This window comes from Centroberyx affinis, unplaced genomic scaffold (genome assembly GCF_046629955.1).
Source record: "Centroberyx affinis isolate AG114_WGS23_722 - 3 ecotype Tasmania unplaced genomic scaffold, CSIRO-AGI_Caff_v1 ptg000239l_1, whole genome shotgun sequence".
Classification (NCBI taxonomy): domain Eukaryota; kingdom Metazoa; phylum Chordata; class Actinopteri; order Beryciformes; family Berycidae; genus Centroberyx; species Centroberyx affinis.
Window position 1 is genome coordinate 1 of NW_027278924.1, and position 55,000 is coordinate 55,000.

The 55,000-nt window shown below is 44.0% G+C and overlaps 2 protein-coding genes across 4 annotated transcripts in view; both read left to right on the forward strand.

Moving 5' to 3' along the window:
• Positions 1-2,338: 2,338 nt before the first annotated feature.
• tbc1d1 (TBC1 (tre-2/USP6, BUB2, cdc16) domain family, member 1) lies at positions 2,339-30,684 on the forward strand. 2 transcript variants are annotated; one of them, XM_071543567.1, is made up of 21 exons: positions 2,339-2,944; positions 5,092-5,181; positions 5,266-5,370; positions 5,891-6,023; positions 7,180-7,271; positions 8,250-8,366; positions 8,810-8,932; positions 9,268-9,416; positions 9,626-9,886; positions 10,459-10,575; positions 10,762-10,875; positions 11,111-11,244; positions 18,584-18,790; positions 21,058-21,219; positions 22,555-22,713; positions 24,707-24,807; positions 25,096-25,239; positions 25,647-25,806; positions 26,938-27,107; positions 28,446-28,622; positions 28,775-30,684. In XM_071543567.1, exons 1-21 carry the CDS (start codon positions 2,384-2,386, stop codon positions 29,063-29,065), a joined length of 3,567 nt encoding a protein of 1,188 aa, XP_071399668.1. In that variant the 5' UTR covers positions 2,339-2,383; the 3' UTR covers positions 29,066-30,684. The 2 variants fall into 2 exon arrangements, with proteins under 2 accessions (XP_071399668.1, XP_071399676.1); XM_071543575.1 differs by lacking the exons at positions 10,459-10,575; positions 10,762-10,875 and having other exon boundaries at positions 28,775-30,683.
• Positions 30,685-46,928: 16,244 nt separating this feature from the next.
• Positions 46,929-55,000, forward strand: part of LOC139664675 (Krueppel-like factor 3) — an 11,909-nt gene continuing 3,837 nt past the window's right edge. The window contains exons 1-2 of one of the 2 annotated variants that reach the window (XM_071543600.1): positions 46,929-47,212; positions 54,454-54,514. In XM_071543600.1, the coding sequence (XP_071399701.1) occupies positions 54,473-54,514 (42 nt within the window). In that variant the 5' untranslated portion in view covers positions 46,929-47,212; positions 54,454-54,472. Of the gene's footprint in view, positions 47,213-54,439; positions 54,515-55,000 lie in introns of those variants that run through there. The other variant, XM_071543609.1, reaches the window with a different exon arrangement.

The window sequence follows — 55,000 nt, forward strand, 5'->3', positions numbered from 1 at the left end:
TAGACCTTGGGGTGGTTTATTATTTTCTTTCTGGTGTCTTGGGACTTGGTCGCTATGCATTCTTACAGTTCTCAGTTGGTGTCATTCATTTCTATCAGTTGCTTTCCAGCTGTCCTCACTATGACTGTTAGACACTGTCTCTAGCTTCTGATTGGTTAACAGCTAGTAAGGAAGCCTCTAATCAGTCAACATCAGCTCTGTAGAGTGGGATTCTCAACAGATTCAGTTCAGTCAAACAAGTTTGTTCAATTGGTAGTGTGTGAAAAAGAATTAAAACCAAACAAATGCAGTCTAATGCGATTTAGCTATCACACATGTTCGAGTCACAATGTCAATTTTCATGTGACTTATCAAGCAGCCCTTGTTTGTTTATGATCATTCAGTGAGAACAGGTTGCAGGTTAGGGAGGGTGGATGTGTTTGGTTTACAGTTGAAGGAGGAGTGAATTATATTCCTGTTCTCCTTTTCTTTGTCAGTTGCAGACTGTTACTCTACTATACTATATGTTCGTGTGTGTGTGTATGTGTATTTGCATGTCTGGGAGTGGGTATATGTGTGTTTTTTGTATTAATGCCAAAGTGATTACTCTGTGTGGATGAGGGAGAAGGTCAGGGTTCATGGATCTTCAAAGCAGACCAGGAATAGATAGACCCATTTTGGCAACATCATACGCATACGCACACATACACACACACACATGTACACACACAAAAACCTCTGGCATGCCTACGTTTTGAGTTAGGGCCTGAGAATATGTAGCCTGAATTCACAGCCACACACACAACACACACACTGTGAAAATCAAGTTGGGATTTATAGTAAATATTCAGCCTTAAATAGTTTTATACCTAAACAAAAATATACTAAACATCTTTACAGTGGAAAAGGAATGACCAAAATAATATATAGAGAGAGAGAGAAGAGGAAAAAAGGAAAGGAGGGGCGAGGAGAAAAGGACAGAAGGGAAAGAAATGAAGAGAGAGAGAGAGAGCACAAAGCATGCTTTGAGACGAAAGGTCCTAATTTGGCTTCTGTTCAATACAGGAAAACATCACAAGGGCTGCTCTATTCCAAGGCAATATAACACACATTACACCGTAAGGCAGGTAAGCTCATAGAGAGGTGTGGTGTCTACATTGATGAATGGTCAAATCTGGTTCCATGCAGTGTGTCTTTAGATTCAACTTCTATTCCAGTGGCCTCCTCCTCCTGGAACTCTGCCCTCACTGCTGGGACAACACGAACAATAACAAAAAACAGCACCCAGTCATGAGAAATGAGTTGCGGGCGATTGTTTACAATTAATGCTTATTAAAGCAAGAGGACGGTCTGTAATGTGGCTCTGGGTATGATAGTGATGCAAGAGATATGAAGTTCAGCCAATTATCATCTGCAGCATGGAAGTGCTCATGATCTCAGTAAAGAATGTCCTTAAGGGTATTATAGCTTTTATACAACGGTAATAAAAACATGTTTACTGTCTGAAATGTTTTCTTCACAGTAGCAGACATACAGAATAAAAAGCAGGAGGTGCATACAAAAGAATAAAAAAACAGGAGAAAATAAGATGCATTGCTAATTGGCTCCCTGGCACAACAAAGCGTATTTCTTTATTGGAATTATCGGGGACATGTTTTTGACCAATCACATTGCTTGGATAAAATACTTTTTTGCATTAATCGTAGCATAAATATCCAAATAGAAGCTGGACTGGGACAGTGTCTATAGGTGGAGAATAGAAATTCTCCCACCAATACCACCTAATATTGCAAAAAATATCTAGGGGGAAACACTGTATTCTGGATTGACTGGGAGAATCAGTCTGAATTTTAAGAAAATGCAATTTTCTCATCATCTAAAATTGTTGTAGCATAACATAATTGTAGTCTACTAAGGGCCAAATCTTTGATGGTTCAGCTTAGCTGCTGTATCATGCGGCTATCTAGCCTGAAGTCAGTAGTGTACAGCTGATCACAATGTGTTCAAGGTTTTTTTTTTTTTTTTTCTCCTGCTGAAACAGACATGCTCAGATTCACACAGACACACATACTCATGCACACACCCTCGCATTTCCAGCCGAGCACTTTTTTCCCCTCAGTAACTTTTGTAGCAAAGCACTCTCTGTACTAAGCAAATTCTTTACCTGTGGAACATTTTGAATGGGGGTTTGTGTCTGCCATAGCTCAATGCTAATCTGTGCAGTTAGTGTAGCGTGTAGATTGGACTACAACTGGAGTCAAATGTTGTGTTTACAAAATGTTTTATATCAGTAGTTATGTTGTTACTGATATTTGTGCTAAGCTCTTATCTCCTCTCCGCCATCTCTCCAGGTCCCTGAGATCATCAGTACGTTGAGGCAGGCTGGCAAGAGCTCGGGCGCGCAATGATGACGTCACCAACACAAAACCAACAAAACTTCCACAGGCCTCCGGAGGCAGCGCTCCCTCTGAACACGCCTCGCCTTTTCTACAGCTCCCACGACGACGACCTCTGCGGCGCCCACCGTTGTCGTGTCTCCCACGGCCTTTGCCAAAAATTTGAGGTGCTGTTCTGCGGCCGCGTCAGCGTCGCTCACAAGAAAGCCCCGCCCGCCTTGATCGACGAGTGCATCGAGAAGTTTGGCCAGTCACGTGGCCCAGCGGCGGGTACTAAAGGAGGAAATGGTGGGGGATTGGTGGGCGGGCTGAGGAGGGCGTTGGCCTTCCAGTCCAACGGTCTGGGAAGTGGTGGAAGTGGGGGTGTCGGTGACGGGGCTGCAGAGAGCCCCACCAGCGGCAGGCGTCCCGTCTTGTTCAAACGAGACCCCAGCTTCCCCTGTCTGCAGGCCCTGGACGAGAACGGACTCTCCCCAGAGATCTCACACGCCAGTGCTGCTGACACACACACGCACTCTGCCGGAGTGCAGCCCACCAGCCTGCAGGAGAACAGGACTATGCTGTTTACGGTAATTTACATAAACAGACGCACACATACACAGTAGCAGGGGATGTTCTGATTATTTGGCTGCCTTTGGTAAATATGATTGTGTAGGGCCACCGTTATAACCACAATACAGCGTGTTGCATACACTTCATTTATTATGAGAGAAAAACATCACATATGTTATCCTTTATCTATGCAGCATCTCAGTTATTTTTTACTTTATCATGTCAGAAAAGATATGTTAACATGTTTTTTTGGTGGAACCAATGTTGAAACATACCGCACATTTTTATAATTCAGAATTAGATTGCGATCAACCAGTTTCCTTAATTAGAATATCAGTGATCAGGCTTCAACTCGACAAAAGGGTCCCAGTCCCGGCATACCCACACATAACTCTCCATAGTGGTTTGACTTCTGAGCTCTGGCCTGTTACCTTAACACATGACTCTTTGGCTTTGTGGTGAAATGAAACGTCTGAGCCACTGAAGAGAGCAGGATCAATGCAAATGATCAATGTGTAGGGTTCAAGAGCACCAGGCTGTGATTAACGAGCCCTGCTCCTGTGTTTACAAGAGATGGGCTGTGTACCAATAGCACTGGCAGAGGTGTATCGATTTCATCCAACCTTCAATTTAGGACTGACGCGTAACAGAGATGGAGTGGGGAAGGAGGAGGGGGGGGTGGGGGGGGGATCAAGGGAGAGACGGAAGGAAGGAAAGTGACACTTGAATTTTGTGCTGGCTTTGCACTTTGTTTTAACAAGGACAGGAAAGTCTCTTGGCTGCTGCATGTGTTCTGGGTGACAATTAGGCTGCTTCAGAGAGGAGAGATGTGAAGTTAGGACAAGAGGTGGAGGAAGGAGACAAATTAGAACAGCTGCTAGACTAGAGTGTTACGGATGTATCCGAGAGCCAGTTTCATAGAAATGGAGTAATCCTAGCAATAGATTAGGAAACTTCTTTCAGTGAAGTTATCCTTTTAAAAAGAACATCTTGGCCTGAAAGCAGTCCCTTATGTGATGAACTAAACTTGAAACTAAACTTGAGTGTCCCACGGATCTGAATCACAACTAAGACACACAGATGTTAGCAGCAAGCTTACACACAAAGGTTCTCCAAACTACTTTGTTCAGAATAAGAAGAGTGCTTTGTAGTGCAGTAATGTGCCATTTTGGATCCCCTGAATAACAAGTCCTCATGCACACTCACAGGGAGGGAGAGGAAAAAAGGGAGACAAAAATATAAACCCCCTAATGACTCAGCAAGTGCTAATGCTGACTGCTGAGCAAAATTAGGTCACTCACGATCCCCTTAGTGACCTCTGTTTCACCTTGGTGACCTTCTGCCAGTGCTAGTCTTCCTGTTATGCCTCCAGACAGGAAGTGGTCAGCGTTGGCACAGGAAGCATAGTGCTTGCTGGTGTCACTCTCAGCAGATACCGACACATTATTAACTAACACCCATGGCATGTCCTGGTAGACCACAGGCAGCCATGAACTCATCCTCATGACATCATCACCCTTCATTCCTTTCCTCAATTTTAAAAAGAAACAGAAAAGAAACTTCCCCTAATGCAAGTCTGATTATGGGATTTGTATTTGACACAGTAAGCCAGCAGAGAGGAACTTCTCTCAAGATGTGCTCAGAGAGCTTGAAGGCTTGAGATTTGGAGGACATGAAATCACCACCTTATTATGAACCAGTGAATCCCCCCTGAGGTTTAGGAGTAATGGTGACTCATGTCCTAATGATGGTGTGAATGGGGATTGCCCCTAAAGCGGAACTGACCAAAAGTACGTCAAGACTCAGTGAGAAGAGAAGAAATGAAACGGCATTATTGCCTAAATTGGATTTTTAGATCCCCATAATATGATAGAAAGTATTAAAGTTGTAAAAATGGATGGTATTAATTCCTCATTTTTACCAGAAATGTAAAATAGTGGCTAAAATGGGTGTAGATAATTGTGGTCTGTAACTAGAATGGTGTGTGAGGTTGATCCTAGTTGTGACAGTCACACCTCAAACCTCACCACAGACATGTTATGTGCGTACCACACTCACAGAAGCACATAACACATACACACACATACACACACACACACACACACACAAACCACAGACTGCAAGCCTGTCAGTACATAACTGTGTGGCCCCCTTTGTGTTCTAGGTGGGGAGGTCTCAGATATTCCTGGTTAGTCCGGACACTAAGAAAGTTGCCATAGAGAAGAGCTTCAGAGAAATCTCCTTCTGCTCACAGGTATGAAGCAATTGAGTTTCTACGCAAAAGCACCTGTGTATGTTTGGATGTTTGTCACTAAAACGTCCGACCATCTCCCCACAGGGTATTCGTCATGTGGATCACTTTGGCTTCATTTGCAGGGAGACGGTGGAAGGAGGGAGCTGCCACTTTGTTTGCTACGTCTTCCAGTGTACAGACGAATCACTGGTGAGAGACAGATGATGGAGAGAGAGAGAGAGAGATGTGGAGCATAGCAAGGGAAGAGTGTGACACACTATGGATGTAAAAGACATGCACATATGAGCTTTGCACATTGTAATTTTTCTTTACATACACACATTGCACATTCATTACACACATTTCTTTACATCGTTACATGTTTGTGAACTACACTGACCATGATTCATTGCACCTATCATGCAATGCATCCGTTCTCTCGAGCCATGGTGTATCTGTGCTGACACAAACTGAGAGACGGTTTGAAACGAAGCCTCAGATGGAAGTATGATAGCAGCTAATGTTGCAATGCCATTAGCTTATACTAGACTGCAGTGCCTGAAAAATAAGTTACTGGGCTCGCTAAATGAAACGTCAATAACCTAACTCTCGACTGATGTGAATAAACATTGATAGAAGAATGAAGGGATAGATCCACTGGTAAATTAATGGAGTGGAGCTTGGGGGAAGGATAAAAAAAATCTGATGACTGTGTGCTGTGCTCTCGTAGGTGGATGAGATCATGCTGACTCTGAAGCAGGCGTTCTCTGTGGCCGCCCTGCAGCAGAGCGCAAAGACCCAGAGCCAGCAGTGTGACAGCTGCCCCATGCAGCAGCTCCACAGGCTGTGTGAGAAGATCGAAGGTAGGAAACTGTCCCTGGGCTCCTCGTCTCGAAAATTAATATAATTTCCAGGTTTTAATAAGTGTGGGAATTCCACCACAGTCTGGGAAAGATGATGGTGATTGGTCATGATACTCATAATCACAGATTTTATGTAGCTGTAGGCCCACTGTCATTTCAGGTGATGCAATATTTGTTGATGTGGAGAGTAACCTTCATCTAGAGGAGGAAATGGCCCAATTGATAGCCATTTTGTTCAGCCACTATCAGTATACCTCATATTGAACACTTCAAATCTAGTGAATAGTACATTTGTGAAAACACTGTTAAAAGATTTGTGAAAGATTTATTTCAATATATCAATTTTATGATGACAATTTTATAAATGTTTGATACTTTCAACAAATGTGTTCTGCAAGCTGAAATTCAGTGTCACCGTCAGACGGCCTATACATGTGGCTGGCAAGTGAATTGGAATAGTAAGTATAGATAGAAATAGAAAGTAGTATTATAGACGGAGCTGCAGCCTGGCTCATGATGATGGACTGCAGAAGTCAGTGCAAAATTCCACAGTCAAACAGTCCACCACGTCTTGAAGTGAGTCCAATCAGCCTAAACTGGTTGGTGGTGCCAGGAGTGAAATATGGAATTTTCTTGTTTATAGAGCCATCAAAGATGGACTCCCAACTGACATATAAAGATCCTTGTGCAAAGTGGCTTTGTACCAACTTTGCAAAGCATCTCAGTAACATGGCAGTAACTTGGCAAAGCATCTCAGTAACTGCTGTTCTGTGACATTTATTGGTGTTGTTTCTTTTTGCTGTGGTATTCTAGAAGTGTCAAATTTTTAAACTTAAATGAGCAGCCAAGCAACGTTGGGTAATCAAATCAACACACTTGCACATTTGTGTATGGCTGTGTGTGCATCTGTGCAGCTCAGTATGAAAAGGGAGTTGCTCACAAAAGCTGGTTATCCTCACTCACTACAAAGTCATTCACAACAAACAAACCAACAAATCAGAGGTGCCATGTCCACAAAGTATTATAAAACAAATAGATCTAGTCCTTGATTCTGATGGGCTGAGTCACGTTCAAAGACATTGTGAAATACCCTATAAACACTAAGTACACCTGCGACCACTATTTTCCCATTTTAAATCGTGTGTATCATTTTCAGGTCTGCACCCATGTAAAACCAAGTTGGAGCTTCAGAGACACTTGGCCACTCTGGACAACCAGGAGCAAGCTTCAGTCTTTGAGAACACTATGGTAATGTGTGTTTGTGTGTGCACCTATAGTGTGTGAGGGCGCAGTACAGTGTGATGGATTCAGGGCAGGGTTTGAATTCCTTTGGTGCCCTGTTAGGTGAAGGCAGTTAGACACAAACCAGTCAGTCAGCAATTCCAACAGACTTCATCATGGCTGAATCACCGTGGAATCACAAGTTCTTCATGTCGGATTTACAGTGACGCAGTGATCCTTCTTTATACATGACATGAACATTTTCTCTCTCTCTCTCTCTTCTCTCTCTCTCTCTCTCTCTCTCTCTCTCTCTCTCTCTCTCTCTCTCTCTCTCTCTCTCTCTCTCTCTCTCTCTCTCTCTCTCTCTCTCTCTCTCTCTCTCTCTCTCTCTCTCTCTCTCGGACCCACTGCTAATGATGTATATTCTCTCTTTGGTGTTGCCTTGGCATCAAATTCAAAAAGCTAAGTCCGTGAATCTCCTTACATTTTGTCTTTTGGCTTATTTCAGTGAATGATGCTAGTTCCTCCTTTGTATCCTTCATGTTACAGGTCATAGTTGCACAGTATTGGAGACATAGAAGTGGTGTTGAGTGGGCACTTTGTTAAAGGCAAGGCCCATAAAGGATCTGTTTAGTGTGTGATTAGACTGACATCTGCTGGTGATGGCGCTGAACTGCAATGCTACCGGAGTGCTAAACTTGTCTCCATTGAATACAGGAATTATTTTGTGCCTTTTGTCTAGCTTAATCTAACACACCAAACCCTGTTTTTGGCTACTATCCTCGGAGCTAAGCTTTTTTCACCTACCTTCAATTTTAGTGACCTTTGAATGTTATGACAGCCCAATGTAGATAGTAGATTCATGCAGAATTATAACTGTCCAGTCCAAAACCCTTCAGATGTTCTGTATATGCGAATATTCTGCACGACCTATCATTGCCGGGATTATCAAATGCTTTTATAAATGACTGTCTGTGTGTGTGTGTGTGTGTGTGTGTGTTCCAGAGGGCTCGTCCTAAGAGTGATCAGGAGGAGAATGAGTTGGTGATGGCCAGTCTGAGGAATCTGTATGAAGAGAGACAGAAGAGCCATCAGCACACACATCCTGGAGACAGCAAACAGGTAACTTTGCACAAATGCACATGTGCACACACGCACATGCGCACACACACACACACACACACACACATATCAACTGTTCTCTCTCCTCTGTTATTGCTCTTTTTCTGTCTTCATGTTTTCTATTCAGCTTGTGTCAACTTCTATCCATGTCTCTGGTTTTGCCTTTTTCACAATAATTGACATCTTACATTTTCTCTAATGTGTCAACAATGTTTCATGTTGTTACCAAGTTACCAGGGATAGATATGAATTATTTTGTAATTTCTTTATTTGGGCTATCTAGTTACACATCTATACCAACGCATACATGCCTGTATACCAACAAAGCTTCTGCATGACGGTGATAAAATTATGTTTTATCCCTTCCACCTACATATGTACATACACACACATCTGTCTTGCTATACTTGTGAGGACCTTCACCTCGCTCTTCCTGCATGTAGGTGTGTGAGGAGGCAGCTCCAGGCCCAGTGGAGGTGCAGCAGAGCAGCAGTCGGCAGCGCCTGGAGCAGTTCAAGACCCGTGCCAAGCGCTCTCTCACCGAGTCCCTGGAGGGCATCTGGAAGGTAGGAACTGCTCTGCCTGTCTGGGGTTGTATTGCATGCACAAGTGTGTGCTTGTGTATGCTGTGTGTGCTGTTTACTCATTATTGTGTGTGCTGTTTACTCATTATTTTATATACAGTATGTGAACAAACATGGAAAAACAGGCCCATTGTGGGAGATAAGATTTTTTTTGTTGATCTACACATTCAGAGCTTTTCAATGGTGTTACATAATGTGGGTCAATGAATTTTTGTCTGAATTAGAGTCTCAGTCCATGGTGTTTGGTTATATTTAGAAATCATGTGTGTAACCTTAGTGTGTGTGTGTGTGTGTGTGTGTGTGTGTGTCCTCTGCAGGGCAGCAGCAAGGCCAGAGCTCAGAGGGAGAACAGTGAAGGAGGTGACAGCTGCTCCTCCGTCTCTACTGTCAACAGCAGCCAGGACCAGCCCTCCCTAGACGACCCCCTGCCTGCCTCCTCCCCACTACGACCCACCAGCCCACTCAGGTACATAAACTCACACAAACACACACAGACACACACACCCACACACACTTATTTGTGCTCACACATATTTCAGAAGGTCAAAGCTACTACTACTACTTCTACTCTTTTTATTTGGATTTTGTGATTTTTAGTAACATCGGATGTTACAACCCACTCCTTTAGAGGTCTACATATATTTTTCTTGACCCTCTTCCTCATCATCTCTGCAGGTGCCACAACTCTACAGGAGACCTGAAGCGCCTCGACACCTCTCTCTCCCTCTCTCCCTCCTCCCTCTCTCCGTCCTGTGACGCTCAGCCGCCAGGCTTTCGCCGGCGGGCCAGCACCTTCAGCCATCCCCCCACCCCCTCCTCAGCCGAGGCCTCACCGGCACACACACTCACTCAAACAGCGCAGGACCCCACCGCCGCCACCAAGCCCAAGCTAGTCCGACACTACTCCGTCAGCACCGACACTCCACACCAGAGCAAGTAAGGAGTGTGTGTGTGTTTCTGATGTGTGCAAGTTAAATGGTACAAGTAAATTAATTCTAAAAGAACTTGATCAGATTGCTAGACATTAAAAAGAGCGTATGCGCTTTTCTTTCGCTTTGTGTTTCTGTTGATAGTTTTTACCTCTTTTGGTTTCTAAACGGGGCTCTCTGTACTTTCTGGGCTATACCTCTCAAAGGTCACACACACATACACACACACACACATTAACACACACACAGTGGTTGACTTCCCGTCAGCAGTGCTGCTTCCTGTCCCAAGTCCATGGGGGATCAACTTTATTTCCTCCATTCTTTGACCTGCTGTACACTTTCTTTTGTCTGCTTAATACATTTTTCACCTCAAGACTATTTTTCTTTCACTTTCTCCGCTCTGTTTCTCTTCACCGTCTCTTCTTTTTGTTTTTCCCAGTTTTCTCAGCGTCATTTTTTTCTTGTTCTTCCCCCCCCCCCTCTCGCTCTCTCTCTCTCTCTCTCTCTCTCTCTCTCTCTCTCTCTCTCTCTCTCTCTCTCTCTCTCTCTCTGTCCCTGTGTATTTACACTGATTCTCAGACGTCTTCCGACTGACCCCACTCTCCCTCCTGCTCCTCCCTGCCCTTCATCCCCCTCTCTTCTCCTCTCTCATCGCCCCTCATCCCCTTCTGCTGGGGCCCGGCTCAATAAGAGAAGGTGAGCAACCCAGACTCTTTTCTGTTCAGCACAGTTTTCCCCTTGTCCATTTTCTCTTTCCTCTGCTGTATGTGCAATTTGAATTTTTCTAAATTTCTCTTGGTCTCATTTTCCATGTTATCATGTGAGTTTCTCTTTCCATCTGTTTTCCGCCTCCTTTATTTCACCTCCATCCCTCCATCCCAGTCCTCTGGGGGGTCTGCGTGCTCGTCTCCACTCCTCCTCCTCTGTCCCTAATTTCCTCAAATTCCAATTCCTGGCCCCTGTCCATGAGAACGATAGCCCTGAACCCAAGAGCAGGTACACACACATGCACACACCAAATAATCATAAACATGTTGGTATGTCCAGTGTCGTAACAATGTGTGCTCCTGGTTTGGTTTTTCTAATCTGCCTGGATTTATGTCTGTATTTTTGGACGTGTGTGTGTGTGCGCACATGTGTGTACATGTAGTGTGTTTGAACTACTACCCATTGCATGTTTATCAGGGTATATCACTCTGCAACTTTTGCTTTGTGTGTGTGTGTGTTTCAGTGATGTGGCAGCCCTATCCAGCCCAAGTGCAGTGTGTGCGGTGGGGGAAAGCCCTCTGCGCAGCCACCGCCACTCGTGGAGGCAGCAGATCTTCCTGCGGGTCGCTACACCTCAGAAGAACACAGAAACTAGCGGTAAGAATGAACGCACACTCAAACTAATTTGACCCTATACAGGGTTCAACAATAAGGGACTGCACAATGGCCCTAGGCTAGTAAGACACTGGCTTGGGCCAGTAGTTCAGTCAGACACTGGTTAACCCTAAAAAAGTCTCTGGTCTTAGTATTTGGGCACCTAGTGATAACATTTGTGTCTCTATACATTGGCCTACTCTCCTCTCCGTTGTACCTTTTCTAACTAGTCAGATTGGACACCCCCTCAGAGTTAGTCAATGTTCTGGCAACTCAGTGACAGACAAAAGCTGTTTATCTTTCTGTGTAACAGTAGAACTGTGTGAAACTGTTTGCGTGGGTTGAAAATGATGATTCAATCCCTGAAATGTTTTGTGCCGTTTGTTGAGCTCTTTTTTTTTTAAAAAAAACAACAACACTCACCATAAACACACACTTTGTTTTGTTTTTCCCAGTTTACTGCTAGTTACATTTACCGAAAAGCTTCTATTAGTTGTTACAAATTTACATTTAGGAGTTTTATAGACTTGAATTCATACATTTCAAATTCATTCATAATCAATCAGTTTTTTTTCATCATTATTTTGGTGTTTATTTTTCTGTCATTTTTCTGCTGTATAGTATTTAATGTCAATATCATGCATCTTATAGTAATGAAAAAGTGGTTATTTTTACAAGTAGACCACTGACCTACTGGCCTGACCGGGCAAGTGGAAAAAAGTCTTACCACTGAGAGAGAGGAAGGGATTTGGTTAAGGTTAAGTTATATATATTATAAGTGACATATACTCAGTGAATTTCTTTAAACACAGGATAGAGTTTGCCAGTCTAACATTTGCAGGGAGGCTATTGCAGAGTTTGGGGGCTAAAACTGCAAAGGCATAATAGCATTTAGTTTTTAGGTTGGCCCTTGGAACAGCCAACAGGCCCTGCTAAGAAGACCTGAGGGGCCTAGCAGTGCTATGAGGACTCAACAACTCTAATATAAATCATAGGAATGGATCATAGATAAGGTCAGACTTGTGGACACTTTAGACAGTACACATGAGTTTGTAGGGCAGCGTGAAGGTTTTTGTATTTTATTTATGTAATACCCGAGAATTGAAACAATCAAAAATCATTGAATGATATATACTTTGAATTTCATTAATCTATAGAAGCAAACTGTCATTAATTTTTCTTGGTCCTGAGAAGATGCTGTCAAATACTGGCAATATTGTAATTCCTCTAATCAATTATTGAAATAATTTCAGACTTGCAATCAAAGCTTTTTGTTTGGCTTACTGTGCTGGGAAATCTCCTTCTCACTCCTCCATTTGTTGAGAAGGTTAAGTATATAGTCAGTGCAGCTAAAACAGGAAAACAATATGCTGTACTTTTGCTCAATCCAATGCATCAAAACATAAACAAAGCCAAAAATGTGGCGACAGGTTTTCAACAGTGGTGCCATACTGAAATTGACAATCGCAGCTTTAATCAAACTAGGACGGTCCAGTTTCTCAGCCTTTCATAGTAAAACTAGATGTATCTTTTGGAGTCCATCCTTCACCCTGCAAGCCCACTGAGATGATAAATCCATTTAAATATTTCACTTTTCATGTGTTCCTCTTCAGTGGGATTGTCGTGTAACCAGCTTCTGCTCCATGTTCTTCAACCCACCACCTTTCACAAAACCATCTCATTTTTTCTTTTGTTCCTATCTCCCTTTCTTTTGTATTTGTTTGTTTTTTTTATTTTAATTGCCGTCTGCTGCACTCCTTTAGTGTGTGTGAGTTTTGGCAGGTGAGATGTTTGGATAGGGGAGGACTTCATGCTCCACTTGTAAACTCAAACACGTCTTCTTCCAGGGAAAAAGGAAGATCCATGTCAAGTTGTGCGTGTAAACACACGTTTGCTTGCATGCACACACAAACACACACACACACACACACGCTTCATATCCTACTGGAATGCAAAAGCATAAGCAAGGCACCTCACAATTCATTTGTCACTTGTCCTGGGGCATAGTAAGTCCCTGAGTGTGGCAATAGTTAACAGGCATCGGCACAGTGGTGTAGTGACAAAGCCGGTCCACTGTGTGTCACTCTTCCATTTCATGTGATGGTACATTATACACAGTAGGCCTATTGTAGTTTACTGTACTCTTGATTTCTACATGTCTTGTGTATGTAGAGTAGAGGACGCAAGGGAGAGAGATGAGATCAATATATCATTGCTCTTTCTCTCCTTCTTGAACTTGAAGTAGCTATTATCAGCCGCCTCCTGTCTGTTTTTCTTGCTAGCTGCTATCTCTTTCTCCCCAGACTCACTGACACTGATATTTATGTCTAGTAGAGCATTTTAGGTTTAAAGTGCACAGACTGCTATGGGACTGCCAAGTGCCACCCACCAATATTGGCTGCTCTGGAGACTTGTCCCCACCATTCATTTACTTTCCATTTTGAAATCACAGTCTAGACATCCTGCTGAAAACACACACTAACATGATAAAGTAGACCCTGGTAATATTTTTCTACTGTGTTCCAGAGCAGTCAAAAATACATTTTGTTTGTTGGCAATTTATAGTGCTGTGCTGGGGAACAAGTAATTTAAAATCTTAAAAGGCATGTGGTGAGGAAGGCCAGTGCCATTCTGGATTGTGCTGGTCTCCCCTTAGAGGGCAGTTTGAGCTGATGCTGCTTCTAAACTCCACTATCTAAACTCAAGACTAAAAGAACCAGGGGCTCATTACTCCATCGAGTTATTGTAACTGTCTTGTCTTGTCAATTGATTTTTGTCCGAATGACATGGTGGTTTGTTGTGGGTTGTTGTTGTGTTTTTGTTATGTTTGCATGTTTTATTATGTTTCTGTTGTGTGTTTTATTGTTAAGCCTGTATGCAAACCAAATATTCTATTTGGGACAATAAGGATTGACATGAATTGGGTTGTGTTTTAGGAAAACAGCCTGAATGCCGGTGCTTACTAGAGATAATCAAAGTAGCTCAGTCTGGACGGAGATTGACTGCTGCTGAACTGTTGAAGAGGTGTGTGGAATAAAAGTGAAAAATTATCTTCTAGAGTGAAATACTACTTCTCACCTCAATTTTTTTTTTTAAATCAGTCAACAGTCTTATCTCAATACGTATCTCCTATGACCTGCTATTTTGTGTGTGTTTGTGCACCGTGGTAGGAAGGAATCATGCTTGTGCTTGCATGTCTTCAGATCCTCCGTTTTTGATAATTACATGTGCTGTGTGTGTGTGTGTGTGTGTGTGTTTGTGTGTGTTTGTACTGCAGAACAAGTGTTGACAGGAGAGATGGATGGATTGAGAGGGGTTGGACATGCTCCATCTGTAACTAAAACAAACCTCTTCGAGGGAAATTTATACTACACACACGGAAACATGTACACATGTAGCACCTTGAGCCTAGGCAAGGTTATGCCAGGACAGCATGTCTTCTTGTGTTAGTCACAGTCGTATTCTATATTAGTCCTTATCTTATCGGTGTTTGTATCTTCCATGCAGTAGTTGTCGTCTTGTCAGAGTCATGCAGGCTGTGACACAGCATACAGCATACAGCTCATTTCACCATCATAGATTAAACCCCATCTTGAAAAAAATATGTCAAAAAGCTTCCTTCAAATGGAAATTTCCTTTGAGAAGGACGAGACTTAATCCACACCTGTGAAACTGGCCGATCAGACATTGTGTCACCTTGGCTGAAAGAACTGGGGAAGCTATTTTGATGAAGTCGATATCACAGCCTAAGCAGTGGCAAGGTTTGTTCTAATCAGACTAACTGAAGCACCCCTCTTCTGTAAATGAGCATTTGTGGGCCGCCTTGTCATCAGGCATCTCATGTACAAGTCTTTGCCAAAGCTAGAGATCTGAGAGGCAACACCCTAACGTGTGATGTGTGACATTGAAAGGCCAACGCTGTAGCTGCTCCATTGACAATGTATGGGAGATACTTAATGGACACTGTAACAGAAGCCAGTGATTCTATTGTATAAATACATGGGCACACTTTCTGTCGTCAAGCCTTTAGCGCTACCATGCAGTCAAGTTCATATGGATGTAGAAACTCCACACATTTAATGACTCACATCACACATTTTGGTTGGTTTCAAGCTTTGCAAGACCGTGCTCACAAATGTCAAGTGAACTGTCCAAGGTCATTGGAATTACATGTGTGGATTCTGCTTGAGGGTGGATTTAGTCTTCATGCATTTAAAAAAAAAAAAAAGCACAGTGGAATGTGACACTGACGTGAACTCTCTACCCACCTTACACCTGTAAGTGCCATTTAGTAGGGATTAGCTAGGTTTAGGCCTGCCGTATTGCATTGAGTTTCCTTTTCGAAAGAAAAGGGTAAGCACTTGTCACTAATAAAATCTGCACCTGAAGTTTATTTTGACAGTCAACTGTCACGAAGGTCGGGAATCTACAGTGCTTTTTGCAAGTCTATGTGATGGGCTTTGTATTGGGTGATGGCAGGGCTATGTTGGGTCGGGTTACTGGGTGTGTATTTGTGTGTGTGCGCTCGCATACATGAGGTCATGGGTGTGTTGAGTGTGTGTATGTGTGTGCGAGTTGTTTTCTCTCAAGGTCATGTTGACAGTCCCCACACAGACAGCGCCACAGGAAAGCGCCAGCCTTGTTGACCCAGTTTGTATGCAGAGTGTTTGGTGTGTGTGTGTGTGTGTGTGTGTGTGTGTGTGTGTGCCTGAGTGTGCGCACTGGGCGTTGGTGCTGGCCAAGTTGGAGTGTTTGCTCAGGGAGTGGATGGTGCCACTTTGTGCAAGGGTGTGCGGGTGTGTGTGTGTGTGCGTGCATGTTTCACACCTAAGAGATCACTCTTCGTGTTCGATCAAAGTGTTCTGTTTAAGCAGTGTAGCAGTCTGTGTTTGTCTAACAAATACATCTCTTTCCTCAGAAAGATGAGCATCTGTGTGTGTATGTCCATATGTGTCTGTGTTTGTCTGCAGTTCTCTTATACCTTAAGAGCCATATGTTTGTATAGTGACTCTGCTGGTTTCAACATGCCTTGAAAAGTCTCTCTGACACAGACACAAAGGCATACACACATTTTAACTTCAGCTGGCACAAAGAACACTATTGTCATCTTGTGTGTGTGTGTGTGTGTGTGCATGTATGTATCTGTTACAGGATCCAAAGGGTAAGTTATCTTGCATACTTCTGTCTAATTTTCCTGAGAAGAGTCCTTGGCAAGATAAGTATCAAATTGACATACCTACAAGCTAAGGTATGTGCGTGAATGCGCCCGTGTGTCTGTGTGTGTGTGTGTGTGTGTGTGTGTGATCAACCTGAATCTTGACGTTCCTGAGAGAAGAGAGTGCTATCTGGACAGTTGTTATGTCCCTCCTCTAAACAAAACGGTATTTTGAGGTTTGGGATCCACCCTGTAGTTTGGGGTGGAGTCACACAAACACATTTATACTGTGTGTGTGTGTGTTGCACCCGACTTTGTCAAATGTATCTATGTTTAGCATTTTTATTTTTATTTTGCGTGTGTGCCCAGGAGATTGACAGAGAAACGAGGTCAGGCGGTCCTGTTTGAGTTTTAACCCAGTAAACATTTTCCTGTCCGGTCCAGTGATCTGAACCCACTCAGCTCATGTTGGATTCCACATGTTGCCGCTTCTCACAGTTTCAGCCTCATTTCTTTCACAGCCTCTTCATTCAGCTCATAGAGGTGAACGAAGTAAAGAGAGCACAACATGCTGAGGGGAGACTAGAAGACTATCTGTCACATTGGATTGATTGATTCCCCCCCACTCCCCCTTCTGCCGTTATCCCCTCTCTTTCTCACGTCTTACTAATGACGCTAACAACAGTTTATATAATTCATGTTTATATGCTGTAATTTTTAATATATATTAATAGTCTCATATTTTCTCTTTTGTTATACAGTGGCTTCAGAAAGTATTCAGACCCCTTCATTTTTTTCAACACTTTGTTGTGTTATAGACTTAATTTAAAACAGAATAGATTTTTTTTTTTTACATCAATCTACACGTAATACTCCGTAATGACAAAGAAAAAGACAGTTTTTCGAAATTTTTTGGGGAACAAATATCCAGTGTTGGAACATCAGCACCCAGCAACAATGGAGGCACAGAGATTTTGGTAGTTTGGCAAGTAGCTGGCTGGCTATCATCTGACAGACTATGGGACACCTGATTAACTATTTTTATGCCTCCGCGCCGGCGACAGCCATGGCCAGAGGCATTATGTTTTCGGGTTGTCCGTCGTACATATCTCAGGAACGCCTGGAGGGAATTTCATTACATCTGGCACAAATGTCCACTTGGACTCAAGGAGTAACTGATTAGAATTTGGTGGTCAAAGGTCAAAGATCAAGGTCACTGTGACCTCACAAAAGACGTTTTTGGCCTTAATTCAAGAATTCATATGCTAATTATGACAACATTTCACACAAATGTCTAATAGGATAAAATGATGAAGTGATGACATTGTATATCCAAAAGTTCAAAGGTCAACTTCACTGTGACATCATAATGTTTTGCTTACCACTGGCTGAGAAAACGATCTTGGGTCATTCTACAAGTGCTGGAAGTGCTGTCACTTACTTTTGCAGACACCAAAATCCTTTAAGTTCACCTAATAATCACATTAATTATATCTGTTCAATAAATAAAGACTGTCCTTGCAATGATAAAACAAAGTTTATTGGTGGAGGAATTTTTTTATTTATTTTTTTATTTATATAGTTTATTTGATAGGGACAATGCAAATTAACATAGTGCCACTTCAACTGGTTACAAACAAGTTGATGCAACTGCATACAGAGATTATAGCTATTGCTAGTTTCCAACTCCTGTCCCTAGTTAGGCTTTTATTAAGAGAAAAAAGAAGATGGTGCATAGTGTCGACCAATCAGAGCATTCATTAAGACCTGGGCGTAGGTGTATGATTTACACCAGGAAGTACCTGTATATTGTAATTCTAAATCTGTTTGATTCTGTTGGAAGCCAGAGGAGAGTTTTTCAAAGGCGTTAGTCAAATTTCCACAGTGCTGACGGTTATAATAATTTGGGTAACTTTACATTAACCGGGTCCTTGGTTAAATTATACCATGACATTGAGAAATGCAATTCTCATTGCACTGGACCTTTAATATGTTATAGTGTTGTATTTGTCAATTGCATTGTGTTTAATGCCCCTCCCAATTGCTCTATTCTTATTTACATGTGTATTCTATTTTTTCTTTGCTGTATCCTGTTATTTGCTGCTGCAGTGAACCAGTTTCCCCATGGGGTTCATTAAAGTTTCATCTAATCTCATGTAATGCAATCTACTCTGATCTGTCTTTCAGAGCGGGGGGATTCCTGTTTGGAGGCGGGTCGTGTGTGCGGCGGCCCGGTCGGAGGTGCAGGGGGGGGAGGCGGGGACTCGTCCCTGGGGGTGCTGCCTGAGGAGAGGAAGAGGAAGTGCAAGGAGGAGCTGAGGGAGCTGTGGAGGAAGGCCATCCTGCAGCAGATCCTGCTGCTGAGGATGGAGAGGGAGAACCAGAAACTGCAGGGTAAGGTGGCTGGATGCCGAGTACAGGGGTGGGAGGGGGCACTGTATATTGTATACATAATGCATACGGGTCAGAAGAGGGGTGTCAGAATTTTTTGTGCAAATTTACCTCATATTTACTAGTGTCCTCTGCAATTTGTATGGGAAAGCACAGTATAGTAATCACCAGCTTGTTGTTGTATTTGTGAGTTGTCTGCATCTCAACTAGAATAGCAGCCAACATAGTTTCATTAATGACAGCACTGACATCATCCTAAATGTTAGCGTTCCACATCTGTCCCCACAGGGCTGAGGGAAAGTGTTATCAAGAGGCACACAACGCTGTCAGATGGCAAGATGAGTTGGTTTCTCTGGAAGCTAAATGTCATGACAGACAAGCCTATCTTTGATCCATCTTTGGCGACCTGCCCCGCTTTGAAAAAGACGCGCACACACACACGTATGCTAGGTCATGGAGTGCACACCTTCACACCTGCTTTTTTTTTTTTTTGTTTTGATTGAATATTTAGGGCAACCACAAATTAACGGGTTATATAACAAAAATGAGGTAATTATTGCGCGTGTGTGTGTGTGTGTGTATGTTTGTTTATGGGCCTCCATCTGTAGCGGGCACACACACAAAAAAAATCCCTCCCTAGGGTGTGCCAAGTGTTCCACCTCTCTCCTGACCCAGTTGGCATCTATATCTACTGTATATACACACCTAACTACGCACCACACCCCTACCTGCACTGCATACATACCAATAATTCACACATAGACACACACACACACAGCACTTCATCCATCTCTGTGTGCTTCTAAAAACACACACATACACCCGCATAGAAACGACTGCCTATACAGCAGGGTGTGGATGGAGAGAATGTGGGTCAATATTGACGTAAGAAAATCAAGTCTGGGCAGCAACCTCACTCTATTCACCTTGCGCATGCACAGGGACGCGTGCTCGCCGTACACAAACTATATACACACTCACACACACATACATCCCCAGTGTGTTTTGGCTTCCATTGGGCGTCTATAGTTTTATTGTGTTTTATTCCTCCCACAGGGTGCGGTCCACCTTTCTTTCCGTTATTTGTCTGGGTGGAGCTCAACTCCCTGTCCTCTATCCTATCTGTTTATCTCTGTCTCTGCTGCCTGGTTTATGGGTCAACTGTGAGGGTGTGTGTGTGTGTGTCCATCAATGTGTGTGTGTATATCTTTGTCAACTCCAGGGTGGAGTATCCTATTCCTGCTGTGTTATCAGGGGCGGAGTGCTGCGGAGACAGAAAGGGAGAGAAATGGAGGGAGAGAGAGAGGCAGTGGAGTGATTGAGTGCTCGCTGGGGTGTAGCCAGTGAGTGGGTCCCTCCCCGGGACTCTCCCTGTGCCAGACAGCTGATAAGACAGAGAGCATAGCCACGGCCTCTCCAACAGGATCTATTCTTAACCTGGGTGTCAACAGTCTGCTCCCTCCTAGCTCCCTTCCTTCATTATGCAGGCTGCCCTCCCCACATCACTCCCACTACTTTATCTTTCTTTGGAAAAGAAAACCACCGATGATATATCACAACCTCAACAATCAAACAGCGACCAGTATTTTTAATTACACTTTTGTTCGTCAAAGCTGTGGTGCTGTTGACATTACCTCAGCTCATAATCCCTATCCCTCCCAAAGGCAATATTGCCTCAAAATTTTCCTGTGGCCTGATTTTGCTGTGTACCTAATTTCCGCTCCATTTCATGTAAGGCATCAGCATGGTTTGGAAATTGAAGTGGCCCACTGCCGCTCCTGTCCCTTAGTGATGATGTAATTCTCCCCGGCCCTGCCAAGTTCCAGCTGGTCACTGGGTGGACACCACACATGAGCGGAAAGGGTGGAGAAGTCCACGAGGGAGAGAGGGAAGGAGGGAGAGGAAAAGAAACTTTTGAAAAGAGGGGAGGAAGGAGAATGGAATGGAGCGTGGTTGATGGAAGAGACAAATGGGGTGGAATTGAATGAGAGGAGAGGTTGGTTGTGTGTAGGTAGAAGAAGGAAGAGAGAGGCTGTGGGTTTAGAGACTGGGGAGGGGAGCAGGAAGGGAGTTGTCAAAAGAGAAGAAGAGATGAGGGGCACTGGGTGTTCCCTCACCTTCTCCTTTGATCACTGGTGTCAACATGTTGCAACAGACTTCTCAGTTTGTGTGTATGTTTTTAGTTTGTAGGCTGTGTTCATTTGTAAGTCATGTTTTTTCCTCTGTTTCTGTTGATGTGTGTGTGTGTGTGTGTTTGTGTGTGTGTGTAGCCTCAGAGAGCGATCTGCAGAACAAGCGCCTGAAGCTGGACTATGAGGAAATCACTCCGTGTCTGAAGGAGGTCACTCTGGTCTGGGAGAAGATGCTTGGAACTCCTGGGAGGGCAAAGGTCAAGTTTGACACAGAGACCATACACGCTGCTGTTGCACAAGGTACCCGCTAATAAATCAGTCCCTTTTGGAGTTTGTCATTTTGCAATCAAAAGTTTTTTATTTTTTTTCAAAATCAGCAGTTATTAACCACAATCCAGCTCACTGAAACACCATAAATTCCCTTGAAACTCTTTTTTTTTTAAAATCCAGTGTGTCTGTCACCATAATCTCAGTGAAATTGCCACTTCGCCCCCAGTGTCTGTCTGTCATTCTCACTCTGAGCTCAGGCCCTTCTGCTCTGTCCATTCTGCAAAAGCTGCCTGTTCTGCAGAGCAGACAGGAAGGTTATCTTCTCTGCTCTCTGCCTCTGTGCAGAACGTAACAGAGGCGTTCTAAAGTCCACAACACACACACACACACACACACACACACAGATGCAGCAAGGCTACCGGCCAGTGAACAGCAGTGTTGAAATTTATCACACATATTAATGACAGCAAGAGACAAGTCTGGCCACCCCATCTGAGGATGGGATAGGAGGCCAGGACTAAGGCGGGACCAGAGAAAGCCCTTTCGGTCCAATCAGCTCTGGAGAGGCTGTTTCTGTTAGTGACACAAGGTCAGATGTGTCTAAATATCCCACTACTCTAATCTTTGAATGCTGAGGGAGTTTAATTCCTCTTCATGATAGAAAAGCGCTCTCCAGGTGGCATTATTAATTGCAAAACAGGCAAAACTCTCTTCAAGTGGCTCCATACATATCATTTTAATGCCAAATGCTCCTGAACTCAGATGTTGATTCGGGTGGGGTTAAAATTACTGCAGGACTCGAAAAAAACAATGTAGGTAATTTCAGACAGAATTTTTACCGCAGTAACCAAATAAATCACTAACGTGTCCAGACGGGTTAAAATTCAGGGGTAAAAATTACCAATCATCTGACCTCCCCAAGTAATACTAATTCTGTCCGGAGAGATTTAAAGATAGTCTATTGTATCTCCTCACCACTCGATAGGAATCAGTCATCACCAGGTTATCTCTTTCTGCCTATCACTCGCTCAAAGAAACTAATTACAAGAGCTGAGGTGAGGTATCTTCACCCTCAAGGTAAATCAACCTCAGGGCAAGGCTTGGTCTTTATAGTAGTCTAACCCGATTGGGATTCCCTACATTGTCTTGCCATCAGGCATTGTGGTGATTTGCATATTACACACACATACAGTGACACGTTTGGAATGTTGAAAATCGTTTCTTGTAATCTGCACCAACACAGCTGTCGCTCACAACATGTTACATATTCTAACCGCCTTTGTACCTCTTTGCCAACATTTATACCCGCTCCCTTTTCTCCCCTTCTCTCCCCGATTTCCCCTCCCTCGTCTCCGTCCCCATCAGGCGTCCCGAGGCAGCATCGAGGCGAGATCTGGAAGTTTCTCTCAGAACAGTACCTGTTGAGGCAGACGGTCCCCTCCCGACCCCCTGCCAACCACACTCCATACAAAGAGCTGCTGAAACAACTCACCTCGCAGCAACACGCCATCCTCATAGATCTGGGTAAGACACACACACACACACACACGCACACAAACAAATGGTCCACAAACACACACTTTTTAGATAGTTCATTTTGGAGCAATTCTGAAATACAGAAAGGAGACATAAATGTAATGGAATTAAAATATCTGTGTACAGTGTATACACACATGCACAGACACTCTTTAATTTTCTCTGTCTCTTTTTCTCTCTCACAAACACACACACACAATAGCACACAGATTGGAATTCAACAACATATTTTAGATTTTACAAAGGACATTATGATCCATCTCACACCTCACTATAACACTCTCACCCTCAGTGTTCACAACACCTCCCACCCAAAAACCCACTACATACACACACACACACCTACATTTCTACACCCCACCCACCTAATGCCCACACACACACACACACACACACACCCACTCACCCCACCTCTTTATCACTCAACCTCCTCCTCAGTCTTTTCCGTTGACCCTGTCTCTTTCATCCTCCCGTCATGTTATTCACTCTCTAACAAATGGGGTGGGGAAGGCGGTAATAGCATACACAGTGACAGCTCACTGTTGTTTGCTAACTGTTAGGTGGGAATGGCCCGGTTAATAGTGTTGTGTACTGTGGGATAAAAGCGCACAGCGGATATGATACCGAAACAGCAGAGAGGCTCGGGAGAGAAAGCTTTGTGGTAGCCGAACGCTTCGCATAAACATGCAAAGGCACAAAGTTCAAAGCCACATACATTGACACAGTCAACAGGAAGGTTTAGAATTTATCCTCATTAAGTTCAGCACTCCCACACTCAACATTCAGTATACACACACACACACACACACCTTCCCTCAGGCAGGGGAGGGGGATATGGCATTATGTTCACAAACAAGAGGCCTACTGCCCCCACAGCACATTCCACACACACACACACACTCGCACGGTCGTCACTGTCGTCTCCAAAGCCTCACTGTCACCCACTGTAAGTCAAGAAGTCCACAAATCCCAGGTCCTCATTATTTTGTCATGTTTCAAAAGGTAGGTGTCCCGTCTGTTGTTGCACGTTAAGCTGCTGAAGCAAAGCACCTATGAGAGTATGCAAAGTCTTTTTTTTTTTCGGTAAAGCTACATTCATGTGTGTTTTCGCAGACATGTTTATAAACGTGACAGCTTGGAATGGGTTCGGCGTGTTCGTACACTGAGCTCCTTTTTCACATCAATAGCGAAGTCAGGCATCCTGAAGGGAAGTTCAGCAGAGTTTATGCTTCGTTGAAACATGCACCGCGCGTACAGACACACACACCCAGAGGCTTTGGACCCCACATTGATTATTCCAGTTCACTCAGATTCTTTCCAGGAATATGTCAGACGAAAGCCAGCAGATCGATTAAAACTGGGTCAACGTGCTTCGGTTGTATCTCAAACATCAAATAGATAACATGCGTCACATAGTATGATCGTATTTCCAAATATTGTACCAAATATATGCTAGAGCTTAAAACTATCTTACACCCTCTCAATTCAATTCATTGTGCTTTATTGACATGACAGTTTAAAAACAAACAATATTGCCAAAGCATATAATACAAAATGAATCATCAATTAACCAACATTTCTGAAAATGAATCCAACCCCCTCCCATCTATCTGTGTGTGTGTGTGTGTGTGTGAGAGAGTGTGTGTGGCTGTGTATTCAGACCCTCCACTATCACTGTTTCTGTGTTTATGTAACTTGTGTTTGTGAGAAAAATAGAGCTGTGCAGGGAACATACATTCATATTCTCATATTCTCATATTCTCTCTCTCTCTCTCTCTCTCGCTCTCTCTCTCTCTTTCTCTCTCTCTTTCTCTCTCTCTCTCTTTCTCTCTCTCTCTCTCTCTCTCTCTCTCTCTCTCTCTCTCTCTCTCTCTCTCCTCTCTCTCTCTCTCTCTCTCTCTCTCTCTCTCTCTCTCTCTCTCTCTCTCTCTCTCTCTCTTCTTTCTTGCTCTCTCTCTCTCTCTTTCTCTTTGACTCCCAGGTCGCACCTTTCCCACTCATCCATATTTCCAGGCCCAGTTGGGGGCAGGACAACTGTCTCTGTATAATCTGCTGAAGGCCTACTCACTGCTGGACCCTGAGGTATTTACTTACTCATTTTGTCTCTCTCTCTCCTTCCTTCTGGCTTCCTGCCTCTCTCACTTTGTCTCTGGATCTCTCTCTCTCTCTCTCTCTCTCTCTCTCTCTCTCTCTCTCTCTCTCTCTCTCTCTCTCTCTCTCTTTCTCTTTCTCTTTCTCTCTCTCTCTCTCCCTCTATCACTCAGTGCACTCAGTGAGCAACTGTCAACTGTCATTTAGGCTTATGTTTTTTTCCCATCCCTGCCTGTGTGGATGTCAATGTTGTTGTTGTTGTTGTTGTTGTTGTTCTAGGTGGGCTACTGCCAGGGCCTGTCCTTCATTGCAGGAGTGCTGCTGTTACACATGGGGGAAGAGGACGCCTTCAACATGCTCAAATTTCTAATGTATGACATGGGGCTCCGCAAGCAGTACAGGCCTGACATGATTATACTGCAGGTAACATGCACACACACACTCGCTCTCTCTTTCTCCCGCATATACAGATTTACTAAATCTCTCACAGTCTCCTACACACCTTAAATGAGATATGGTTAGATTTAGGCTGGGTGATATGGTTGAAATCAATATCACAATAATCATAAGGATTGCGGGTGCGTCTCACTGCTCTTTTCTAACATTTTCAATATTGCAATCATTCAGGAGAACTCCAGCATTTTCAAAATTACACTAATTGGCTTAAGGGGGGGGGTGTTACATTTACAGGTCAAAACAAAATGACATGTTAGGTACTTGGCTGTGATGGGGACAGGGGCGCAGGCAGGGGCGACATGTTTACTTTTGCCTTCCAGTCCCCAGTCAGACCAGTGAAGATTGTCTTTCTGTGTTCTGTCGCCCCATGTCAGATTCAGATGTACCAGCTGTCGCGGCTGCTCCATGACTACCACCGGGATCTGTACAGCCACCTGGAGCAGCAGGAGATCGGCCCCAGCCTCTACGCCACGCCCTGGTTCCTCACCGCCTTCGCCTCACACTTCCCCCTCGGCTTCGTGGCCAGAGTCTTTGGTAAGCTGCGAGGACCGCGGGACCCTGCAGTATCGACACAGGATAGGATGAACAGGATCAGGGAGCAGGAGCAGGATGAACCTAGACTGAGGGAGTGATGGGAGTTGGAGGGAACCAGGAGGGCTAGATGAAAAAGAGGAGAAAAGAATGAAGGAATTGGTAATGGAAGGGGTGAAAAGTAAAACTAAACATGAAAAGAATCAAAGAGGAGTTTGATGCTGGGGCTAAGAAGATGTGAGTTGCATTGGATGAAAAGTATGAGAAACTGAGGTCTCATGATGGCAATTAAAACTGGAGCATAGTCGCATACATGCACGCACGCACGCACACACACACACATGCACACACACACACACACATCTGTACAGACAAGTTCATTGTAATTCAGGCATTAGCTGTTGTTTACTTCTGAAGTGACCTTGTTAGTTGTGTAAATGCCATCACACCCACGGCCTTTCTCCATTTGTATTTTTTCATGCCTTTGTTTTTCTCTGCCTCATTCCTCCCTTACTGCAGATTTTTTTTTTTTTTGTTTGTTTTTTTTTTTCTTTCTGTCTTGCCCAATTTCCTACATGCTGCTCAGTCACTGAACCGGACTCACTGGCTCCTCACGCTCCTCTGAGCATAATGCTGTGTGTGTGTGTGAGAGAGTGAGAGAGCATCATCATAGAGCCGGGAAGTCTTTTATATCAGACTTGGGGCTCCACACTTAATCTGTTGCATGATCGCATGCAATCCCGCCCAACCCTTACCCCACCCTGATGCACTGAAAGCGCAAACACAAATACACACACCTATTCTAATCTGTCCGTGTTCACCCTGGCCTCTATTTATGTTTGTTTAAACCTTTTATTGACGTCAAAGCATCTATCATGATAAACCCTTTAAGTCCACAATCAACACTGTAAGCTGTGGTGTGAGCATCTGTCAGTATAAACTTTTACCTTATGTAAGGAAGAAAGCTGTCACGAAGGTGCCCTTTCCAACCTCCCACCTCACTGTTTTGTTTCTTTTTTTTGTTTCTTTCTTTACTTCTACCCTTCCCTTTGACTTCTCTCTCTCTCTCTTTCTCTCTCTCTCTCTCGCTCTCTCTCTCTCTCTCTCTCTCCTTCTTCTCCCTCCCTCCCTCAGACATGTTGTTCCTGCAGGGGTCAGAGGTCATCTTCAAGGTGGCCCTGAGCCTGCTGAGGAGCCACAAGCCTCTGATCCTGCAGCATGACAGCCTGGAGTCCATAGTGGACTTCATCAAGACCACCCTGCCCAACTTGGGCCTGGTGCAGATGGAGAAGACCATCAACCAGGTTGTTTGTGTGTGTGTGTGTGTGTGTGTGTGTGTGTGTGTGTGTGTCTGAGAGAAAGAGAGCGATGGGTAATAACTTAACCTTTAATCGCTGTACTGCCTAACTGGTTTACAGTAACTAATAACAAGTAACTAATCAAGAGGATCTTTTTTTATGGGCCTTATCTCAGTTGTTGTATTTTCAGGGATTACTGTAAAATGTTTGGATTACCTCACATATTATTAATAGGAATATTCAGTGAAAGTATGAAAAGGGAAGGGAAAAAGGGATATTTGCTCATCCTCTGGAATATCTACTCCTTTTCAAACAGGGGAACAACTCAGCGGCACATACAACAGCAACTGTCTTCCCTCGCCTTTACCAAAATCATTTATGTAATTCCACCATAAAGAATGCGTGTGTCATTAAGTGACAACTTATTGGATTTAACAAGGAAATGGAGAGCAATATTCTGGTATAGTGACCGGGGCTATCAATCTCAGCCACACCCCACGCCTCATACCTCTAAGGCAAACAACTCATGGGTGGAGCTTCGATGAAGTCATCTTGCCATCACCTGCGTGCGTGTAGGCGTCCTGAAAAAATTTGATAAACATGTCAGTGTCGCACATGCCGTGTTTAATCTGACTGACTCCAGTAACACCACGCTTCCAGTCATAAGACTTCCTTGTGTAGGTTTCTGTGTACTTATGCATGTCCTTGCATATGAGTCAGTAGCATTTATGTAAACCAATCTCAAGACAGCACATTTACTAACAGCTTGTACAGTAGGTTGTCTCGAGATGGAGATGAGTTGAGATGAGTCATATGCTTGTAAAATGATGTTATCATGGTAAAGGTACTATACTAGGTTTTAGTATGTGTGTCGTAATGAATACTCTGTGTGTGGTGTGGGGGTGTGTGTGCGTGTGAGAGAGAGTTGAGTCATATACTAGCCTGCCGGTACTTTCCCTCCAGTGCCACTTATCCACATTAGCTGGTCTATATGTTAACTTTGATATGACTCAGTCAGTTTGAACAAGGAAAATAAACAGGGAGTGTAGTTATATCTGGAGGGCCTTTTTATTGTTTGTTTTTGGTCTTCATTTTGCAGACATGGCATTTGGAGGCATTGGGTGATAAAGTGTTAAATTAACGTGTGCAATGTGAAACGCATTTAAACACCACTGTAATACTCAAGGGGAAAGAGATGTGTATGTGTGTCTGACTATTGTTAATTATCGCTCTGATGTTCGAAATGTTTTGTCATACAGAAGGTTTACAAAAAGATAAAGTTCAAGCCTTCTCAATAGTTGCTACACATTTTAAACACTTTTTGTTTGTGTGTGTGTGTGTTAGGTTTGTGGGATGGATGTGTCCAAGCAACTCCAGGCCTATGAAGTCGAGTACCATGTCCTGCAGGATGAGCTGTTGGACACGCCCCCTACCCTTAACCAATCCCAGCGAGCTGCGCAGCTGGAGAGGACCAATCAGAGCCTCCGGCAGCAGAACCTCGACCTGCTTGAGGAGCTGCAGGTACACACGCACAAGCACATGGACACAAGCTTGATGAAGCACAAAAAAAATCTAATTCTTACATTTATTTTTTTCCTGCCACTCCTCTTCATTTGCTTTCTCCACCGACGCTCCTCAACCCTCTCTCTCCACCTCCACCTCTCCCTCCGCAGGTGTCCCACGCCCGGGTGTGCAGCCTGGAGAGCCGAGTGGAGAACCTGGTCCAGTCGGAGGGCCGGCTGAAGGAGCAGGTGTCCGCCCTGGAGGAGGAGAAGAGGCAGCTACAGAGCACCGTCACGCGCCTCCACGACCTCCTCGCCAGCCTCGGCATACCCGCCTCCCCCGACGCCCACCCGCCCTCTGACGGACACACGTTCACAGCTAAGGGGGATGGCAGAGAGGAGCTGGGGAACGGGACGGCAGCCTCCCTCACTCACCCCCTGGCTCTCCCGGACAGTTCGTAAGGGCACTGACCGACCCGCTAAAAAACAGTAAGCCCTACAGGAGGAGGAGCTGGTTGTGGAGAAAAGACGCTAGGAGTCTGACGCCCAGGGAGAGAAGGTCCGGTCGGCGGGGGAGACGTTGCGATGACTCCCTACCTCCACCCTTATCCTCTTCCTAGCCTGTCAAGCTGCAGAATGCTCTAATAAGAAGAAGAAGAGAGACGGAGGTGGAGAGAGAAGAGATTGGACCTAGAACTCATGAAGAGGATGGAGAAATAGCAAAAATGGGGGTGAGGTCGAGAGAGAGGGGGGGGGGGGGGGAGAGAAAAGGTTGACTGTTGACTCCTCCCAAAACTGTTGACCTCCTTTCGATCCTATTTGTGCCATGAGTGCTCCCCTCCCTCCCCCATCCTAATGTATAAATGAACATGTGATTTGACCAACAGTCCCCAAAGATAGCACTGTCCCACTGGGCTTCTACTGTAAAAAACACAAAAACGGCCCAACGCAGTTACATTTGCACCTGTACTTGTCTGTCTTTTCGTCAGTGAGAGCATTGATACGTGTCGTATGTTCATATGAGAGCGTTTGTGTGTGAATGTACCCATGCAAAGAGGCTAAACTAGCCAAAGAATGTCTTCCTATATACTCTAAAAAGAGCCCGAACAAAGACTCAAACTCCCATGCCACCCAGTCAGCAACAGCATCCTGAAAGAACATGTTATTACACACAGCAAGTAAAAAAAATGCCAAAGAAACACAAAGAGAAGTGAGATGAGAGAAGGAGGTGAAGGGATGGCTGAAAACTCCATGAAGCAGCATGTTGATTTAAAAAAAAAAAAGAAAAATGGGTTGAAGATGAAATAAGCTGAATGATGTTAGACGCTGTTAGTTAGTGACGCTGGTATTTCGTCAGAGGTGCTGTGTCTTACATCTGCAATAAGCACAAGAGGAGAGAGACTGAATAAAGACAAACTGTTTGCCATTCCTCCTCCATCTATAAAGCAGCAGTCTTCCATGGCATTGTGTACATTTACATTTCAGTTATTTAGCTTACAGTGACCGTAGAATAAATTCAGTCCATTCAGATCCAACCGTGGAGAAAGGAGAAAGGGTCTGGTTTCGGAAGTAAACTTTTTTTTTTTTTTAGATGGTAGCTAGTCTTTTTCTAGTCAGGGGAAGCGCCTGCTTTTACCGAGTGCCTGATCAATTTGTTTTGCCAAATTCCAGCAAAGAAGAATTTACTTCTGAAACATTGGACAGGAGAACTCCGCTGCTGAGACAATCTATCAGCTGTTAATCACACCTACTGTATTCAACACACTGAATCCCATGCACCCTGAGCTTCAGTTTGGAGTGTGCTTGTAATGTACTGTATGTGTCTGTATGTATTATTGTGTGTGTGTGTGTGTGTGTGTGTGTGTGTGTGTGTGCCTGCGTACGTTTATCTTGTATTCATGCATGTCACTCACATGATTGCAGAAACCTGTTGATTTACACTGTAAAGACATTGCTTTGACTCCTGACTCCTTGCACATGTTTTGTTTTAATTGATAATTATTACTATTATTGTATTATTCTATACTTTGAAATACATTTCATATCCTTTCAGTACATCTGAAACCAGGTTTTGTTCTTTATGTGTGTGTGTGTGTGTTGCAGATACTGTAGATTGTATCATCTCCTGTCAAAACATGCCAGTCATTTTAAATGCTGGGTGGTTGATATAAGGTTTCAAGCACATGGAAATATACAAGGTGTATAAAGCTCACCCTGCGTTTGTTTCCAGGAGCTCTCCAGATCGAAGGAAAGCATGTAGGGGCAAGCAAGCCGCGGCTGTCGGTATGCGATTGTATTGTATATGTACACAATACGATAAGCGCAAACAGCAATAACCTCAGTGTAAAAAATCATAAATTGTAAAAATGCATGACAACACTGATTTGCGATACTGAGGAAGATGTTAACCTCTGAGTGACGTGTGTGTGTGTGTCCCCACATATTTCGACTAATGAAAACATTTAGTTGGAAGGCTCGACTCGTGCCACATGTGTGTTCATAACTTGAAAGACAGTAGAGTGATGTACATATCAGTCCTCACCATCTAGACCTGTGCCTCTGGGCAGCTCGACGCTCTGGTTCTCCAAGGTAGTCTTTCGTTGATGTGTATTATTTTGCAGATGGTTTTCCTCAAAGCCCATTCCCAGAGTGCTGGGAACACATGCCTGCTGCAGATTGGGTTCTGAATGCACCTTTTAATCAACCAGATGGCCAGGTTGACCAGGTACACATGGGGATGTTTCGGTGTGTGGATGGTCTTCCCATAACTGTGATAAATGTGATTATAGCTGAACATTTATTTTTTAAATTTACATATTTAAATTTAAATGTTTCCTTTTTTTATTACTTTATTACTTCCATTTATTCAGTTCACAATACAATTCAAACATGGTAGAACTGACAGTGACAGTATTTTTATACAAAACACTGAATTACCAAATTGTACAAAATTCCAACTAAAGCGAAACAAAACCAAAACAAATTGCAGCTAAAGGCCAATGTTAAGTGATAACATCAGTGGATCCTTATATGAATCACCTTGTCTCAAAGATATGGCTCATGCCTTCCTGCTTAATGGAGATTTCCATGACGCAGCAATTAAAGTGCGACTAGCTCTTTATATAACATCCAGATGCCTTTCCTCCAGACACGCCTGCCTGTGCCAATTAGAGGGATGAGTAGGTAAACTGCATGACTGCTCAGTAGGCCTCCACACCCTGCAGACCACCATCCTGACTGAGACCGGCTCCAGCTAATCTTCCATAATGCCTTGGATGCTTAACCTGCGTTCCAAATCGCATACTTTTTCTTTTTACTACACTACGTACTACATCTGCCCTTAGAAAGTATGTACTGTGCATGTAGTAGGCAGACAATTGGGACATGCTATTTCGTCATCACATTGCGTCTTGAACTTTGACCCTCTTGCTTATATATCCGTCGCAGTAATACGGTTGCAGTTTGTTTGTTTTGTTTTTTTCTCTCTCTGGCGGCCCAGCATGCGGCTCAGTCGAAGTGACGTGTCTTCCGCTGCGCAGAGGATTGTGGGTCACAATAGCCAAAAAAGCATGCTGGCCTGCATACTGCAAAATTCGACCGGATTAGTAGGGCATCCGGGTATTTTCTGGCATACTGCATTGACATGCATGAATTGGGACATGCTAAATCTTTTTCTGGCATACTAAGTAGTATGGAAGTATGGGTATTGGAACGCACCCTAAGTGTTGTTTTCAGGCTACATTTTGTTTTGTGCTAATCTAAAGAAGCAGCCCTGCCCCATTGCATGAGTGTGCTGGTGTTACGGGCTCGGTGCAGGGTTTTGCGGCTGAGATTTTGCACAGTGGCGAGGTTCCTCTTTGTGTGTGTGTGTGTGTGTGCACCTGTTCTGTCACAGCCTCCGGTGCTGTTGGTTGAATAGGGCAAGTCTTGCCCCATCCAGGCTGTGAGCGAGCACCGTGTGGCGTGTCTGCGGTTGAAAACTCAGTCTTCTCCTCTCTTAATTCTCTGGTTGAGTGAGCCGAGAGGGAGCAGGATCACCCGGCGTCTTGAGCGCCGCCTACGCTGTGTGTAAACAGGGTGTGTGTGTGTGTGTGTGTGTGTGTGTGTCTGCCAGGCCTATAGCAGTCTGCCAGGGGTTGCACCGTTGCCCGGAGTTTTGTTTTATTTGACTTGGCATCTGTTTACCTCTTCCACACTCCACCTCGGCCCGGCCCTAGCCGCACCGCACGGCTGTGTCCTCCTTCAACCCCGACACACACTCCACCCCCCCCTGCGTGTCAGACAGAGAGAGAAGGCTTTCATGTCCAGGCTGTGATAATAATATGCTGATGATAAACGAGGGCTCTGAGGTCAATGTACACCGACCCACACACAGTGAGGGAGGTTATCAAACGACGCTTCCCCTCCATGTGGTAAAAAATACACCTATGGCCGTAAGCTTATCAACTCACCTTTACACACACCCACACACAAGTAGCAGATTTACACTTTGATGTGGTATATAAAGCAATCCAGGTAGATGTAATCATTAATGATGCTGTATCCCAAGGTGCCTAACAGTACGGGAAGTGCTAACCTGAGAGTGCACTGGTCAGAACAAAAGGTCAAATAGACTCAATAACAGCCTGTTGGAGCTCGTAAAACCACACAGCAGTAAATCTTGATGAGGAAGGAGATACTTCACCTAACTTAGTAAGAAGCATCTGGCTAATTTAGAGGGATAGAGGCCATAAAGTCAGGTTCCTGATTACACTTGGGCCTTTGATGGTTCAATGAGTTTGGTTACCTTAGGATACCTTTAGTCTAAAACCAAGCTTATTTGTCATATGTTTAAAGTAATAACCTGCAACTTTTTCCATATCAATAAATGCCACCGATTGATACCATAGAATAGTGATTCAAGCTATAGCCAGTTCATAAAAGCTTTTACATTTGCTCTTCTAAAACACCTATGAGGGTCTCTCCTTCCCGAGAAAGACTGATGCGCTTTATGTTTACGGAAGCAACAACAGCGGTTTGTTTGGAATAAATAGAAGAAAGTAGAAGAAATAGAAGAAGCTGCAGTCTACACTGAGTGTCTTCAGACACTCAGTGTAGAGAAGAACAAGAATCTCACGGATTATCACTTTAAATTTAAATCAGACCATGTTAGAACCAAGGTGATGCTTATGTTTAAAATCACTTTATGGAAGGCAAACTGTGTTTTGGTGCAGCTGTGTTAAGCTTCATTTAAGTGATGTAGTGGTTAATAAAAAGATGGTTAACCTATAATTCACCTGTCAATGAGCCGTCAAACACCAATATAAACAAAAGTCAGTAATGCACTATGTTTCAGATGTAGGTATACAATTACTATTACAATGAGAAACAAATTTGAAATAAATCAACAGTCTAAATAATAGGTGTACCTGGAAACAGGAAAAATATTTAATAATACAGTTGAAACAATCGCTATTTTAAGAAAAGCATTATGTTTTGTTTTCCTTAAAATACCTTATCCTCATATAACTTACATCAGTTTGACACTATTCATAAATGTGTATGCTAAACAATTGTTTCTGTCGTCCTGAACTGGTGGGTGAAGTGAGTTCAGGTGGTTTATCCTCCACTGCACCTCTGCCTCCATGTTGCTCCAGATGGGCAGCAGGTCTTTACAAAGACATGGCAGACATTTGGCAAGGAAGTTACACATGCATCCACCACTGTGCATTTCAACACCATTCTGTGTGTGTGTGTGTGTGTGTGTGTGTGTGTGTGTGTGTGGGTGTGTTTCATCACACCACCCAGACTTTGCTGTTCCACATGTCTACACAGCTAGTTAACCTGTTGCTGTTGCATAATGTTTCAAAGCAGAAACACATTCCACTGTAATTAGATGTATTGACCTGTTGACACATAACAACTACAGTATTTAAAAAATCCCTCCTATTTCTCTCTTTAGCTCTGATTCAAATTGCTCCCCTCCACTTTGTTCTTATGCGATTATTCTACAGTCACAGGCACTAAGGCCCTGACCTTTGCACTGCTGATTTTTGGTTGCTCGTTTTCAGTTATTGTTTTCATAACGTGGGCGTTGTGAAGCTGTAACGGTGATTAAGGGCTATACTAATAAACTTGACATCAAAATTTGGAGATATGGGAACTGAAACCTATTCTACTGTTGCACTCATTGTAATTTGCCCTGAATGTTAAGTTGGCAGCAAGTTACCTTAAATTGGAGGTAAAACAACCAGCGAGTGTTTTAAATGATGCGATAGGTTGGGTTGAGGATAAGAGTTTAGGTTTAGATAAAGTTAAGGGAGCAGTGGACTGAGATAACACCAGGCAACCCAGTGTGTAAAAAAAAATAAAACAGTTATTTATGAGTGTTGATATGAGCTGATTAACACCCCTGAAATAAAAACTAATTCAAGATATATGATCTTTATTGGGCCAAACCCTCAGTATTTACTCTGCAATAGTGGTTAGTTTCAGTTGCCAAGATGTAATACGACTTCATAATGATAGAAGAGAGAACACACACAGTTTTTAATTAATCAGCTGTCACTTTAACAGCCATAAGTGACAGCTTTACAACTGCATTACTCCCAGGCTGACAGTCAGAGTGCAGCGATGTGCTGTATGGCGGCAATACAGTGAGGTGACGGTTCACAGCGACAGCATCAGCAGCACTGATGATGCATCTGATAAGAAAGCAGGAGAGCAGCAACAGCTTTCAATGGGATTACAGATACAGTACTGTAATATACAAGGCTGTCTCAATATCAGAAATGTTTGATGAACTTAAATGAATGGTTAAATGAAAGTACCTTGTTACTCTGGCAACGTATACCGTAACGCACTTTTAAGCTAAACGATGAATGTTTGTCTATGTTTGAATGTACTTCATAATAACAACAAAGAAACAGTTTCATTATTGTGTGTGTGTAAACATAATCGTTGAGGCTTTTGTGAGCCATGAGATATTGTGTGATCACATTACTATGTATGTACATACATATAGCATCGGTATATAAGTATTATGGATCAATGCTTTGGTTCAGGCTCTGAATTTCTCCAAACCTGACCTCCAAGAGCAATTCAAATGGGCATTTCTTCACTTTAATACCACCATGTGCTATAGTGCCACTGCTGGGACTAACGAAATCCCTGCCTCCTATTCTGACACAGAGAGAGAGAGAGAGGGAGAGAGAGAGAGAGGCCCAAACCCAGATTATGAAAGAGACAGATTGTAGTCAGTCCTGCTGAGTCACAAACTGCTAATAGCGGACAACAAGCTGAACAGAGAATAGACATCCTCACTGGAAAACTGGGTGGGATGATGTTACAGGATTTGTGTGTGACCGCGTGCGTGGTGCATTTGTGTGTCTTTGTCCATGTATATTGTGTGTGTGTGTGTGTGTGTAAGGGTGTTGCTGTTTGCTGTAGAAGGTCAGGCGCCACAGTTAGGGTGTGACCACCACTGTCCTGTCAGCACATCAAGTGTCCATGAAACCCCTCCCTTTACCCCCCTGCTCTCTCTCTCTCTCTCTCTCTCTCTCTCTCTCTCTCTCTCTCTCTCTCTCTCACACACACACACACCCTTTCACTCTCTCCACCCCCCCCCCCCCCCCCCACCTCCCTTCCTTAAAGCCAGGGTGTAACCAACACTCCAACTTGTCAGTTACTCAGATCTGTAAAAGGAGAGGGGGTCTTTGTGTGTGTGTGTGTGTGTGTGTGTGTGTGTGTTTGTGTGTGTGTGTGTGTGTGTGTGTGAGAGAGAGAGAGGAGGCAGGGCTGTCGGCAGAGAACAATAAAGCTGTCTGTTGGTTATTTCTGAACCCCGGAGAGGAAGCACTACTCCCTACAGGGTGGGGAGACAATTCAGAGAGAGAGAGCCCCCACCCAACACACGCATGCACACACATGGGACTGTGCACACAAATACACACACATTGTCAAAAAAAAAACCTCAACTCACAATATCCTGACACACACAAACACACACTGGCTGTCTTTGAGCCCAAAGTCCCTTTCACCCAGATGCCCCACCCTGCTTGTACAGGAATTGGTAATTGTGTCATGGATGGAATCATCTATTATAAAGCTGGGAGCGAGTCCAGCTCAGCCTTGAATAACTGGGTGACTTCCTTCAGGCTTGTGCTGTCTGGTTTACTGCTCAGCCTCTCTAGCTGTGGGCCGGGCAGTGCTGCAGCTCTTTGGGCTGAGAAATAGAAGCTATATTTTCATTTCCGCGATATGAAAAAGGGACGGAGATAGCAGCCGTTTTCTGTTTTTCATTATGGCTTCAAAGTGAAACAATAGTTATGATGCAGGCCGTTCCTTGGGAGGGCGGCAATGTCGATGCATTTGAGTCGAAAAGGATGGTGAACACTTAATGTGCACATAGTGGGTAACTTCGGAGACTAGATTATATACAGGTTAATATTATTATAGGTCTCCATACTGAAATTCCATTGAACCTCTATCCAAAGCGTTTACACCTTATTTGCATGTAAAGGTTAATAGCAAATATCAGTTTTCAACCTGCCTGCATTTTTCTTTAGCTTACATAACCCTTGCGGCAGGCAACACGACATACACACACACACACACACACACACACACACACAACATCAAGACATACAGTTCACTGACATGACGGCACACATTCTGAACCACACACATCACTGCTAATATGCAAAGCAGGGGCGTCGGCTTACAGGGGTGGAACTGGTATTCAGGCACAATAACGTGTGTGTGTGTGTGTGTGTGTGTGTGTGTGTGCGTGTGTGTGTGTGTGTGTGTGCGCACGGGCGCCTCTCTGTGAGCATGACATTTTTGAAGCCTCATTAGCTCGGAGTGGGCCAGGCAGCCACAGGATGGAAGGAGACAGACATGGTGATTGAGGATCAGGACTGTCAGTGAGTGGGGTGTGGCTTCACACACACAAACACACACACACACACACACACACACACACACACACACACACACACACCACCTGGCAGGATTCCTGTACTTTTACTTATGCTTCTGAATATTTCTTGCAGAGCAATAGCACTGGCCAACATCATAAATATACTGTCAATGGCTTATGTGCACTGTTAAATACAGTTTAGAGAGAAACTGAACGATACGTCAGAGGTGTCTCGCCAGAATTAACATTTTCAAGGCATTTCTTGATGGGTGTTAGAGAGAAAAGCTTACAGCAAATTAAGAATAGTAGGCTGTAACTGATCCTTCAAGCACCGACTCATATGTTTTTGCAGTCTAAGTGACCGGAAGCTATGATTAGCCCAGTTCTTACTCAGTGGAGAAAAGGCAGGAAACACCAGAGAGACAGACAAGGGGATGAAATGTGATGTAGGGGGTCATGAGTCCACCACGGGTCGTGATTTAGACTGGACTGGCTGCATCTGCGGTGTTTAGTCAGTCTGCTGAGCCACAAAACAATCCACAAGATGATTTTACTCAGCCTATATCTCACCAACTGTCCAGTAACATGCAGAAACGACCTGATCTTGGGAAAAGAGGCAACTCAAACCAGGAAAATGTTCAATTGACAGAACACACTCAGACACCCCAGGGTGCTGCCAGATATCACACTACTCTCAAGCGTATATCCTATTTATTTTCTGTAAATATTTTTTTTTTGATAGTTAACCTGATATGCAGGAGAAAATGCCTGGGGAGTGTGTACGCATGTGAGTGTGTGTGTCAATTTTTCTTCCAAAGAAGATGAATGTTTTCTCTAATTACCTCTGCTGTTGGTTACAGTAGTTTGTCTGTCTGTCTGTCTGTCTGTCTGTCAGCAGGAAATCTCAAGAATGTGAGAACGCACTTCCATGTAATTTGGTGGAGTAGATCATGCTCGGGCCAAAGAACAACTGAGTAGATTTTGGTAGTGATCCGAATCTGTTTTTTTGTCATTAGGTAATTATTGTTTTTTAATCATGACACTAACGGACATAGAGACTTGATTCCAAATCCTATGGGTATGTCTGCAGGGTCGGGAAATCAATTTCATTTAAAATTAAAGTGATAGGACTGATGTCTTTGGGTGTAACACCAAGTTGGAGAATTGTTCAGTGTTGGCACTCTCCACATGTCTTCTAGTTTGAAAAATGCTATTTTCTCATCTTACTTCCATGGCAAAGCCAGGCAAACTCTTTAAAGCAGTCTGCATTGTCTAATTTGCAGTTTGAAACTGTAACAATTGCATTTATCAAAAAGGACATTTCAACAGACAGACTATCATTTCCACAGGTTCATTGTTGTGCCGGTTTAGTTCATTGGGTTCCGCTGAGCAGTTGAATGAGAGGCTTGACTGAATACCACTCATTAGGATAATATCATGTACCATCTTGTATGTATGGTAAAACACAGACGCATCCTGGCAAGATGACAAATAGGATCTGACTAAAATTAACGAGCTATCTGTCTCTGCGGCTGTGGTGAATTTCTGCTATGAATAAGTGGCTTTGTTACCGTCTGGAGGAATAAAACAACACATAGTTTTCAGCGCAGGTTGCACAAAGGGCAGGGAGCTGACAGACACTGTTGTCCTGCTCCTCCTGTGTGCTGCATGCTGCTATGGTGAAACAGAAACTGCCACACCCTGTACATATAGCATGAGTTTAACTACCCAGTGGACTGAATTCTTAGCATGCAGGTTCCCCCACACTCTGAGAAATGAGTCTTTCAGGGTGAATCCGGATCAATCATCTTGGAAGAGATAAACAGATCAATTAGTGTCAAGAAAACAAACCTTAACGGTCGCACATTCCTTACCTGCCTGACTCACTGTTTAGTCAAAGTGATATGACGGCGAATGATTACAGTATTGTTTATGTGTGTATTTGAGCGTGCGTGTGTGTGTGTGTGTGTGTGTGTGTGTGTGTGTGTGAGTGTGTGCAGGTTCTTTTTTCAGAGAATTACAGTGCATTCTTTTTTAGGGTGGATTTTCATTCAGCTTGACATAAGACAGTGCCTCAATATTCACATATTGAATATTGCCACAAGGCAATCTCACATAAAATCAACAAACAAGACAACCACTCTCTCACACACACACACACACACACACAAACCCTTCTCTAACTCTCCTAGTGCAATATCTACACCTGTATTGGGCAAATATTGTTGCCAGAGGATTTTGGAGCTTTCAAGACTTTGAAGAGGTAGAGCTGGAGTAAAAACAAGATATGAACAGATACTGTAGGTGATCTTACAGTGTGTGTGTGTGTGTGTGTGTGTGTGTGTGGTTACGCCATACTTTCTGTCTGCTTGTGGGGGATATAGAGACAGAGATGTGATTGTTCCCGAGGGAGCCGTTACTATATAGCTCAGACTAGGAGTCACCTGCCGTTATTACACACACACACACCACCCACACACACACACACACACACACACACAGTATTCATGAAGTACGCCACTGGAAGCCTGACAGAGATAGATCGAGACAGAGATCATATTCAAGGTAGATCATAATCTCACGCACTCTCTTTCACACACACACACACACACACACATTTTATGGTAGCCATTTTTATGGTAGCCAGAGCTCCACAGCTGTCTCTCATCTGTCAGGCAATGCTGGAAATCATCCAGCGCTCACATTGTCCCAGTCTACCTCTTACATTCCCCAAAATTAATTATCCCTTATTTATGACAGTATCACTTCAGTATCACTCAATCTGGCTAATCGCATTTATGACAGGATCAGGTGAAACACAGACAAGTGCTGAGACGAGACCGTGCACACACACACACACACACACACGCACACACACACACCTTGCACAATGCCTTGTCTTCTTCTCAGAGCTTCTCCTTGTTTTCCTATTATTTTGGCAGCCCATCCTCCCGTCGCGTCTCCAGGCAGCAGACAGAGGCATCATTACCCACTTGTCATTTTTACAATCCTTCGGCCTTATCAGTCAGGAGTCAGAAAATTAAAAAAAACAATACAGAGAATCTGGTGGAGGAAAGGTGTGTCTCTAAAATGTCTGCATTTTATGATGCAGCTTGTTATTGCTTTCGTGTGAAACGTCTTCATCAGAGTGGAACATGTGAGAGAGAATACAAGCCTGAATGTTTCAAACATTTGTGTAGATCCATTCTAGTGAGTTTTACTTCTTGTGAGAATAAATGAGAACACACTCTCCTCTCGCTCTCCTCAGCATGGGGCAAATGAACACGAAACAAGCTAAAGATGGTGTGTATGCATGCATGACAATGAGCAGTGGAGGTTACCAAGGAGTGGCAGAGAGTGAAACTGGGTTAGTGTATTGTCAGTGTTTTCTCTACCTGCTCAAACCACAGTTGACTCAGAGCAGGATCCGAACCAGACTCGCTCCTAAATCACCACAACCTGCCAGCACATCCATTATATAAAGCTAACAACTGCCTCCCTTTTCCCCATGCCCTCACCCCCCCTTTCCCCTTCTGTGTGTGTGTGTGTGTGTGTGTGTGTGTGTGTGAAGAGGATACAGTAGTTCTGTCAACAGTGTGCCCTCAGGACAGGTCCAATTGGGTGATAATTATGGTTTATCCTTTTCTAGCGCTGCCTGAACACACCCGAGTTCTCACCCTGAACAGAGAGGGTGTGTGTGTGTGTGTGTGTGTGTGTGTGTGTGTGTGGAGGGGAGGTGTATTTGTGCAAAAGATCTTTGGTTCATTCATACATTTCTGCTTACCATGTTCTGTTGTTGGAATGATTAAAGTGCCAGTTGCATCTGTTTAAACGACCCTCGTTTGCTATATTCTTATTTATTTTTTCTGCAGCAGCCTGTTTTCACCGCAGGAATGAAGGAACTATCAAGTTTCATTTTCTATTATCCTGTCTGAATGTTTCAGGAGAGATGCGGCTCTGTGGTTCCAGTGAAATCTCTCTCTACTTCCGTCTTTCTATCTCCCTGCCTTCCTCAGAACTCCTTGGCTCACATTGGTCGTTGTGTTTTTGCTTTTTCACTCTCTGTGTGTATTATTGTTTCTGCTGAAGCGGGTAATCGCAGGATGCAAGTGGAGTTCTATAGAAACGCTCTCCATCGGTCCACAGGTCACGTAGACCAACACAGAGCTGCCTGATCTGACAAAACTATTATTATTATAAGTAAAAGTATTAAAGTAAATTAAAGAGTATTAAAAAGAGAAATTAAAAAGAGAAAAACGTGCGTCTTTCTCACGCACAGGGCTTTTCAGAGCTGATTTTAAGCTTTTTACACAAAACATTTTTCACGTCAAATAGAGATTCCTTTTCCTGTAGTCATCATGACCCTTCCCTGATACAGTGATAACATACTTGGATCTTCGCTGTCAGTTGATAATGAAAGCTTTGCTGTGACTGACTCCTCTCACTGACTCATCTGCAACGCCTCACGGCGAGCAATAACTGCGGTATAAAAGAAAGAAGGACAATGTGTTATCTAATACCAGAAAAGATATTAAAGGCCAAAGAAAAGTCTTTATAGTCTCTGCAGCCGCAGGTCGACGTGGCAGACGACGCTTACACATCCTCAAACCAGGAGGAACCTCTGGAGCGTATGAATCCTGTGTAAATATAATGTAATCCAGTGGATGCAAATAAAGCATTTAAAGTGTGTGTATGTGTGTGTGTGTGTGTGTGTGTGTGTGTGTGTGTGTGTGATACTGCCACCTGCCCTGGGGGGTCAAGCAATTGTTGAGGCGGTGTGTCACAGACACTGGGCGGGGTATGCTGATTCCAGGGAAATGGCTTACGCTCTGTGTTTTTCTTTATTTTTCTCTTCATCTCTGTCACTCTGCCAGGCTACTCTCTCTCTCTCTCTCTCTCTCTCTCTCTCTCTCTCACACACACACACACACAAGCTCACACCCCAGCCTCCTGCCCTTCTCCTCTTCTCCCCTGAGGTGCAGATTTTACTATTTGCATTGTGGCTGTATAGAAACCTACCTGTGTGTGTGTTTGTGTGTGTGTGTGTGTGTGTGTGTCTGTATGCGTGCACCCCCACCTCCCCCTCCAGCCAAACTTGACTTTTACAAACTGTGCTCCTCCCTTCACCCCCTCCCTCCCTCTCTTGATCTTTTCTCTCTTTCTTTTCTGATTCACAGGACAAGACAAGCTGCTGCTGCAGTTGATAACAAATTAACCCTATGAAAAAAAAATGTATTTTTTCCCCAATCCACATAAGCAACCATTAATATAATGACACTAATAAAAAGTAATAGTAATAGTAACACTAATAATAGTAGTAGTATTAGTAATGGTACTAGTACCAGTAACAGTAATAGAATTAGTATTAGTATTAGTATCAGTAACAGTAACAGTAATAATGATATTAATGACAGTAATAGTAATGGTAACAATATTAATAACAATGTATTGTTATTATACATTATTTGTTATTATATAATATAAATGCTAGTTAACGGTAATAGTAATTGTTGCATGAATGTGATTTATCACACCATCTTGTCCCTGACCAGAGAAGCATCATGTAACCCAGTAGAACAACAATAACTACCCCCCCACACACACACACAAACTGACACACGTATACCCACACAAGGTGACAAACACTTCCTTGGTAAGTGCTAGATGAAAATACTGTGGAATATAGATAAAATAAGATATAATTTGTCCTGCAGGGAAACTTGTCTTGGGCTCCAAGCCACTGCATCACACATCACAATGCACATGTACACAAGTACATAGATCATACATACAAACTCATGCAAAACGTGCTTCAATTCACATGTTTAGTGTGAGACAGTAGTTCTAAAATAATAGTACTCCTACTTGTTGCTATTTAATATCTTGATGGAGGATGGAATAAATGAGTTCTTGTACCGGTTCAGTCTGCAATTTGGCATCCTGAACCATCGGCCTGAGGGCAACACCTCGAATTCTGGGTTCAGGATGTGTGTTGGGTCATTTAGAATCTTCTACTCCCTGAGCACAGAGTTTTCATATGGATTTGGATGAGATGTCTTGTCCTATTTATTTAAAACTTTGAACTTGTTTGTAACTCGACATCATTGTAAATGAGGGCAACCTCAATGGTTATTCGAGTTTAAATAAAGGTTTGAAATGAAATGAAATGAAATGAGATGTGCGAGCTTAGACTTTAACTGTGCTGACAGGTTACCATACCATACTTGGATGCCATATCGAATTACGCTCTAAAATCATTTGATAAAACAAGAACATACGTTTACTATTTACACCATAAATAGTCTAAGCCTTCTCAAAAAGTACATTCTCTGTTGTAGCCTAGAGCAAAGGTTTTCAACATGAACATGCCATGTGAGCGAACTGTCAATGTGGACACCAAGATATTTATATGAAGGAACCTGATTTATGGGTACATTGTGAATGAGTACTGGACTGTGGTCACCAACTGACTTTGGGTCGAATATCATCTCTTCAGTTTTTTTCACATTCACAATAAGGTGTTGAGCATCACACCAATCCACAATATAATGTTATATAATGTTAATCTAGATCCTGGCTCTGACCCAATAGTTTTACACGGAGCACTATAAGAGCTTAAGTGTGTGTGTGTGTGTGTGTGTGTGTGTGTGTGTGTGCCTGAAGGTGCTGGTGGTTTGCACTCCATGAGCTCTCACCTACAGGCCGCTGAGTTCTATTTGCTGAAAATACCTTCTGATTTAAAGAGTTAGCCAATGAATGCTATCCATGCACAGCACACAAATGCCCGCACTCACATGCTGAAGACGCAGAACAAACCAAGGTGTGTCATGTAGCATAATGTCAGTGTGAAATTTGCTGGCTCAAGTCCAGAGCCTTTCACAGCTCATTTCAGTAGGACGCCTTGTGTGTGTGTGTGTGTGTGTGTGTGTGTGTGTGTGTGTGTGCGTGCATGTATGTATGTTATACAGGTGTACTTGTACTTAACACCTGAAACAGCACGAATGCAATAAATCACGCCATCCGCAGGCATGATCATACCGCCATGCACTAATGTGAAACAAGAGGAGGAGAGAAGAACAGAGTGAAGGAAAATGTGGCAGAGAAAGTTTGAAGAGTAGGAGGACTGATCAGTAGCCTGCTTAGGATCAGAGGCTACTGTAGGTCACATGAAAATCTCAGGGTAAAGGAAAGTTCTTTGTTAAAATAGGATTCAAGTCATTCCTATAAGCTTGTTTAATCAATATCTGTGAATTTGAGCCTCTCACCCCAAGCAGGAACCTCACTCAGTTTACTGTCACAGTGTACACAACAGCAATCTCATATTCATATTATTCTGTCAACGGACAACTGGATCACAGCCATGAGTCTATGCTTAACCTATTTCAGAGCACCCATTTCTGCTTTGAGATACTTTACCCACTCAGCCCCTTGTGGGTGTAATTTGGTGTGGTGTGGCGTCTGGCCATACATCTACCTAAGTGAGTCCAAATTTGATTTTGCAGTTTTGCAGTCATTATGATGGAGAGCAAAGATCAGGAAAAAGGACCAAACTTCCCTCTGCTATGTGTCTGTGCAAGATTGTTTGGTGACTTACAGTACATATAATAATAATCTGTCATATTGTCCAAATATGACAATATCTGGTCAGTCATCAGTGGTTGACGTGTTCCTCTCTCTCCCCAGAAATGTTGTATAAAACATTTATCACGGCGAATCTGGAGGTTTTGGTGGCAAATGAGAGTCTTTGCCATACCTTTGGGTTTAGTGAATTGACGCCCCTGCAGACCTGGTCTATGATTTACATAACGTGAACTCTCACTTTTCCTCACTTAACTGAACCAGGATGGGATCACAATGTGCTGTAGGTTGAGGAACAAACCAGAGACAAAAACAGATACCAGAGAGTAATTTTCGACACAGAAACGAAGTTCTAGTGATTCATATCCAACCTGACCGCCACCACATCACCACGTCTCATGCTCTGCTTCTCATACAGAGCGAGCTGGCTGAGCCTAAGCGGATGTGTGTGCAGACATGAAAGGCCTCACCTATAATGTAGAATCCATCCATGAAGCAACAGAGCTGTCGCATCGTCCCCCGGCTTGTTTGAACAACAGCATCACACATCGCCATGCCTCGCTGCACACACACCCTGAGTCAGTGCCAGTGTGAGACTGTGTGTCTCTGAACACAGAGCTGTGATGACAGACGCCACCGTGTGTGTGTGTGTGTGTGTGTGTGTGTGTGAAGTTTGCTCCGCCACTCTAACTTACTCAGTTGGAGAGCAGCAACATATGATCCTATGCTCTCCCCTACTTTTTTTTCCTTCTCTCTCTCTCTCTCTCTCTCTCTCTCTCTCTCTCTCTAGATATGGAGAGAGAGAGAGAGAGAAGGAGAGAGAGAGGGAGAGAGAGAGAGAGGTGTAGAACATATGTTTTATTGTATTGTAAAGGATGTACTGAGATGAGAGGACAGAAGAAGAGAGAGTAAAGCTCAGGTGTGACTGAGTCAAATGTATGATTCTCTTTCTCTCTTTCAGTTTCTGATACACACCTACACACACCTACACACACATACACACACACACACACCTGTCACTTATAAGCCTCTTTGTGTGAGAGTGCGCTCACCCCTGACACCATGCAACAACACTAAGGATCATCTCACACCGCTGGATGATTCTGCAGCTGAAGCATCAGATTCAGGATTTATGAACCGTTTATCAAGCTGATCATAACATGAGATATTATGGTCAAACAGGCTGTTAGGTGTTAACATTACTAAGACAGCCTATTACAGTAGTGACAGATGGAGACAGGTAACTTCAGTGAGACATACTGTGGCAGGGTCTCTCTCTCTCTCTCTCTCTCTCAATTTCAACTTGCTTTATTGGCATGACATGTAAATAGATTTGTATGTATTTATATATTGACTTGTCAGCACATAGAGGGAGAAATAATAGGAAAAAGACATACAAATGCATTATGTACCTTACAATATAGTGCTAGTATGTTCTACATGTAGTGTTTGTATCAGTTCATGTGAGAAACTTCATGCATGTTGCAATTTTATTCTCTCTCTCTCTCTCTCTCTCTCTCTCTCTCTCTCTCTCTGTCTCTCTCTCTCTCTCATAATAATAATAATACAGTTCCTTGTGGGAAGAGCCTGTTCCTTGTCACGCCCAGGCCTTCCTCTTCCTTATCCACACACACACGCGCGCGCGCGCGCGCGCAAACACGCACTTACACACACACACACACACACACACACACACACACACACACACACACACACACAGACAGACAGGCCCGTACTGTCCCACCCCGCCCCGGTCCCGCCCAGCGGCCCGACCCCATGTAGGACAGACAGCGGATCATGTGACAAAGCGCACAGCAGTTTCTGAACGACAAGACTAGAGAGAGAGAGAGAGAGAGAGAGAGAGAGAGAGAGAGAGAGCGAGAGAGAGAGAGAGGGGAGAGTTTCGTAACTTGGGGAAGTTTTGTGGAGCCATCGATCAGCGGGCCGTCTTGTTGTTTAGCGTGACCGATGTCAGTGACACCACCGGGGGCCGATCGCCTGCGTCACCTTTTTCAGCCGCACGGAATTGCTTAATTGATTCTTATTTTGTTCGCGAGCCTTTGCCGTTCAGCAAGGCAGCTGTGAATCTACCGTCTCTCCCCCAGGGATAGTACGGCGATACCATCTGAAAAGTAAGTTTGACACTCTGCCCGACTTTCTGCCTCAGTTGGAAAATCCTATACTATTCCTATAGGGACTCACAGTGTGTGTGTGTGTGCGGTGTTTCAGACTGACTTTATGGTGATCTTAACACACTTTTTTAAATTTCCTATGGTATTACTATAGGATTTTCTGTGGTATGATGTCATATTTTAGCCTATAGTAGTAGTTATCTTTTTTTTTTTTTTTGCTATGATCGTTGTATAGTGGACTATCGTTGTAAAATCTATTATAGGATAAATATTGTTCTTATTCGTTATGTGTGTAGCGAGGCTTGTAACCACATAACTCTATAAATCGAGAGTTATGGTGTAATGGGATTACTTGTGGTTTTGTCTGGTTTGGTCGCTAATTAACTAATTAGTTCATTAAGTCTAAGTATTAAAGTGATTTTCAACAATGCCTTGACTTTCACCGGTATTTCCATGAATTCGTGAACGTCTTCTCGGTACAAGTAGATCAGGCTGAGTTAATAATTCACTTCATCAAAATCAAAATCAGTGAGCGTCGTTTAAATTGATTGGCCTGATGAATGATGATCTGATCGGCATCTAATTGTTTTCCTGACTAGACTGTTGATTATAGTGTATATATAGATTTTAAATCAGTCATGAGGGAGAGAGAGAGAGAGAGAGAGAGAGAGAGAGAGAGAGAGAGAGAGACCCTGCCACAGTATGTCTCACTGAAGTTACCTGTCTCCATCTGTCACTACTGTAATAGGCTGTCTTAGTAATGTTAACACCTAACAGCCTGTTTGACCATAATATCTCATGTTATGATCAGCTTGATAAACGGTTCATAAATCCTGAATCTGATGCTTCAGCTGCAGAATCATCCAGCGGTGTGAGATGATCCTTAGTGTTGTTGCATGGTGTCAGGGGTGAGCGCACTCTCACACAAAGAGGCTTATAAGTGACAGTGTGTGTGTGTGTGTGTGTGTGTGTGTGTGTGTAGGTGTGTGTCAGAAACTGAAAGAGAGAAAGAGAATCATACATTTGATTCAGTCACACCTGAGCTTTACTCTCTCTTCTTCTCTCCTCTCATCTCAGTACATCCTTTACAATACAATAAAACATATGTTCTACACACCTCTCTCTCTCTCTCTCTCTCTCTCTCCCTCTCTCTCTCTTTCTCTCTCTTTCTCTATCTCTCTCCCTGTTTCCTGTGCTTTGTTTCAAGGCTGAGGCTTGCGTCACACATTCCACTTGGCACATGAAGCCCTTATCCTGTTTAGAGCCTGGAGAGACAGAGAGAGAGAGAGAGAGAGAGAGAGAGAGGGAAGGGAGGAGAGAGGGATGTGGATGTGGGGGGTGGAAGGGTGGAATGAGGGCGACCTCTCTCTCTCTCTTTCTCTTACTTACTACCTCTCTCTTTGCCTCTCTATTTTTCTCTCATTAGCACAAACACACATGTACATACACACACACACACACACACACACACACACACACACACACCAACACATTTACACACACACACCCCAAATACCCCACCCACCCGTATGCCTCTTTTCCTGAATCAACATGCTGATGTTATCTGGTGGAACAAAATGCGCAAACACACACACACACACACACACACACACACACACACACACACTGCTCAAAGGGCATGTCCTAGGGAACATTAGGGCTAAACATTAAACTCGGGGATGCTGGAGAGTTGGTGATCCTCCAGTAGAACTTCAGGACACCATGCTCCTCTCAGACGGCCATAAACTTTAAAAAGCTGTATCTCGTTACACAACCTCACACACTCACTCACACACAGACACGCACTTCTGCAGCACAAGTCTGTTACCGCTTCTTAACCACCAGATTGAGCCACTGTGACTGAGTCGCTCTTTCTCACCCTCCCACCCCCCATGTTTGAGGTCCATTGAAGTTTTGTCATATTTGGGTTGAAACCCACTTCATTTTCTTCCCTGTTTCTGTCTCTGCCTCGTTCTTTCCACTTCCATTTTGACATAGTTTGGTCAGAGCGGCTGTTTTCTTTGCCCTTTCTCTCCTTCCATTCCCCCTCTCTCCTCTCATTCTTTGGGTAGGGGGGGAGAGGAGGGAGGGAGGGAGGGGGGATTCAGACAGGAAACCGCAGGCCCCCTGCAGCAGCACCCCCCATTTGGCCCCTCTCTCCTCCTCCTCCTCCTCCTCCTCCTCTCCTCTACACCCCCCGACCCATCACGCAGTGTGGAAATAATAACAGTCAGACTAAACTGTGAGGGCTTCCGCTTCTCTCCCTCTCTCTCCCTCTCTCTCTCTCTCTCTCCCTCTCTCTCTGTCTCTCTCTCTCTCTCTCTCCCTCTCTCTCTCTCTCTCTCTCCCTCTCTCCCTCTCTCTCTCTCTCTCCCTCTCTCCCTCTCTCTCTCTCTCTCTCTCTCTCCCTGGCAGCCTCTTTCATTTTCTCTTTCCCTCTGTCCTCAGTTGTCTGGAAAGCCTCAAAGCTTCGCTCTCTTAGACAAGTGTGGCTTGAGGTGCGTGCACATGTGTGTGTGTGTGTGTGTGTCTCTGCCTTTGTCTCGCTGCTTGTGTTTGAGTATTGTGTCAACTTTTGTGTGTTTCCTTAAATGCGTGTACTGGCGTGCGTGTATGTGTATGTGTGTGTGTGTGTGTGTGTGATGATGGATCCTGTTTCCTCTCCCCTGTTGATGGCCCCCTCTGGCTTCCCTTGAGGTCTGCAGGCCTGCAGCCTCACAGTCTGCTGTGGAGGAGCTGAGAGGGGCTATGGATGTGCGTGTGTGTGTGTGTGGAGGAGGCGGAGGAGGAGGTGGGGGGGGGGGGGGGGGGTTAAAAGGATGAGAGGAGTGGGCTAGGCCGCTCAGACTAGGGAGTAGGTAGCCAAAGTAAGAGGATAGGGGGCTTTATTAGGGGAATAGGGAGTGAGAGGAGTGAGCTAAGGAGTTCAAACTAGGGAGTAGGGAGTCAAAGTCAGAGCGCATGAGGCTTTATTAGGGGACTAGGGAGCGAGGAGTGAGGTAAGGCGGTTCAAACTAAAGATTAGGGAGGTACACTAGGGGGCCGGGGGCTTGAAGTTGTGTGGGTCGAGGGCAACAGAAGTGAGCTAGGGAGAGTTCATTGTGAAGAGTGTGGCGCTAAATGGGACTTGGGGGGGGGGGGGGCGGTGTTTACAGGTAAAGGAGGTGAGAGGAGTGGGTTAGGAAGCTGGAAGTGGAGAGTAGAGAAGGTAAACCGTGGAAGACTAGCTTGCCAGCCTTGATGAGTCACCTAATGGGGATCCTTAATAAAGAGTAAACAGTAAGCTGGGGGAGTTAGAAATAGGTAGGCGGGTGAGATGTGAGGCAGTGTACATGAGGATCCACACAGTAAGCCATGTACTGTATGAGCGCCTGTGAGTCAAGCACTCCATGTTTGATCTGTTACTCAAGCACAAAATGTTTGATCTGTTGTCATTCCTGTATCGCCGTTATGGAGTAATACAACAAAGGAGCAAAGTAAAGAAGGGATTAGAAAGCTGCAAAATAGGTGGTAAAGAAAGGCAAGGATAAGACTCAGAGGGAGAGAATCAAGGGTTATGGTGTAAGGGTCTAGTGTGTGTGTGAGAGTGTGTGTGAGTGTGTCTATTGCGGCGTGTTCTTGGACAAAGCTGTTGTCTGGAGGTTTCTGGTCTCTCTGGTGATCTCATCATCTCCAGCCTGTTGCCATTAGTGTGTCTGTGTGTGTGTGTGTGTGTGTGTGTGCGTGTCTGTAATAATTTAGTCTTTTAGTGATTTAGTGTGTGTATTCTGTCGAGCTAGCAGAAACTTTGTGCGTGTGTGCATGTGTGTGTGTGTGTGGTTGAGTCAGTAGCCAGGGACTCCAAGCCACAATATTTTCCCCTTCAGTCATGTTGTTTTATATCATTCATGCTCGGCTCTTCACATGGAGAGAGGGAGAGAATGAAAGAGAGAAACAGAGAAGAGGAGGAGATAGACCGAGAGAGAGAAAGAGAGAGATGCTGTCATGTGTTTCAGATAGTGTAACTATTGTAGTGAAGGAGAACAGGGTGAAATATAATAGAGAGACATGCAGAGATAGAGGTGTAGAAGAAGAGGGTGATATGGAGGAAGACGGAGGGAGAGTCGGAGGGCAGAGAGCGGTGTAGGAAGTGTTTGCCGAGTGGGTTGGAGTTGAGTACACAGTAGCTCCACTGACCTAGAAGGACAATATTTGCAGACCGCACTTGACACACACAAACACACACCCACATGTAGAGCACACACAGAGCAAATATTCCTCAACAGTTTACGACACAGGTAGGCTACTTATTTACCAAATAGGTGCAGTGCATACTGGTTCCTTCACTTCACAGTGTGTGTGTGTGTGCATGCATGTGCATGTTCACCTGAAGGATATATAAAGTGTGTGAAAGCAGGGGTGGATCAGCTGTTCAATTTGTATCTTTCAGGAACAAGCTGGATCTCAGATCAGTTTGACCTGCTGTGACTCGTAACTTTATCTCTCAGTGGATCAGCGCAGCTCTGATTTTGAAATAAAGCTCCAGCTGTAGGATGGTCTTTACCTCCCGGCGTGTAACAAAGACATTGAGCAGCTAAACTGAATTTATTTCCTGTGATTGTCTAAACGTTCTGGGACTCATTGTATGTAATTTTTGCGATACTCCCCTAAGGAGAAATTAGATGGTCTCCCTCCACCATCCTGCTGTCAGATGCTGCCTGATTTTCATTGTCCTATGCGGTGAACCCTAACCATCTGGCATGTAAATTCAAGCAAACAATATGAATTATTTGCTAATACTATGTGACCCAGGTCTCTTTCACCACCCTTCAAATTGCCCCCCCCGCTTATTCCAACCAGCGCCCGCCGACTGCCTGGCTGATTTAGCTCACTGAACTAAATGTAACACATCTCTCCCTGTATCAGATGACATGAATCAACTTCACCTTCAGGTAAGCGAGCCTGCGAGGGGAAATGTGACAGGTGATCTCTGAGAGGGGAATGGTATGTTCTGTGACGTGCCGTGACTTTCAAAGAATTAAATGGACGCCCAGCACTGCAGGGGGTTTGCTATCTGTACATTTGCGCTAGAGGACACTTCCTCCGCTTTTAAAAAAAAAATGCGTTCATCCACTTCTAAAGGTTCCCGATGGCCCGGGGCGGCCCCCTTGTAAGGGACCTGCCCTGCGTTTGGCATTTTCCCTCTGTCTGAAAACATACATGTGCTGATAAAGGCACACACACACATGACTAAATCTCTCTCTCCTGACGGGCCCATCCCCGAAGTGACAGGATAATTTCCCTTTAGGAGTATTTCGGTGATAAAAGGACGCCCTGAGTCACTCAGTCGGGACATTTATCTGTCAAACAAACAATGGCTCATGAGTTTGATGAGTGTTTTTCTGTAAATAGGTTGAGGTGTGAAGCAGACATGAAGTCCCACGTTTTATTTACTTACTGCACGACTGCTTGTTTGGAATTTTTTTGAAATACGAATGCAGGATAGATGCAAGGTGTGGGGAAATTCCACAATAGACGTGTTCTGTTTCTGTTGATGTAAAAATACATACTGGCCCGGGACGCTGCACTATCCCAACACCCACTACTGAGAAACTGGAAGAAGGAAGTAGCCTCTCTTTTCTGTTTTTTTCAACTCGTAATCTGTCTGTTCACGCTCCATACCTGCTCTGTTTTGTCACTTCTGTGTGTGTAGGACAACCACAAGAGAACAACTGCTTGACCCGAAGTTGAACTACAATACAACAATACAAACCTAGATTAGAACGCACACCCTCACACACACACACACACACACACACACACACAGTCCCCCACCTGACCACAGTCTTTTTGTTTCTTCGGAGTGGAGCGAAGGGCGAGGCCTAAGTCGTCATGTTCACGCCCTTCCTGACCTAGCAAGCCAGCATCCTGCTCCTATTGGTCTGGTCCCCATCTGGACTCTGTGTATGTGTGTGTGTGTGTGTGTGTGTGTGTGTGTGTGTGTGTGTGTGTGTGTGTGTGTGTGTGTGTGTGTGTGTGGTAGGGTGTGACGCCCTGTGTTCTCACCCATTTGTTAATAATTAAAGGCTAACTTGTCTCCAGACTGTGGACTTTAACCAGGTCACACACACAGACAAACACACACACACACACACACACAAACTCCCTTAGGGTACATTCTTTGACAGTTCATGTTGCCTTAATGCTTCGGTGAGCACACACACACACAGAAGTGCACTCACACACACACTTGCTTATGCACAAACACAGAGTCATCATAGCTGCACCTGGCCATTCAAAGCCAAGGTAACTGGAACCACCTTTGAAACCTCATACGCTTTTGCTGCAAACACTGTAACTGACAGCGCCTCCGTGGGTGGAGGTGGCAGCAGTGGTGTGTGTGTGTGTGTGTGTGTGTGTGTGTGTATACACTTACAGTATGTCTGTTTGTGAGTCACTGACCTGAAAATAAAGTTGCTCTCTAGTCTTTCCACCATAGCTGTCCAGACAGATGGGTTTCTAGCCACGTTACACCTGGACTGTTGTCTGCGTGGCAGGTATTTTTTCGGATGACACCCATGTTGTTAAGTTGTTGTCGACGTGGCCCCGCGGCCTCAAAAACTGTCAGAGTGTGTGTGTGTGTGTGTGTGTGAACATGAAGGACAGGTCGGCGGCAAGAGACAGAGGTTCTCCTGGAGACGGCGGGTGAGAGTAGAGAGGAGGAGAAGACGCGTAAAATCTGACAGAAAAATATGTATGGCCATTGTCTGCTGCGATTTATGGGAATTGCGGTCACACACACACATACGCAGACACACACACACGCACACACCACACATATTTCAGTCACCTATAGTTATCTCCAGACCCTCCTCTAGCCTTTACTTAAGTGATTTAGTTTTCATCACTTCTCTCGCGCCTCTCCCTTCTTTTGTCAGAACGGAGGCACAGTTTCCTGTCATCTTAATGTCATCACAACAGGGTGTGTTTATGTTTTTGTGTGTGAAGTACAAGGATGTGTGTGTGTGTGTGTGTGTGTGTGTGTGTGTGTGTGCTTATAGTACATAGCTTCACAGTAAACGATTAACAAACAGGCTTTTGATCATGGTTAGCTCTTTGCCTCCATGTTAAACCAGCTTAAATCACCAATGACTTTAGTTCACTTCCCCAGTACTGAACCTGTTGACATTGACGTTGTATGTTTAAATGTGATGGTGTGTATTATTGTGTGTACTGACGGCTGTGTGTGTGTGTTTCTGTAGGAGCCTGGCCTGTGCAGCCATGCTGATGTATGATTACCCATTGAAGACAGACATGGAGACGGTAAGGCACGTGTGTGTTTCTCCAAGTGTGTACTTGGGTGTTCATGTGTGCGTGCGTGTGTTTTTGTTTCACCATTGCTCACACAAGCCTGAGCATGTTTTATAATGCCATACAGTAAACCTGACCTACACACACACACACACACTCACTTCTGCTACGTGTCTAGACAGACTGGTTCCCACATTCCGGCTCTTCCTGGACAAACAGGCTGCTGTGCAGTGGATATTTGCATACAATGGGCACACACACTGCCAGGCAGTACACTAATGGACACACACACACATACACACATACACACACACACACACACTGAGACATAACTGTTACCCACACCTAAACAGACCCGAGTTCCAATTTTTTGGCTGGCGTTGGTTGTTTGTGCAGTTGAAACATGTTTTCACTGTTATTCAATGTAAAACGGAAACTCTCTCTTTTGTCCCCCCGCTGCTGTTTCCCTTCTTCTCCATCCTCCTCTCTCTCTCTCTC

Bases quoted from the DNA above. Each gene is read 5' to 3' on its own strand.
- tbc1d1 (XM_071543567.1), top strand. From the start codon at position 2,384: ATGATGACGTCACCAACACAAAACCAACAAAACTTCCACAGGCCTCCG. The intron at 24,808-25,095 runs GTATTTACTTAC...TTGTTGTTCTAG, and splicing joins ACTCACTGCTGGACCCTGAG to GTGGGCTACTGCCAGGGCCT. The intron at 28,623-28,774 runs GTACACACGCAC...CTCCCTCCGCAG, and splicing joins ACCTGCTTGAGGAGCTGCAG to GTGTCCCACGCCCGGGTGTG.